At 32.6% G+C, this 56934-nt stretch overlaps 6 protein-coding genes across 19 annotated transcripts; 3 read left to right on the top strand and 3 right to left on the bottom strand.

Moving 5' to 3' along the window:
• The first annotated feature begins 7821 nt into the window (after nt 1–7821).
• On the top strand, nt 7822–9741 carry LOC146533497 (cilia- and flagella-associated protein 144). Its single transcript, XM_085195239.1, has 3 exons — nt 7822–7948; nt 8525–8684; nt 9314–9741. Exons 1-3 carry the CDS (start codon nt 7822–7824, stop codon nt 9444–9446), a joined length of 420 nt encoding a protein of 139 aa, XP_085051365.1. The 3' UTR covers nt 9447–9741.
• Nucleotides 9742–9786: 45 nt separating this feature from the next.
• On the bottom strand, nt 9787–12696 carry LOC146533496 (dynein axonemal assembly factor 19). Of its 2 annotated transcripts, XM_085194367.1 has the most exons (4): nt 12116–12696; nt 11891–11977; nt 10257–10401; nt 9787–9928 (listed from the first exon to the last, which is right to left on the bottom strand). In XM_085194367.1, the coding sequence occupies exons 3-4, from the start codon at nt 10397–10399 to the stop codon at nt 9817–9819; spliced, it is 255 nt and encodes an 84-aa protein (XP_085050493.1). In that variant the 5' UTR covers nt 10400–10401; nt 11891–11977; nt 12116–12696; the 3' UTR covers nt 9787–9816. The 2 variants fall into 2 exon arrangements, with proteins under 2 accessions (XP_085050493.1, XP_085050492.1); XM_085194366.1 differs by lacking the exon at nt 11891–11977.
• A 97-nt stretch (nt 12697–12793) lies between these two features.
• Nucleotides 12794–24870, top strand: LOC146533494 (uncharacterized). The gene is made up of 15 exons (XM_085194360.1): nt 12794–12994; nt 15552–15776; nt 15907–16081; nt 16432–16575; nt 16946–17091; nt 17543–17633; nt 17972–18135; nt 18622–18773; nt 19371–19459; nt 19686–19761; nt 20049–20184; nt 20344–21212; nt 21500–21620; nt 22099–22201; nt 22508–24870. The coding sequence occupies exons 2-15, from the start codon at nt 15603–15605 to the stop codon at nt 22648–22650; spliced, it is 2583 nt and encodes an 860-aa protein (XP_085050486.1). The 5' UTR covers nt 12794–12994; nt 15552–15602; the 3' UTR covers nt 22651–24870.
• On the bottom strand, nt 14102–15403 carry LOC146533495 (uncharacterized). Its single transcript, XM_085195034.1, has 3 exons — nt 15170–15403; nt 14913–15085; nt 14102–14317 (listed from the first exon to the last, which is right to left on the bottom strand). Exons 1-3 carry the CDS (start codon nt 15281–15283, stop codon nt 14176–14178), a joined length of 429 nt encoding a protein of 142 aa, XP_085051160.1. The 5' UTR covers nt 15284–15403; the 3' UTR covers nt 14102–14175.
• Nucleotides 23960–41526, bottom strand: Dek (protein). 6 transcript variants are annotated; one of them, XR_014878548.1, is made up of 17 exons: nt 41373–41526; nt 40103–40229; nt 35227–35327; nt 34492–34593; nt 34131–34228; nt 32114–32252; nt 31632–31760; nt 31125–31287; nt 30683–30847; nt 30309–30394; nt 29896–30051; nt 29432–29542; nt 28957–29074; nt 28532–28710; nt 27907–28059; nt 25932–26097; nt 23960–25499 (listed from the first exon to the last, which is right to left on the bottom strand). XR_014878548.1 is itself a non-coding variant. In XM_085194364.1 (16 exons), the coding sequence occupies exons 1-16, from the start codon at nt 41412–41414 to the stop codon at nt 25485–25487; spliced, it is 1884 nt and encodes a 627-aa protein (XP_085050490.1). In that variant the 5' UTR covers nt 41415–41526; the 3' UTR covers nt 23960–25484. The 6 variants fall into 6 exon arrangements, 5 of the variants coding, with proteins under 5 accessions (XP_085050490.1, XP_085050491.1, XP_085050487.1 ...); XM_085194364.1 differs by lacking the exon at nt 25932–26097; XM_085194365.1 differs by lacking the exon at nt 25932–26097 and having other exon boundaries at nt 29432–29539.
• A 613-nt stretch (nt 41527–42139) lies between these two features.
• Psi (P-element somatic inhibitor) lies at nt 42140–56214 on the top strand. 8 transcript variants are annotated; one of them, XM_085194355.1, is made up of 16 exons: nt 42140–42368; nt 42641–42768; nt 44522–44646; nt 45214–45352; nt 45903–46059; nt 46951–47079; nt 47504–47668; nt 48543–48673; nt 49029–49105; nt 50101–50289; nt 51027–51187; nt 51905–52096; nt 52441–52567; nt 53218–53375; nt 53803–53990; nt 55207–56214. In XM_085194355.1, exons 1-15 carry the CDS (start codon nt 42285–42287, stop codon nt 53986–53988), a joined length of 2148 nt encoding a protein of 715 aa, XP_085050481.1. In that variant the 5' UTR covers nt 42140–42284; the 3' UTR covers nt 53989–53990; nt 55207–56214. The 8 variants fall into 8 exon arrangements, with proteins under 8 accessions (XP_085050481.1, XP_085050483.1, XP_085050480.1 ...); XM_085194357.1 differs by having other exon boundaries at nt 42141–42368; nt 49029–49104; nt 50112–50289; nt 53215–53375; XM_085194354.1 differs by having other exon boundaries at nt 42141–42368; nt 53215–53375.
• Nucleotides 56215–56934: the final 720 nt, after the last annotated feature.

Below are 56934 nucleotides of genomic sequence, written 5' to 3'. Positions count from 1 at the left end.
ATAATGGTGGTAAATTACCTATTAAGAAATAGAATTACTAATTATAGAAAGAAACGGAAGTGTCTCTATGGGTGCGAAGTGTTAACACTAGATTCCCAGGTTCCCTTTGCCTAATGTGTGAAGCTTTTTATTTCGAATATTAATTTGTTATTATTTTGTTTAGTATCTATTATACGACAATAAGGGTATATTTTTATTATATATAGTCAATATTTCATACAATTTAACACAATACGTCTAAATTATTGTTAACATTGAGAATTGTCGTGATTTCTCTTCTTGGAAACGGGAAAAGGGTGCTTTTTCCTATGAAATATTTAAGGGCCCAATGAGATTAGTAATTCACTTTATAAAAATAATGTAATGTAGCCCTAAAAATATGCTAAATAAATATGTAATAGAATCAATAAAAAATAAATAAAAATAATGCAATGTAGCCCTAAATATATGCTAAATAAATAATTTAATAGAATCAATAAAAAATGAATTAATTAAAATATTTTTATAACCAATTTAATTATTTCTTTTAAACCAATTATGTTTTACAAAAAAAAACGCAAATAAAATATACAGATGTTAAGAGATTCTAATTTTCCTGATTTTTCATCTAACTCTTGATGTTAAAACGACTACGCAATGCACATCTTAAGGTATAAATATTTCTTCAATAGTACCTTAAGTAGCTCTAGCATTTACTTTTATTTATTTTTTACTCTAGGATTTTTTATAATTAATTAAAAATAGTAACAATACGAACGGTACGAACCAAAATAAAAACGACTTCTTTCCAGAAACAAACTTAAATTTAGAAAAGAATCGCAAATTTATCATAATATACGCTCTAAAACATCATTATAAGTATAAAAAACCCTCTTAACTTTATATAAAACTCTCAAATTCCGGGTGAAATTCCTAAAGATTTTCGTTTCAAAGCTAAGATTTCTTATTACTCATTTTCTTTCATAAAAAAATATTACAATTTAATTAAAATGTTATCTCTACTTACAACTAAAAGAAATGTAAATATTTAATTTTAATAATTTTACTATTGTACTCTGTATCTTCAATCTTCGATCAAATAAGATAAAACGCGGCGTTGGGTGACGCAAAATAACGCGTAGGGAAGGGAAGCATAACTTTTAATATCTCTGTCTTGTGCCGACTTGAGAGTGACGCGTACAATTTATTATTATTATTTACGTGACAGTTTTTACGTTTTTACTTTTAACAAATCGCCTAGGTTGCGCCATTTTCGTTACAAAACGTAACTAACCTAACGCCGCTTTGTCTTTCTAGATCGTAAAAATAAAATTAATTTAAATATAAACATAATCTCAATTGCACCATGATGGCGTCTTTGTTATTTTTTATTGTTGACTTAACCTAGTTGTAAATTGTAAATATATTTATGCGTATATGCTTAAATCACAAAGTAAATTTGAACGATACCATTTCAACAACTGTTCGGGTCTTGTTCTGTTCTGTACTGTTCTAAATAGTAGAACAAGAAAATTTCACTAATAATATTTTTCTAAAACGTATAAAAAAATTGTAAAGTAAAGTAATTTCTAAGTAGCTTGATAGGAACTTAATATATTTTAGTAGTCAGTGTTTATACGGATTCCAAGTAGAGCAGGTTCAAATTCCGTTGCGTTATTTTTTTTTATATGTTTTCGACAGTTTCTTTTCTGTCAAATGACATTTTTTTACTCTTAAGATAATCACCATTACAGCTACAATCATTTTAAATAATAATCAATTAATTTGTACACCAAAAAAAATATGAACGTGCATAGAAAATTACCTACAAACGAAAAATCCAAAAGCTTGTGAATTTCTTAATAAAACTAACAAACTTACGTTCTCAGGCAAATTTAAAGTCCCAAATTATTTTTTCCACTTTGCTGCGGGCGAAAAGCGAACTCTTTTATTTTATTTTTTAGGCTCACGTTACGTATCCACATGTAATGACGTTGCATATATTTTCTTTCAATTCAATTATTGTATATGTTGGTCTAAGTTTAGATTTCATTTTTCTACAGTATTGTCATATTTTTTTAAAGCTGTTCAAAAGTCAAGTATAATGGGTGTATGACTCAATTGTTCTAAGTTATGCGAATTTAGTGGGTTCATATTTTATTTGTTCCAATTTACTTGTTTTTAACTATAATATAGGCCGTCCGTAAGATGCTGAGGTGGATGTGCGGCGTAACGCGGTCTGACCGCATACGCAACACATTCATTCGAGGTAGTCTTGGGGTCCGTGACGTAGCGGATAAGCTCCAAGAGCGTCGCTTGGGATGGTTTGGCCATGTTACGCGCCGGCCTAAGAACTATGTCGGACGCAAGTGCCTTGCTATACTAGTTCCTGGGGCGCGACCTCCCGGACGCCCAAGGAAGCGCTGGTTGGATGTCGTGATGCAGGACATGAGAGCCAATGGTCTAACCACCGAGGACGCAAAAAATCGTGCAAAGTGGAGTAGGTTAAGTAGGAAGGCAGACCCTGGTAATAGCCGGGATTAATGCCAGGAAGAAGAAGAAGAAAGATAGGCCGTCCGTGATGATTTTTGGGTTCGATCCCCACTCGAGGGAATGAATAATTAATTATTAATTTTAATAATTAATTATTGGGCCTTGTCCTTTTTCCATAAAAAAAAAATATAAATTTTAAATTAATATTTTCACTTCTTCGCTCTGGCACCAAAGCAAAATAAAATAAGTTTTGATAGTACTGAAGGAATTGAAAATATTAAGAATTCCAACACGAGTGGAAATCAAACCCACAACCGTCGCGTTTAGAGTCACACACTATGCCACTGCGCCACAACGGCTTCAACGATCTTTTTTCTACTTTTTTCTGTATTATCAATATGTATACTTATATATTAGTAAGTATGTATATAAATAAAATAAATTACATTGTTTTGTTTTTCCCATAGCAATAACGTCAATGTATGATATTTTGAAATATCATTCGTAAGTTTAAAATACATAATAATCAAACTAGGAGAAAGTTTTACTACTAGCGTTGGTCCAAAATAGAACTAGTACACCAGTTTGGCGCTACATTGTTAGCTACTTTAAAAGTTACATTAAAAATAGTATCAAAATAAGACAGTCCTAGTGTTAAGACACTCTTCGCTTTGCCTCGCCACCAGGAAATATAAATGTAATCAAATATTTAATTTCCTTGAGTGGGGATTGAACCTACAACCGTCGCGTTACATTCACTCAGTTGTGCCCTGCACCACAACTGGCCCCAAAAAAATGGTATCAATTATAATTATTATGACTAATGACGACAATATTAATGATAGGGCTATTTATTTTAAGCGTTTCAGAAGTGAAAATATAATTGAATTTAATTTATCACTGACTTTTATTGCCAGATATTAAGAAAGACGGTAGCCCTACCGTAGTAGGTATTGTGATTCTTTATATACATATTTAATTTTTATTTTCTATTTTTAGGAAAATTTAATTTCGAAATCAGAATATGATAAAAATACTAAAAAAAATCTCTGTAATGTAAGCAGCCTAAATACGTAGAAGCCCCCCTAGACCTACCCCTAATCTTTTCTATTTTTGTATCAAAATATTCATTTGTATTTAAATTTTCCAAGGCATGGTAAGAAAACAGACGGCTTGAGTTTCACTACCCAGCTGGCAATGTCTCGAAAGTCTCTAATATTTGCTGAATGATTGGAAATCGCTGGAAGTGAAATAGATAGGCAATTTGGTACCTACCGCCTTTGGTACCGATCGCGTTCCACCTGTTTAAGGTGAAAGCGTGTATCTGAATAATAATATATATATACTAACAGAAAAAAGTAAATACTTTGACAGTCTTGCAAAACGACAAGCCGCGTTGAGTTCCTCCACTCAGCAAATAATCTAAACAGTCTTGAATTTATATGAAAAACAGAATATTTAGACATTAGATTATCTACCTACCCCGCTATCGAAGGCATAAAGCGTAAAGCTAAAAATAATAATGAAACAATACAAACGAGGACGGATCGAGTCTTTTGAAGAACTATATACATATATCCGTGATATAAACACAAAACTTGACTAAATTTATGATTTAAATTAAATATATTTGAGGTCAAACTACTTGTAAAATCAATCTGTGACGAGATTGTGTTGTAAATTATATGAATAATTGGACCGTTTATCTCTGTAATTCTCATCAGTTATGTCAATTTTCTAATATAAACACGGCCTAACATTTTTTCACTTTAAATGAGGTAAAGGCAACCTAGTGTTAAGAGTGCAGAACTAACGCAACGCTTTATTATCAGGATCGTAAAAATAATTTAACATAATCATTCTCCCGAGTGGAGATCCACAGAGAAAGAGAAACCACAGTAATCGCTTTAACTTTATAATTAACGCCAGGAAAACGTCAGATATTGTCCCACTGCGTGAAGACTCGCTCGCCTCGTTGTTATAATAAATAGAATTGTAATAAATAAAATTTGTTTATGATGATGATATTCTTCACGATTCACGTTGTATCTCGAACATAGGGGTAAGCAGAGGGAACCCACTGTTGACAGTACACTCCGTTTCCCAATTTATGGTCGAATTCTGAAGGCATTGCGTGTTGAACTACGGAACTCAACGCCGCGCCGTGCTCGATACCAGAACGAAAAAAATGGAAATATTAAATATTTCATTTCCTCAAATGGGAATCGAACCCATGAACTGTCGCGTGACAGTCACACGTTTTTAACTCTGCGCCGTGACTGGCCTTTAATTTTTTTTGTTATATTTATTATAATACTAAAATTCCTTTTATACTAAATAATAGAACTCACCATATTAAAACAATTTAAATTTCTAGAAAAGTAGATTGCATCAAAATCAAATTACATTATAAATCAATCTGCAGGTGGGAGTCTAAATTGTGTGAATCAGTAGGTGCAGGTGCTCATTAAACACCTGTATTGTCTCTGCCACCCTCCTGTAAACCACCCCGTAAAGCGTAGGATATATTGTAAACATTTTTTTTACAATTTTAACATTTATTTTAAATCTTATTGTAAATAATTGAGTTGAAAATTTATTTATACGTATGTGAACATAATTTAAAACCTTTTTCAACAAGGTCATTTAAAATAATTTAAAATGTATATTTTTTCAATATTTACATTGAAAGTAAAATATTTTGATGTATAGCTCTAATCGTACCTATAGAATATATTTATAAGTGGAAAACTGTTAATAGCTTTAAAAGTTTTAAGTACAAATTCTTATTTGCTAAGTCGTGGTGCGAGGGCACAAAATGTGACTGTAAAATCGACTGGTTGTTGATTCGATCCTCACTCGAGGAGATTAAATATTTATTTAAATTAATATTCCCATTTCTTCGCACTGGTGTCCAGGCAAAGCGCGGCGTTGAGTTCCGCCACTCAACACGCAAGGCCTCTAGAATTCAGGGGGATTTTTTTTTAATAAACAAATAAATAAACCTAATAAATAATTTTACCATATTGACCACATCCTATTCCCATTAGAGGCGGTGAGCATTTGCGGATATTTCAATTATACGCCTTATGAAATAGTTGTCTCGGTAGATGTCGATTTCGCGGATGCCCGCAATATTGGCGCGGTGCGATAGGCGATCGGAATTTTTGTTGGGATCGCCCTTCATTGACTGGAGTAGCGTTTTAATTAATTCTATTTTTTTTATTATTAATTCAAAATAATGAAAGAGTAAAAATTATTATAGTTAAATGTCTTAATTTTAGTTTAATGTTTTAATTTTAATTTAATTCGTTGTTAAAATATTTATACCCATTTGATGGTTTCCAAAAGGCGCGGGTTCAACAAATCAAACTGCTTACGTTAAATTTTTTATACGTTTTCTAAAAAGTATTTATACCCATTTATTCCAAAATTATTTATTACTATTCTTTAAATTATTAATATTTCTTGTAATTTACCTTATTAGAATATATTAAAAAAACCTATATTTAAACTCGCGGCGTTGAAGTTCGTCACTCAATACACAATAAATCGAGTGGCAAGTGGGGAACGGAGTGTCTTAATACGTCTAAATAAGTTTCTTCTGCTTACGCTGCTAAGCAAGAAAAAGCGTGAAGCTGAAAAAGATAAATATTTAAAAATATAAAATATTAATTACAAATTAGCTTATATAGGTTTCCGCTCCTCTATGTTCACCGCTACGCGTATTTCGCTGTGAATATCTTAGAGTGCCTCACGCGCACCGCGGCCCCCCAAAGAATGGCAGATATACCGAAGCGTTTTTAAATTCTCCACAGGGATCTTCATTGGAAGGACTCCATTTATTAGATTTTTATTGCAGCTTACGCTTTACTTGTTTGAATTTATTAACGGTAGACATTTTTGCTTTTATTATTTTTCGCATTTTGATTTTGGCAAAATATATAATTTGCCTACCTATTTATGTATGATTTAATAAAAATATATTTTGTCTAAATAACGTCACTATTTTATAACTTACTTGTTATATACAAAGCATCTTTACTCCTCCATCCTCCCCCTTACTTTTTGATTATAAACACGCGAACACAGACATACTTATAGAATATTTAGTAATACAGCTGAATTAACTCATGTAAGTACTATGAAAAAAGACAATTTATTAAGTAACATATAATAAAAAAAGAGCAATTTGATAAAAAAAATAAAACTTAATTTAAATATGAGGCAACAGTTAGAAATTTAGAATAATTATGTAAACACCATGTTAATGATAGCAAAAGTTAATCGACCCGCAGCTTAACTATAGGTAATCTGTGGTAATCTGCCGCTATCTAGCTCTAATCTGTCCCCGAGCGAGCAAGCCCTAAACAAATTACTCTCCCATTAAAATTACCCCACCTGTTGATTACTACAACTTAGTGTTTCAATGTAATTTTACTTTAAAGTTTCAATTTTAATAATATATCTTCATCATTTTGAGTTTACAAAGTGCGGCGTTGAGTTCCACCACTCAACACGTTATATCTCGGAACTGAAAGCGGAAAAGAGAATATACACTCTACGTTCTCTCTGCCGACCCTGCTGTATGTGGGCTCTCATTTCAAATTCTTCGTCAATCCATGTCAAAGAACATTCCACGAGGCATTAGATGAACTTTGCATTTGTGTGTGTATAGGATGCAAATGCAAAGCTCAACTTACGCCTCGTAAATTCTATATATTATGTTTTTTTTTTAAATTTAGATAGCCATAATTGTTGGAAATAATAATAATATATTTTTTAAAATAGTCTTGATAATATTTGATACTGCAGTAAAATTTATCTAGTTACTTAATTAGATTATGAATTTATCTAGTTACTTAATTAATAGATTGAATATTACACTTCTACTATTACGGCAATAATGGAGCTTTACATCAATCAGTTCTCACCCTCTGAGCCAATGCTGGTATGCATTATTTTATTATAGAGTTGTACACGTAATTTTTACGCATACGTGTTCTACCAAAATTGCAATAACTTGTATCGATTTTTTTTGTAATTAGTAATAATGAAAGGAATTGCAAAGTTCAAACAAAAAGTTTCTTTATAATTATTGACAGCATCAGTATGTAGGCTCTATATTATATTCACATTATCAAATCAAACCGTTTACTTTTTAAAAAAAAGAATCTTCTGTCAAAATCTATTGCGCTAATTTTCAAAGCAAAGTTTATTTGATTTTTTAAAAACATATTTTCTTTTTTGTTAGATCCTTTTCTAAATCATATACAGCAGCTTTATTATTTAATTTGAAGAATTTTAACTCTACAAAAGTTAACAAATCATCAATCAAAATCATTAATAATGGGTAACGAAGGAAAATGCACGTTCGGGACTAGGATGGCAATTGACATACATATGCTCAACGAAATTATATATAGAGAAGTCAAACATTTCCGCAATTACAAAATATATAGACCTAACTTTGGATGTGAGTAACGTTTAATCAAATAAATAATTTACTTATTAAAATTTAAAAGACATGCTTATAATAAGTCACCAAGCCAAGAGTAATCACTAAAAAAATGTAATATCTAAAACAGTAAACAAAAGTTAATTCGCACATACATGTATAGCATATGCCTATCTACATAAGAATATAATGTTTAAATATTTTTATCTTTGTGTTAAATCATTAGAGGCTTAATGGAGGCTTTAGTTATTTGTATTACAAGTCTTTACTGAATCTAATACTTAAAACATCTACTAATATGTATAGTACGGCCGCGGAGTCGTGGCCGCATTGAAGTTACCTAGACCAGGGTACCAGGTAGATGGCTGCCTATATTGGATTTTAGGACTTTTCCTACTTTTTTTTCCCCTGAGTGAACGTTACCTAAAAGTTCAAAAAGCCTAATTTCAGGGCATCGACGACTCGTCGGCAGATAGGTGTAGCTCATACTTACATTACAAAAGATAAACAGAAATAACACAAATATAACAAATGTTCAAAATTAATATAATACGTTGAAACATTTTATTATTATTATAATATTATATTTAACAGCAACACCCGTAACGGGTAAATTTTACGCGGCCCACGATCAACTCAAAGCGGAATCTAAGATGCAGACGGAAAAGGTGGACAATTATCATCATAACGTCTCCCAAACGAGGGCCAAAGGCCCGCATAGCAAATACCCCACGCCCGCTACCGAAAATCAAGAGTAAGAGATTATTATTCTTTGATCTGTAATACCTATTTTGGTTATGTTTTTTTTAAAATTTTACATTTATTCATTTCATTGAAGATCAAGAAACGCAGATATAACTGTGGAAGCAGGAGATAATAATCTTTCAGGAAAAACGCTTCCCTTTTGTGGAATTCCACGGTGTATTCTTTATATATTATTATATAATTGCGATTGTTTTTAATACCTACTTAACGAGAAAATCTTAAATGTTACATAAAGCAGAAATGCGCATTTTTTATTTAAAATTCTGCGAGTTCAAGTCCGCTACTATTACATTGTTTATGTTGTTTCCTTGTTCATATATTTCAAATATTTTATATTTAATTTAAATAAATACAACGCACACAGTAGGGTAGGCAGAGGGAACTTAGTGTTAAAACACTACGTTCCACATTTTCCGCCGAATTCTGGAAACGATGAACGAGAAAATGAAAATATAAATGTTATTTCCTCGAGTGGGGATCGAACTCACTACCAGTCACGTTTACAGTCACACAATTGTGTTCCTGCGCCACAACTGGCCTCCTTTAATTTAAAATTAATTTATTATTTCATAAAATTGTTATAAGACACAAAAATTAATAATTATATTATTTTTACAGATACGGGTGGTACGATAAACCGTTAGTGCCGATGAATCGTAGTGACCGACGTTTCTACCATCCAAAGCGTGAAAGTTCACACACTAAAATTGAAATTGTTATTCTTATGTCAAATCCAAGAAAACGAGGCTAAATGTAAAGATAAATTTGTACGTTTTGTACGCAAATTGAAAAGAGGGAAATATTTTTAAAAAACTTAGTTTTATGTATATTTTTTTTAAATTGAATAGGCTTGCGTTTGACCGCATCAAGTCTGGTGAACGTTGATGCAATCTACGGTGGTGCACGCTTGCCTAGCAGATACCCATTCACTCTGGTTTTGAAGACCCTCATATTGTATGTGTATGTAAATTTGGCAGAAGATAGAAATTTTGTATAAAGGCATTGACATAACTTAGTTATTTTGTGAAAATTACTTATATCATACTTTCGACATACATATATCTACACATACTAATAAATAAAAGATCATGAATTTTACATATTGTTTTATTAAGTCTAAATTATTCTTGAATTTCCTTTTCTCTAGTTGCATACTGATTCCAGCCAGGAGATGCCTTCTTAGAAAAATCCTTTTTGTCCAGCGGAAGCAAATGTGCTGCCGCGACTCTGTCCCTAATAATTACAAAACAAAAGTATTTTTATAAAGTGCAATCAACAGTCTGTGTAATATGGCCACTTTGGTGTGGATCTTGTTAATATTATTGAATTAAAGGATGCCTTAGGTTTCTAGTAGTCTAATACAAACAGTATTAAGAACATTTTTTTTATATATTAAAATTCCCATGTCTAGTCAGACAAAATTCAGTATTGGATTTGGATTATATATGGTTTCATATGCAATATTCTATGTCGAGTACTAATATTTTAACAAACCTGCAGTAGGTACTTAAAGATAATGTAAGATACAAAGCTAATTATTTAATAGACTAAAAAAACTTACGCAAATTCTTCATAAGTTTTAGCCGTATGTATAGCATCACATTTCACGGTGTTTACTCGCCAGTACTTCCTATCTTCCTCCATACTCTGCCTCAGTTGGTTTTCCATTGCTGATATATCTTCCAGATTCAATGACTTGTTCATTTCTTAAAAATATATTTTTTAATGTATTTTAGTTTAGGTTAAGCCGTCAAAGTAAAACAATATTTTCTATGATATCACCTGATTTGGCGACTAACAAAATCTGTTTCCATGGTTATGATTTGTAATTGTCATTTATTGAACGCAAAACGGAAACTGTTTTTGATGATAAATATTCAAAACAAATATAATGACGAGAAATTCGTAATATAACAAATCTATAACAATGATTTCTAAAATATATAATTTCATTGTCGCTGTACGCACGGTCTTTATTAATATAATAAGGTTTTCTTCCCCAAGTAAAGTAAAGTAAAGTTTCCCAATAGAATCTAGTTAATACCATCCGCTCTTCATGTTCTGGCAGAATTCAAAACTTGATATGTTGAGTTCTGAGTAGCAAAACTCAACGCCGCGCTTTGTCTTGCTAAAGCGAAGAATGAAAATATTTCATTCCGGATCGAATACATGCCCATCGCCTTTAGTCATAAACAATATAAGTATCTTAAATATTAATTATATCTTATTATATAATCTTAGTTTCATTTAGTTATACAGTATATCAGAACACGTGCCTCCGTAGAGTCGCCGCGGATTTTCATCAGACCGCTTCTAATACTGCCTAGTTATGACACTATTAGCACTAAAACGATAGGGTAAATTGTTTTCCCAGAAATTTTGTCCATATAATATTTTTTCAAATTTTTATTAGGTTAATAAATGTTATAACTTAATTTAAAAAACGAGCTATAGCTAACTAAATACATACGAGTGCATTAGGAATATTTTAATGTTTATCTCAAAAATGAATATTAATTGATTAACAATGGTATTATGATCTTGATTTTGCAATAGATATTCAAATATATTTCTAAAAATTAGATAAAAAAGAGAAAATTAAGAGTTTTTCAATAACCTCGTCAATCTAGGCTAGAAGCTAGCTAGAAGTCTTTATGCTATACTCAAAACTTCCACAAAAATATACCTACATAAAACAAAGCTGACATTGACCTTGAATTAAACAAACGGAGAAATAAGAAACAATGACAAATTATAATATATTTCTATATTACGAGTAGGTACATATTCAGTGTGAATTTAAAACGAAACAATTGAGCAAATAATTATTATTTTAATCACATACCAAATACAAACCGTTATAAAATTGCATGTTTATTGAAACTGGTCATTTTTTTACTATAAAACTGATGTAGAAACGGTAAAAAATAAAAACTACTTTAAAGAATCCAAGTCAAAAGCCTACTTGTGATGTGTAAAACGTAATAATGCTTAGACCGGAGCAATAATTGAGTCTTGTCTTCGAGATAAACAGAAAGAACTAGTTTTTCAAAGATTTCAACCTCATCTGTATTCCTAAAGTAATATCTACTACTATGTTTTTCATGTTTTATAATCTTATAAAGTTATAAACGATGTTGCTATTAAAATTATAATCAATGACATGTATAATAAAAATACGTAAATATTAATTACCAATTTTAAATCAGCTTCACGCTGTGTCCCGCACACAGCAGGGTGCGAATTCTTGAGGCATTGCCGGTTAAGTGGCGGAGTTCAACGCTGCGAAGAAATGAAAATATAATGTAAATAAATAAATATTTAATTAAAATATTAACTTAGCTTCACGCCGTATCCCTACCGGGGTATTCAGTAAGAACGGAGCGCCAAACGGTATGGTCTCTACATATCTGTACATACCTATTAAATATTTCATTTCCTCGAATAGGAACCAACTCACACGCTTACTTCAAATATTTATTTTTATCTGCAATTTTTAATGATATTTTTAAATATTATGAATACGTTAGTATATAATATCAAACATAAAAATAAGTTTATGTATGAAAGTATTAAAAGTACGGTAACAGTATCATATTTCTTTTATATCTTAAACCACAGGTTAAAAAACCGTTAAATCTTAACGATCGACGATCAAGGCTCAGTCTCTGATAATCTGTTTCTGATAAAATATATGGAATAAAAAACAATATTAACCTCATAAAGGATTCAAGACGCGCTGTCTAGCAAGAATTCAAAATTGTTAAGCTGTAAACGTTCATACTAATCGTGTTGGGACTTGGGAACTCGCCATCAGCCTTCCATGGAGTGTATAGTGCGACCGATGTGTCGTGGCCGCTTGGGGTTGGACTTTTGAAATTTTGAACATTATACGCTGAGGGAAAAATTATAATCAAAAGTAAGAAAAAGAAATAAAATAAAATCTGCGCAGCCATCTGTAGCTAATTTGAAGACTGCCACGACTCGCCGATCGTACTGTAACTTGTATGTAGCAAAACAATCGATCGAGCTTTCCCACGCCTCGCATACCGCCCGCTAGATGGCAAACCAGTATGTGAACTTTTGACGTGAACTTCACTAACTTTTTAACAACTTAACCAAAATACTTTAGCTTTTACGTAATTTTAACTATATTGTTACAATTATATAATTTAAATATGTGGAATTTAAGTTTACTTTTATAATATAAGTGTGCTTCATAGTGTATAACCTTCCAAGTGCTCTAAGTAAAATTGTGTACATACTTTCTACATCATTTATGGAATTTGAGTGATTCAGGTGAGAAATATTTCTTGTATACACCTATTAAAGTTATCTTTAAGAGATTACAATAATTTTAAAGAAATAATTATAATTATATATATTTTGATCTTTATTATATTCATACTTTATAGTTTCCGAAAGTAAAGTTGATATAATCGGTAGAAACTATTATTTATTTATTAAATACATTTAGTATTATAATTTATTATGCATTTAGAAAATATCGGTTATAATATTATTATGTAAATTCAATCTTATTTAAAATGTTAATGTTTTTTGTTCAATAATATAAACTGTAAGGTTACATTTTAGAATAAATTATCTATTCAAATAGAAAATATAAGTACTTATATGTAAATAGGTACCTATATTTACAATATTACTAGTACATATTACTGGTACAACTATAACATAATACTGATAATCTCTGTAATTATAATAATTACTATCATTTTTCCCCTTAAAAAGACATAATATCAAATCAACTTATTTTATGATTTGATTTATGTATGGTTCTAAAATTTTAATGATTAAATTTTAATTTCTCATTGCCTCTTTATAGATTTAATGATATATACGGTGACAAAATGTGACCCAGTACCCAATTAAGGGCAAATAATTGTGCTTTTGTGCATTTAAAAGCTACTTAGTTGTGAATTGATAAAATAAGTAAGGATTTGTGGAGATATTTTAAAATAATTTCTTTTTAAATCAAAAGGCAACAACTTGTACACTTGATAAATTTTAAAACAAAAATAAATATAGATGTTTAGTATAATCATATAAAGATCTTGTTGTGGCACACTGAGGCAGCACCCAACTGTAATCACAGTGTATATATTATTTTATTTGTTAGATCTGGTAATTAAAGCACCATTTTGAACTTTGTGGTTAATCATCAGACAGCTTAAATTTGGGTGGACATCTGAGAACAGAGCCCTCAGTTTACAAGGCTAACTATGACTACAAGGAAAGAGTGGAACAAAAAAAAATGATATGGTTACAAATTTTTCAGCAACTTATAATAGAAACTAATGTAATACAAGAATACATTACATTACAGTTTCATTATAATTTATTGTATTATTTCTATGTTGTAGGTTAAAATAAAATAAACGACCATTTATAAAAGTACACATTATTATTTTAATTATTAAATTCATAATTGAACTCTTGAGGTTTTTGTTAGGAGAAACTTATTTTTTACTTTTCCTATGTTCTTTTTTTGACTTCTTTGACTTCTTAGGTTTTTTCTTATGTTTCTTCTTTTTTCTATGGGAGTCACTGCTATCTGATGATGAACTACTGCTGGAGCTTGTTGATGAAGTACTTGATGATCTAATTAACAAAATAATAATTAATTAAATATGGGAGCACTGTATTAAAGTTTCTTTTCTATGTTATTTACTTATATAGAATATTCTATTTTAAAATAAAAATCCTTGGTTTATGCAAAGTCGAATTATAGTTATATGTAGCAACAACTTAATTTTTTTTTCTTTTAAACTATTCATTTATTTAATTTATTCTATTTCTTTTATATGTTATTAAAAGTTTCAAGAATGGTGGAAATGCACCAGTAAAGTAAACAATGAACCTAACACAAATTGTTTAAAAACTTTCATTAAAAAAGCTCTGCTTTACACTTTCTGTATGCTCAATTCCCCACTATTCACTCAATTTTGAGGTATTAGGTGGCAAATATACTTTATTTACCAGAGCATTTAAGGAAATCAAAATAAAATTATGTAAAATAATTTCCCCAAATGCGAATTCAACTCAATAACCAAAAAGTTTCAGTTAAGATGCTATCCCACTGCTTTACAACAGCTTCTCAAGATTACATTTTCTGAATAGGTTATTTGACTTCTAAGTCAATTACAAACTATATATGTATATTTAAATAATCCTTTATGCAATAAATATTGCATACCTTGATCTTTTTCTTCTTTTACTTTTCTTTTTCTCTTTTACTTTCTGAATTTTTTCCTGCAATTTTTGTCTCAATTCAACCTCTCGTAAATTTTGTAAAGGTGTGACATATTCATCTTCACTATCACTACTAGTACTGCTTACATCTAAAACAATTTCTTTATTTGGGTCTACCTAAAAAATAAAACGACACAATGATTAAAAGCTTTTAAAACATTTACACATTATACATTCATTTTAAAATGAAACTGAACTTACTTTTATAAAGTTTCTACATTGAAAAGTTAAGTGTCCTGCATAACCACACTTTTTACACGCCGCTCTGGAACTATCTTTGCCTATTTTACTTACTAAATCCATATAATTAGACATTCTATATTACTTTTAAGAAATCACCAGAAAATGCTTAAATATAGGACAATAACATTACGTCGACTAAAACTTAACTTTTGACGGTTGACGCGAGGGAAGCTTTACGCTTGCTGTCAAATTAGCATTTTTTACGTCAAATCAGTGTTTTCGACGTTCCATTTAACGTATATCTGTTATTTAAGAATATATTTTAACAATAAAAGTATAAATAATTTATAGTTTACAATTTTATAGAATATATTATCAAAAATTAATTATTTTTTTACAGTATTTTTATAGAATGCAAGATTTATCAAGATAGCACGAGAAATGTTAGAAAATGGCGGAATTCTTACCCCTATGCGACGTTTTATTCAACGTTATATCCCTAGCGGGATATTTCTGCGACGTCGTATTCGATCTCGTAATGGGTTACGCACTTCTTGAGAGAGGATACAAATGTTCATTTGCAGCCACTATTTCAATTGTAGTCACATCACTATTAATATCACAGGTAAAATATTAATACTGCAATTTAAAAAATATTTAAAAAATACTCTATTCAGATGCGTTTTGCTGTTGATTGAAATTTATGCATTTAAATAGATACATATATACAACATTAACATTTTATTATCTTTAAGGTTCTATCTCTCCGCTGGTACCTACACATGTGGTGGGCAAGCGAAGGCAGAAAGGACAGGCCTCCCTGGATGCCCATATTATTGCATTGCCTACAAATGGGAGTGCTGTGGCGTTATGCACGATTATTAGTACCTGTTGAGCTAAGGAGGGTTAAGCATCAAGTTCGTGATCTTTGTGAGTAATATTGTAATTATTTTTTGTATCTTCACGCTGTAACCCGCGCATAGTAGAATAGACAGGGGGAAGCTGGGAACCTAGTAAGCGTAACTCCGTTCCCTATTTTTCTCTGAATTCCGTAGGCATTGCGTTTTGAGTGGAGTAACTCAAAGCTGTCGCTTTGCCTGGTTATTAGACCGAGAGAATAAAAATATTAAATATTAGGTAGATATCCTCAAGCGGAAATCGAACCCACAACTTGTCTCGATAACAGTCGCGCAACTATAATCCTGCCCCACGATTGGCCTCAATAGTAATATTTAATAATGTTGATTTTAGATATTTTATATACATTACATTTTTTTTAGGTATGCTACGACTGGTTCACGCTTTTTGTGAAGCGACGCCTATGTTACTACTTCAAGTGCACATATTTTTAAAAGATGCGGATTTAGAAAGCACCAATGAGCTTTTGGGGGTCACGCCAGAACCTACTATTGATGAACCGTCAGGTAAGTGCATGATTTCGAAGAGATTTATTAAAGAAATATATTTTTTTTACAATAATAAATAATAATGAGTCAAAACAAATTATAATAGTCCGTAGAGGGAACCTGAACTTCGTTCTCATTAAGACACTTCCGTTCCGAATCCGAATCCGATCCGAATTCTGGATGCATTTGCGTTGAGTGGCGGAATACAACGCCGTGCATTTTCCTCATCACCAGAGCGAAGAAATGAAAATATTATATACCTACTTTATTCCTCGAGAGGGAATCGAATCCACACCCGTCGCTTTTACAGTCACACCCTTGTACCCTTTGCTTCCTTAAATAAATCGGCGACTAAATATTTTTGTTAAAATTAACATATTTTTTACAGCAAACAAAGCGTTCGCTGAACTAAATGTGATATCTGCATCTCTCTCTCTCTTCTCCGTGTGTTGGGCGTTAGCCAGCTTTAGTAAGAACGTCCGCCTACAAAATGTACACCGCCTAGTGTTAACTTGGCTTGGAGTTATATTTCAGGTATTATTTAAAATTAATTGTTTATAATTTTTTGGAAAACTTAAAAAAAAATTTACATTACAATTTTAACCCGCGCCTTGCCTCGTTTCCAAAGTGAAGAATTGAAAATATTAAATATATCATTTTCTCGAGTGGAAATCGAACCCACATGCTGTCGCGTTGACAGTCGCATACTTGGACCACTGCGCATTGACGGCCTCGTCACAATTATCCTTACACATTTTTGAATATTTGAATTCTACACAATTATCTATTGTTTTTCATCTGCACTTATATCGGTTAAGCCGTGTTCAGTTAACAAACGCACAGAAAAATAGAAACTGACAAACAGACAAAAAATCTAAAAAATATTGTTTTGGGTTCCCCTATTTCCCCTTAAATGTCTATAATAGATTTTCTCTTAATTCTTAATATATTGATGATATTTTTATTAATTTGTTTTATGTGACAGTTTCTATGGCGGCTGGGTACAGTGTCGGCGCGGATATGCGCGCTCAGTGTTTACGCTCTAGTCTACGAGTATTGGGTGTTTTTAGTTATAGGTGAGACATGTTATCTTTATTTCTTGATAATATTTATTAATGAAAGTACTAAAAATAAAATATGCGAAAATTGTATAATTAATATGACTTAAAACTTTTCTACACGTATAGTAACTGGTAATTCAGTATTACATAATACTTCAGCAATGTTATAAAAATTATTGTTCTATACATATTTTACCTAGGTAATGAATAAAACTCCTGTGGATTTTATAAAGTACATGCTGTCCTACCAGTAAAATGTAGAAAAAAAAAACGCGAGATGAGCTCTCATATCAGTATTCTGTGAAACCCTTTAATGAAGCCTTACACTAATCGCCTTGTGTCCATGTCCCCAGGTCTCCACTGGATATCAATGTGGCTGTGGCTGGTGTCGCCGCGCAACGCGTTCCACGGCGAGCGTATGAGCAGGTCTCGCAAAGCGGCCCTTTCTGCCCTCGTGGCGGTGGTGTACGTGTTCGCGTATGTTAATTTGTACGAACGGAACCATAGGTATAAGATGGTAAGTTTTTATTGTTCTTGTTTTATCAATTGTAATCAATTCAATTAAATTTTTGTTTTATCTTCTATCTCAAAATCATCATCAAAGTTAGTAAAATCTTTAAAGCTACAATATAACTACATTGTTCATCTGTAAAATTAATAAATTGAATTATACAACACTTCAAGCATAATTAAAAAAACTCTTTATGTAAAAAGTATAATAATATCTATCAATATAATAAAGAATTTAATAATAAAATTGATTATACCTATAATTCTCTTCTTAATCGATATCTCGATTTTAGTATTAGCAAATCGATATGTAAAATAAAAAATATTATGTATATCGGTTACTCTCAAATCGATTAATATAATAAATTAGGCAGAAGGCAGAGAAAAACGAAGGGTCTTAACTAGCTTCCAGTCCACTTTACTATGCGGGAAAAAAGTTAAACTGCTTTAATCGATTTCCCTTTCGATATAATAATTTCACCTATAATTTCAGGTAATATTCTACACTGTAATGTGTATCGAGAACTGTGTGTTAATGTCTGCGTGGTGGTGGTCGTGGCGGGGCGCGGGGGGCAGGGGAAAAGTACTGGTTGCAGCAGCGGCCGCTGCTACTGCCGGACTGGCCTTCATGATGATATATTATAGGTAATGTATCTATAGATTATGTATGAAAATGTTCCATTTCATTCCAATCAGTCCCTCATTCGGTTGAATGAATGACAACACACGACCGTAGATATATGGATGACGGACGACGAATGACAAGTGATAGATGGATAGATGAATGATTGGCTGGAGAAATGAATGATTGAATGCTTTGATTATTTTTCTAACTATTTCTATATGATTGCTTTTTGTTGTTAAAAATATATATAAGGGAAAAAACCCATTTCTGTATATAAATAAAACTTCGTTGCTGACCACATGACCGACAGAAAACGCACACGCAAAACTATAGCGTAGACAGCCTTATCTTGGGAGTACTCTCAATAAGAACTCCCTACATACTGAATTTTAAATTAAGAGGAGAGATTAGAGGAGATCTCTCAGAGAGGATTAATTAAAATGATTATCGAAGAACTTAATTACTCTCTACACGTAATGTATGTGAACTACTACTGGCACTGTCGGCAGATTTGTCTTCATGAAAAATATATTTACAATATACATGGTACCAATACTTAGATTTACCATAACGTAATCAATTAATCATATTGATTATTTTTCTTTTTTTTGTTAAAGATATTTCCACGTGCGTCGTCTCGGCTACATGCTAGGCGAGAACCAACAGGGTACCAATAGTACAAATGGATCATCACAAAATAAAAATGGTAAGTAATAAATGGTAATTGCGTGTTGGGTGGTGGAATTTAACGCCGCATTGTGTTTTTTAGGAGCAAAAAAATCAAAATAATTGAAAATAATAAGTGCCCTTATTACCCAAATTAAATTACTGGTTTGCGTACCTTACATATTATAAATATAATGAAAATAGCTAGAATTTCGCTTTAAAACATAATAATGGGTTAACAAAAAATATTTTTATAATCTTTTCAGGTAAATCAAATCAAAGCGACAATGTCGCCATACCCGGAGTGTTCAACTGCAGATTTTCAAATCCTGTAAATAACAGGTCTGTGTTTTTAAAATAACCATATAGGTCAATTTATTGTTATATACTTATGTTTAATTTTTTGAATGGAATGTATGAATGGATGAAAATTTTTTGGTTTCATTATGTCTGTATGGCGTATGTAGCAGGGCAGACAGAGAAAATTTGGAAACCTAATGTTAAGACACTTCGTTTCCATTAAGACCAGTGTCTTAATGGAAACGGAACGGAACGGCCCCCACTTGCCGCCGAATTTCCGAGTACGCATGTTTTTAATCTCAACTATTTCATGATTTTTCCTATAATAGTGCGGCAAACGGTCGTAAAAAGAAGAAACCGACTACATTCGTGCCTCCCCCAGCCGCGCCCCCTGCTCCCCCCGCCGCTCCCACGCCTGCGCCCGCTGCCTTCTGGAGGAGGCCGCTGCCTGCTCACAACCACCATGTAAGTATCAATATAGCACGTTCCACGTGTTGTGACCGCCCTGAGTTAGCTGAAGATGGTTGAGCTGATTTAATTTTAAGATTTTTATAATTGTCATGAACTTTCTTCCAAAGTCAATGGACGACCGTAAAACCGTAACATTTTCTGTTTTATCTTTAGGGTGGCTCATCAGAAAACGAAGGCTCAAGCGTCGGTTCCCGCGTCAACATCCAACAAAAGTTGCAAGAGAAAAAACAAAAACAACTCGCTGAATTAAGAGTTATCGAGGAAGAAATAAAACAGGGCAAATTAGCGAAGACAACCCCTGTGGCGGCAGAAGAAATATATAGCAGTCTGCAGAGACAACCCATACCCCGCGCTAAAACTCACGCAGAACCACCGGCGTGGCCTAGTATAGAACTGGCGCATTCCTACCAAAACTATCCAGTTTTACCCCATTCATGCAATCTTTACCCCACTTATACGGAAATTAAACCGGAATACAACCCTCCGTTTTCGCAAGAAACTACAGAAAAACCAACTTTCCGTACAACCATTTATAACCAAGATAGAACTTTCTACGAAAATCCGGCGAATTTAAGAAATGATGGCGTCACTAACTATTTACCGATTAACGAGAGAAAATTTGAACCCAATATATGTAGGAGTCCTAGAAACGTTTTGAATAACAGTCCAAGAAATTACTTACCTGATGTTAGTACAAATAACTATGAAACTAACCAAAATCGAATCACCAACCAAAATTCAATGTATGAGGAGCGACAGAACATTCCAGAATTTGCCTACGAAGATAATCAGTATAATAAAGAGGAATATATATCTGGTTTGAATCCTCTAAACGGCGTAGATAATATGCGAAATATTTACAGTGAAGGCTGTAATCAGTATAACCAATGTGACAGGTTCTATCCCGGTTTAGGTAAAAAGGATAGGAAACAAAGATGTCGGACACCGGAGATTTTGTTGGCACCACATTATTTGGAGGGTTGTAATAGACAAGTGTGTTGTAACTGGGGTGCACCGTATCCGTAAGTATTTGATATGTTTTTACTAATATTATAAGTTGAAAAGTTTGTTTCGTTGAAGTCACTAATCTCAGGAACTATGCTTTTTGCGTTCTGTTTATCACCGAATTTTTGATATCTTGCGTGTTGGGTGACGAAATTGAACGCCACGCTATGATACCAAAGTAAAGAAATTAAAATTTATTCACCACGACTTTGGCGATTACAGTCAGACTTTATGCCGCTGCTCTACGAAGGCATGAAGCTTACAAATTTAAGACAAATTATAATAGTGCTACTTGTAATTGCAGCAACAGAAAGAAAGAAGATGTAATCCCAGCTCTCCCGGCTCTCCCTCCACCCACTAGTAGCGGCTCAGACGCGCGCGACTCCCCGCGCGACCCTCGCCCGCCCAGCGACATTGACAGCCAGGTAAGTGGTAACACTAATAGGACATTTAGAGCACACACAAACATATTAACTGAGGCATAATCGAAGCCATTCATAAATTATGTCACACAACTATCATCATTTTTATGTATACGCACAGTAATGCATACATACATGTGCATACATGCAAGTCCCAGTGTATTTATCTATTTCTATAACATACTATTCAATTTAATTCAATAATAGATTTTTTTTATTTCCCCAGAATTAAGTTACAATATTTTATTTTTATAGATATATCATGTTAAATGTGACGTGAATTAATTATCATAAATTTGGTTCTGGACATTACACGAAATTATGATCTTTATACAAAAACATGATTCACTGCAGGGGCAGTAGTAATTAACAAATAGCATCTAAGATTGTTATTCAATATTTTTAAGGTAACTACCATAATTTAATATTTAGCAACGATCCAAATTTCTCCTTAATATTTTTTTTAAAATTATTTATTTAGATATCTCTCCCGCGCTCGTACACGTTGCCCCGCGAGTTCCGCTACTGGCGGCGACGACCGCGCATGCGCGACGCTCACGTGCCCAGCAATAATAGTAGTGATGGTGAGATTATTGTTTTTTTATAACTTTATTTCCTCTTCGGCATACTTAGTAGGGAAAGCAGTGACAAGTTCGTGACACGACACTGTTCTTCGCTAAAAGTGAAGATAGATACCAATGCCAATATATGTTTAAATATACCTACTGTGGAAATAAACATAAATTTTCAAATAAATGTTCATTTAATTGTGCATATATCGCCATTTTTAGTGCATATTTTGGACACTAGGTTCCCTCTGTCTACCCTGCTGTGTGCGGTATACAGCGTGCACCTAATTTCTTTATTTTAATAATAAATGAACCTCACAGGTGACGTAGACAGTGCTGACAACGACAGTTCCCACTCACACTGCTCAGCTTCCTCGCAACACGACTTTGCGTACGGGAGGGACAGAGAGCGCGACCGCCGCCGGCGACACAGGAAACCTAACAAACCTGAGACTAAATTGTGACCTGCTGGATTATTTCTACTACCAATATATAAAAAACACCAACAACAGTCATTCGTGCTACGAATCTTTGTTCAAAGAACCCGAAAAATGAAAAACATGGGTATAAGTAAGCTGGCACTTCTAGTGCCAATATTTAGAAAATTGTTTAAGAAACTAATCCATAATATGGTAATATTGTACTATCATCGGATGATGATGAACATGTTCAAAATGAAAAACGTTACAAAATTATCTTATTACAAAAAGATGAAAAGAAGACATTGGGGTCAATCTGTGACTAAAAATTACTTGTAGTGCCAACATTAATTTAATAATAGAAATAAAGGAAGCTACCTTCTATAAGATTTTTAAGTGCCAATATATTTCAACAAAATAAGAATGTTAAGGGGGCCATCCATAAATGACGTGTGACGAATGTAACCAGCTGTGAATCATAAAATACTTTACAGTGCGGTCGAAGAGTATTGGCAGCCATGACGTTAGCTGTAGATGGCTGCGCAGCGCTTAGAAAAAGTAACTTCAGGGCAGCCGCGACTTGTTGACCGTACTGTACCATACCGTAATTTATGGATGGGTCTCTAATTAGAAAAAGTTTATTTCATACATAATAATGTTTTAATTTACTTAAATAGAATTAAAAATCCGTCCAGCTTTAAACAACATCATAATATGTTTAAGACATTTACGAACAGCCTTTTTTATCTTAAAAAATATTTAAATGAACAGCCTTCATATAAAATGCTCAAATTAATCTTTACTTAAATAAAAACTATATATAAGCGAATGTGTAAAAATTGCTTCGATTATTTACTAATTTATATGTAACTATGTTTATATTTGACTTTCAATTAGAATTACTATTACATAATATTTTTAAGTTAGAATAAATAATAAAATTACTGTGTAAAAGGGACCAAAACAAACAAAGTAAAATGGTGAACTTTTTAAGATTTAAGAATGAATTTATCTGTAATATTTTTAGTGTTTTTTAAACAATATAAAAAAACGAATTTGTCTCGATTATCTCTTAACATTTTTTTGTCAAGTATGTAAATCCACAACATAATTGTTAGAGCAAAAATGTATGTATGCACATGACATGACAGTTATATTTTTTATAGAAATATTGTAAAATTATTAATGTCTTAGTATAGATAACCAGTCATATCTCATTCTAGAACATAAAAACTGACTAATTTAATTAATAACAAACAACAATTTGTAAACTAATGTTTCTTTGTATATTTGTATATTGATGTACTTAATACTAAATAAAAATAGGATATAAGAAAAGAAAACACAAAATATATACATTTCAAACTTTTTATTTGCTTTATTATCTATATTCCAATTGTAAAAGGGGAACCAGTCACTCTATCACTCCGTGTCACTACTTCTCTACTGATCTCAGCCATTTACACAGACAGACAGATATAAAGAAACATCAACCGAATAAAGGTTTTTTTTTAAATTCACAAATACACATTTAATGTTGATTAAAACTAACTTAGATTTAGGAGACCTACTGTATGTATGTATGTATGTATGTATGCTCACCACGTGCGTGGCGACGGTTCGGCCACGATACACTTACAATTACATAATAAAATACGATCGAGCACCTCAACTGAACAAATTTATAAGCAAACTATAAACATATAAAAACGTGAGTGCAGCTTCAAATTCAAAATGTAAACGTTATTGCACAAATCAATACATGTAGTAAAGTTGCGTGTAGGGTAGTCTGCTCGGGGCTCGACCGGCGCTTGTATAAAAATAAGAATAGCATACAATCAATCATCAGGAATGTTATGGAACACTTATATCTGGATGCAATACGGATATAAGAAGAATATTATATCGATTATATCGGATATTACCTTTTTAAGAATCTGTTATTGACAGTTTAGTAGCAACAGTTGTTTCGTACTAAGCGCTAGTATGTCGGTACGTCTCATTATAAATCCGGTAATAACCAAAATATTTATATCGGTCGATTACAAATAATTTTTTGTTATAGATATCCGATAACTCCAGTAACATAGTTCCAAAACATGCCTGACATCACCTAGCACGACGTCACCGGCGCAGTCCAGTGTATTTACATATTCTAAAAGTACACTTAAACGGAACCTAGCAGTCGCGATAGTGTCAAGACTGCAAATTATAAATTATAATTACAGCCTAAGTTAGAAAAATAATCTTACATTCCACACATTAAAACCGATCAACAACGTTTGTACATGATGCCGGCTAGGGATCGAACCTGTTACATTTGTACAACATTCGATGCTTACAATTATATACGACAGATAGATAGATAGATAAACGTGAACATGTGGAAATGAAACGGTCCCGACGCGGTACTCTAACGTTACTACGAGAGGACTAAGATTCAAATCAATCGTCAACAAACAAATGAATCATATAAGAGCAAATACAGCAAGTCCATTTTCATATTTTATTTTATATGTCATTCAGTAAACAGCATTGTTTACGTTTTTTTGCATAAATATATATGCAATATTAATATTATTTTATTTTCCAATACTACACATGTGTCAATCTCAATTATAGTCCAATATTATTTATTAGCTCTAAAGAAACAGGAATTATAACGAAAAATTATTTTATATTCCAAATATCAATTTACACGAAGATTACTTTATTTGCTTCAATGTGATTCAAATGGTACAATTATAAAAAATAGATACAAAACAACAGTGGATAAAAGTAAAATGTGTTTATATTATAACTTAACGCTAGGGTCCCTCCCGGCGCAGGCGGCGACTGCGCCGGGAGGGACGTACTGCTAGTGCGGCCGAGCCCACCGCTCACGATGATATGAGCTGGAAAACAACAAATAACTACATTAATATATAAAGCAAAATATATACATATAGTTGTCGAATATAGATAGATAGAACCTATCCATTATTGGAAGTCGGTTGAAAATAAACAGTAGTGTAAGCAGAAGAAACCTAGTGTTAAGACACTCTGTTCCCTATGCACCGCTCAATTGTTAGTGTTGCGTGGCAACACCACGTTATCAAAGCGAGAAAATAAAAATTATACAAATATAATATTCACCTCTGGTGGAGATAAAACTCACGACCGTCGTGTTTTTCAATCAACGTACTGCGGCAATGCTCAAAAATTCTTTTGTTTACATATAAATATATATAAACAAAACAATTCTTCAACTAATACATTTTATAAAACATAAAGAGGAATTTGAAAAAAAAAAGCATGCGAAAATAACAATAAAAATTAATGTCTACCTGGAAAATAAAAGCGGGCTTTCCATTCCACTTGATATGAGATATTAAAATTTTATTTTTTCATAATATATTATTATTGTAATAATATATAACTATGTCCGTTTATAAACTATATGTATGCTACGTAGACTACACTCCGCCCTTAACGCCTAACATCTTAAATACACTGCAACAAAACAAAAACAAATAAATCTAAATATATGCTTACTTATATTATATACTTCACATATTGTTTAAGGGTTTAGCCTGGTAAGTATGGTGAGTCAGTCCACACTTCCCCAAGGAAGTGAGTCCTATGCATATATCGATGGGCCCTAGGTAAAGTATTGAAAACGAAAAGTCGTAATGTTTTTATCGCTCTTTTATACTACTTATTAAAAGGGTATGTAGTTTTGATAATTTTTTATTAAAAAAAATTTAAACGATTTATACGTGTATTTATACGTGTATGTAATTAAAAACTACCCTAGTTAGTACTTCACAACAGCAATTAAAAATACTTCATTTTTTTAACTTTTGATACTATACCTACGGACCGTCGATATATCATATATTTCAAACTAATATTTTATTATAAAAAAATAAACAAATAATACATATTTTTTTCATGTTCTCTGAGACTTACTCTTTTATGTCAAGTTAAAGTCAAAGTAACGACTAACGTAAATAACGTCATATTTACCCTGCTATACCCTATATCGATATGAAATAAATAACTAATAATGGTACAATAAAAAAATATAAAACAAAAATGAAAAAGCAAACAGCTAAACCTATAAATATGAAGTATGGACATATGTAAAAAATTATAAGAACTTTACTATTACAATTAGAATTTACAATAATAAATGGCGTACTGTGTTCAAAGTGTTAAAATATTTCAAATATTACTTAGAAAATAATTGCAATTTATTTAAACGACATTGATAAGTTTTCATATTAAAATATGGAAAAAAATTGTATATAAATAATATTAATATTGAATATCTTATTATATCTTTCAAGATATCTTAGTCATATAAACTTAACCTATACATAACTAACTACATTAATGTTAAGGAAATGCAAATTAAACTCCAAAAATTAAATATGAAAGGAATAAATTATTTAAGATAATAGGAAGAACGAGCTTTATAAAGAGATGCCTTTATTATATTATCTGTAGATATTAAAAATTGAGAAAATATTAAAAAAATATATGTAAATATTATAAATTGTATTATGATACGTACAGCCGCAGCACACTGTGGACATATTAGATATAATTAAACATTATATGTATGTTCATAAGCAAAAATTTATATATTTGGGTGGAACTATATATCTTTCTTATTAATTTTTGTATCATCTATCAAGGTTTAAATTATTTGTGTATTTGATATCTGATATATAAATTATATATTTGTATTATAACGCTGAAGAGTTTGTTTGGTTATACATGTTCATTTCAAGAACTTCTTTTCATGTTAAATAATCTATTGGGGAAGGCTATTTCATATCATGTTAATAGACTTGATGTAATCAACTGTGGCTGCAGTCACAGTTACCTCAGATATTCAAAATATATCGTGTCTCATACACAACTCTTACTTTATCCTCTAAATTAATGCCAATTTCTAAAAAAAATTATAATTTGGAAAACATTTTAAAACTTTGAACACATCTACATATCCAATAACAACATACTCCTTAAGCTCAATGGGCATTACACTTTGCATATATAAATATATACATACAAATCTATAAATCTCTCTATACATAATTAAACACAGTACGGTCGACGAGTCGTGGGCGCCCTAACATTAGCTGTAGATGGCTGCGCAGATTTGATATTCATACTTTTTATTGTTTTCTTCCCGAGTGTACTTACTACATGCGTTCAGAAAGCCTAACTAACTCCATGGCGGCCACAACTCGTCAACCGTACTGCATATACATAATATATAAGTAGGGTATGAAGGAGGGAAGTACTTACCGATTTGACAGTAGCCTTGATGAAGTCCTTCTTGTGCGCGAGGTCGAAGTCCGGGTAGTGGCTGTACACCTGCTTGCACACAGTCTTCATTGTAATCTGCTCCAGGTTCGCGCCCTCCAGGATTTGCTTCACGTACTTCTTGATCTCATCGTCCTGTTTATTACATGCTTATATTTGAGATATAATAGGATACAAGACAACAAAGCTGACACAAGTTATTAAATAATTATTATAGATCTACCTAAAATTATTAAAATATATAAGTAAAATTATTAAAAATAACCAAAACAGCTTCACACCTGTTCTTAGATAGTAAAAGATAAAACTTACTTTTACCTCAAAGTATTCCTAAAACAGTGAATGATGAATGGCGGCATTCAACACCACATTTTGTGATAGCCAAAGCTGAGAAATGATTCAATAATAACTACATCCATCGAGTTAACCATCAAAGTGGCTTCTAGAGAATATCCATTAATCACCATCTCACTCAACAAATGAAATATTTTAACTAAGTTTTCCAATCGACTTAGTTGCCGAAATGATGGCGGGTTTTTGTTATTTTAAAGTATGATCCGGTCTCTTTCAATAAACTTTATTGGGAAATAATTTGGCCATAACTCACAGTAGGCGGCCGCTTGGCCTTCTTGTCTGCGGGCGTGTCAGACTCCTCCCCGCTCTCCTCTTCCTCACTGCCCTCCTCCTCGTCTTCCTCCTCACTTCCTTCCCCGGACTCTTCGGACGATGCCTTCTTGCCCTTCTTGGCGGGCCGGCCGACTGGCTTAGCACCGGCCTTCTTTTTACCTGGAAATATTTACTTGAATAGTATGGCTTTATGCTGTATCCCCCCGCATATGTCAGAATAGGCGAAGGGAACCTATTGTTAAGACACTTTGAACAAAAATTTGCAATGAAGATGGCTTCATGGCAAATTTTTGAGAAATTGTATTTTGATTAGCGAAACTTAACGATATGCTTTGTTTTCATATCTGATCGAGGAAATCAAAATAATCCATTCCACGAACCCACAACTCAATTAAATGAAGTTACCTGGCGGCGTAGGCGCTTTCCGTTTAGCAGGCGTGGCCTTGGCGCTGGCCTTGGCCACGGCGCCCTTGCGTCCTTTGCCCACGGCGCTTGCCGGCCGCCCGCGCTTGTTCTTCGGTTCCTGTACAAACAAAATAATAACTTAAACATAATAATAAATTCCATTAAATTTATGCATATACCTAAAAAAGTAAGGGAATAAACATAACCTTTATTTAGTATATTGAATATCTGATGGTTTATCAAATTTAAGAATTACTTAGATATTACATGCCAGCCTACAATATTTTTAAGTTAAAAAAATAAATAAAACTGGATTACTGTAGGTTTCTCTCTATATCGCGTATTTAAAAATACACACTTTTAAATAGGTTTGTAAACTTTTCAAGTAACTTGTTTTCTTATCAGAATATTCATGTATACTATTGATGTTTAGTAATAAAAAAAAAACTACATTTTATAACAAAGATCAACTTACATCGGACTCCTCCCCCTCGCTGCCGGACTCCGCTTCACTGTCACTCTCCGACTTGTCGCTCTCGTCGTCCGATTCAGATTTCGCCTTCCGACCTCGACCTCTTGTGCCCTGCTGATGATAACAAGCAAAAAACTTAGTTGCGTTATTCAATATAAAATCTACAATTTTATTATTTATATTATAATGGCTACCAATGATATACTGCTTGAAATTCAAATATTTTTATTTAATTCCATTCATCTCTAAAGCAATGTTTAAATGTATGTATGTTATGTATGTAATAATGAAAAAGTAATTTGTTACAAAACAAAAGTTAAGAACTACCGACTCATTGTCCGTAGTGTAGTTTAAGAATAATAAATGATATCTTTATTTTGTAAATATAGAACAGATATCTTTATTTTGTAAATATAGAACACTAAAAATTACGAAAAAAAAAACTATACCAAATCTTCTACCCTTACCTTCTTCCCCTTGCTCTTGCGCCCCCGCTTGCCGGGCTTGCCGCTGGAGCGGCGGCGGCCGGAACTCTTGCGCTTGCGGCCGGGCCCGCTTATGCCCTCGCCGCCCTCCGGGTCAAAGTCCGAGTCCGCCTCTGACCCGCTCGGGTTGAACGAGCCCTGTATCATATTAGATATTTATTAATAAAACAATAGTATAGTAGTTACATAAATCCTTCCTAAATATATTCATAACTAATTAAATTATTAAGGTTACTCATTTATACCTATTTGAGTTATGTGCCTTTTCAGTGAAAAGTTTTCACAACATGAAGACTTCATAACAAATAAAAAGCTTGTATTATGTATAAAACACTAATATATAAATTTCATAAGTAACTTCGAATGAGAATTGTAATTAAAATAATCAAACTTACATCTGAATCCTCTGATCCATCCTTAGGTGGTTTTGGACCTCTAACTTTTGTCTCTGGATCAGTTTCATATTCTTCATCTGAATAGCCTAAGAAAAGAAAATTTCATCAATGAGTTATAAAAAATCTAAGGGAATATGGATGTAGTTCAATAAGAATGTATGGTTGAAATGGCATAGCAATGAGAGTAATTTATTTTTCGAATTTTGTTTGGCACAAGTATACTACATGTATACTGATATCCGAATACATAATAATAATAGACAATGTATGTAGTATGTTTTGCTACAAGATTACACTTTTACTATTTTTTTATTTTCTTTTAGATAAGTATGGCCTAATGAAGATGTGTAGATTTATTTATAATTCTGTAATACCTCGATTGTGTATCTTAACGGCGGCGGACCGACGCGGGCGTCCGCCGGGCGCAGAGGCGGGGGCGGAGGCGGGAGGCGCGCGCGCCACGCCGCGGGCGTGCGGCGAGTTGGCCGTCGGTTGTTGCAGGAACCCCACTATCCGCGCTGCCAGCTCATTTGCACCACCTGGACATAAACACTTACTTTGCTAAGAACTAGGCTAGAGAGGAGGAAATGAGGATTTTTTTTATATATATATTTCATATGTACCTACTTCTAGATGTAATTTTTTATGATGTTTTAGTGATCCGAGGATAGTTTTAGTTTCAAAATTTCCATCTGAAGTGTTGTGAGAGCTGGTTGAGCCATAAGGTACAAAAGATATACCATTAAAAGATATAGCAAAATACACTTTTATTTGAAATAATAATTGATGGAATTATTATTCTGGGGTTTCAATTACCTTTTTTATCTAAATCTAACATTTCACACATCGTGCGTAGCTGTTTCATCTCCATCTTGGCGGTTTCCTCTAGCTTCGCCTTGTATTCTGTAGAGCCGATAGCCCATTCGTAGCCTTTGAATTTCTTTATATTGCGCTTCACGTTACGATCTAAGCATAGTTGCTGTATGGAAAATACATTATTTTAATTAAAATTCAATATTATTCATTATATATAATAAAAAAAGCAAATCATATTATGTACTTAAAAGAGGTCAAAAAGTATTTAGACTGGGTTGCATTTACAAGGGCAGGCAGAGGGAACTTAGTGTTAAGACATTTTGTTCTCTTATCGCCCATTTTTTTATTGTTGCACGTTGATTTGCAAAGTAAGCACACTTTGTCTTGATGCCAAGAGCGAAATAATGAAAATAATACATTACTGAGTAAGAATCAAACCCACAATCATAGTGTTTAAGGTCAGAAGGTTGCTATGTTTAAGTAAATTTTAAGTGAACAAAGTCTTACCCCATATAAATATTGATGAAGTATCTTTTGATCTTGAGTCTTGAACCGTGACAATGATACTTCTACATTGCTAATGTGTCCTAGCGGTATGCCTTTACCTGCTGGTAGAGGCACTGGGGGTTCAGTGGGCTAATAACAGAGCAAAAAATTATTATTAAAATAAACAAGAACAACAGTTATATCTTAAGCAGACACATTAAAAGTTTAATTTTAATAATCTCATGCAATAAATGTTCATGAATATTTTTTAGCTTTATGCTGTCTCCCACATAGAGTAGGGAACAAGAAACAATTTAATTCATAACATATTTAACTAACCATTTATTTTATAAAATCATGATTTTTAGTAAATAATCAAATATTTTTTCCTATATTATAGTTGTACTACATTGATAACAAGATATAATACTATATATATATAAGGGATACACAACATAACAAGCATAAACCTGCAAAATGTTATAATGATCATTTAAGTTTACCTCTCTCTTAGGCTTGGGCTTAGGCGCCTCCTCCTCCTCTTCTTCTTCTTCCTCCTCTTCCTCACCCTCCTCCTCCCCTTCTTCTTCATCATCACCTTCTTCTTCACCATCTTTAGGTTTCTTTACTGGTTTTTTAACTCTAATAAATAATACAACAACTATATTATGTTTTTGTAGATTCACCACTAAAAACTTTTTATTTAAAAAACATTACTTGATGTAGTGATTTTTATACTATATTTTATTTTATTTGTGTGATTAACGGATTAAAAAAACTGTTTCTTGACATGTATGGCGCTATTTTATGATATCATCCTTTCTATAATATACAATTTTAATGTGGTATATTTGTCATAAAATCCTACAAAATTCTTGCTCAGTTTCAGTTATTTAAACCGCAATCTTATAGAAAAACTACTCATTTCATCCTATCCTGATATTATTTTTAGTAAATCTTATTTATTATTACAAACCAAAATAAGTATAAAGTCTGGATATATCCCACAAAATAACAGACAAGCCCTTTTTAATATGAGATAAACACCTTTTTTTTTACTTTACATGTATACTGTTATGAACTTTGTTTTCAGCTTCATGCTTTTCTCCACATAGCTTGGTAGGCAGAGGCAACCTAGTGTTGACACTTCGTCCCGCACGCACGGCCCGATTATTAAGATATTGCGCGTTGGGTAGCGAATCTTAACGCCGCGCACATTGTGCACCAAAGCATGGAAATCGAAGCGGGTATCGAACCCATAACCATCGCGTTTAGTCCGGAGCTGTGCCACTGCGCGACGACCTCTACTACTACTAGTTTATGCTATATTATGACCAAAAAAATAAACATCGTTTGAAGTGGTTCTTTAAAATTACTATCAGACTATTCGAGGCGCATCAGACCGGAGCAAGGCGCGTCAGTCACGGATATCCGAGGTGCTATAATACTTCACGTGCCACAAATGATAGTGAAGACGACACTTCTTAAGGTTTTAGGAAATTTGCTTTTTACACTATTTCGAAATTGCGAATAGTTTTAGAGAAAAACTCATTTAATTGTTAACACATCACGCCGTAGACATATCAGCTGTATGTTACTCAAGTTTCACTTATTCCTTACTCTCAGCATATAAATAAGTATATTAGTATTAATACGTTGGCCATTTAATGTAGATCAAAACTGTCTTTTACTGTTTTTTCATTTTAATAAGTACTTTAGAAGTTGTTACAATCTCGAAAACATCCTTGCTGCGAAACGCGCCCCGCGACGTTTTGCTTATACAAGCGCGTCATGAGCAGTCATCGGTGGTTCAGTGGTAGAATGCTCGCCTGCCACGCGGGCAGCCCGGGTTCGATTCCCGGCCAATGCATTCTATCTATTTAATTTTCCTCGCAGGCAGCCACGTAGTGCTTGCTTTTCATCAGGGACAGAATACCCTCTTCAGCATTAACCACAAGCTCGAAAAAAAAATCCGCCCGCTATAGAGGCATAGCAACGAAGATTTAGATGCGTTTGCACGTATTGGATAATTGGAGTTCAATGTTTTATTTCAGCGCGATATATTTGGTTTGATATTTTTTGTAGTAGTTATTAGTAGGTAGACTTTTGTTTATAATTTCTTCCGTTTAAAAATAGTCATTTAACTATCTAAAATAGTCATTTTAATAAGTACTTGAAAAGATTAGTAGCACAGATTTAAAATTACGGTACCTACTAAAAAATCCTTGCCGAGTAAAACAATTGGAAAATCCTTATTGAAACTACGAAAATGCGGGTTGCATTAGAGTTTAATTAATTTTCACATTATTTTAAGTGCTTTGCAAACATACATTATATGAATAATCCAGTAGTAAAAGCGGGCGAAGCCGCAAGGGGGTCGCTAGTTAAAGAATAAAACAACTCAAAAACACGACAGCATCATAAATAAATCAAGAACAATTTTTTCCTTGTAATTTCTATTAACTGCAATAAAATATTTCCTAATTTAACAAGTATCAAGTATATTTTTATTTGACTTACTTTTCTTTAGGCTTCTTCTCCTCTTCCTCGTCACCTTCTTCACCTTCCTCGTCTTCCTCTTCCTCCTCCTCTTCATCTTCTTCCTCCTCCTCAGTGTCCTATTGATAAGGGAATTCTTGTATTTAGCCCTCATAATTCTTATATTTACCTCTAATTGCATTTCGCTGTGGTTCTTTTGTATACAATATAGAAGCATCAAAAGCATAAAACATTTTTTTTACCTTAAACTAACAACATAAAAAATTGCATAGAATCTCATAAAGGGATTTCGTATGTAATAGCTTTATTTTTAAAATAATTTTAATTAAAACAATTACAGCCTAATATATTTTCTAGGCGGGTACCCCTTTAGATTTCTTACCTCTTTCTTGGGTTTCTTTTTCGGTGCTACTTTCTTGGCTCCCTTGTCATTTTCCTTTACGTCTTCTTTGTCATTCTCGTCGTGTGTTTCGCCATTTTCTTCCTAACATAAAATTTTAAAAAATCTCTCAATGACGAAAATTACTTAAAATTAATAGTTTAATCAAGTTAACTTGATTATTTAAATAAATTGTAAAATTTACCCACGTGTAAACATTATTATCAACGAACAGGAAATTACTTATGTACATTCTGAAGTTCGACACGACTATTCTCATTTTAATCTTAATTTAGTATACAAAGCCAGTAAATAAAGAGAAAAGATTAAGAACCAATAATACGTTAAAAATCAAAGAAAATAAGTGACAAAATTTTGTATCAATTTATCTTTTAATAGAAATAAAATAGCTCTTTATCATGCCTGCGTAATAATCTCTTGCAAATAATGTTTAGGGCTAGTTTCATCAGTTACGAATAAAGTTTCAGATAGTAATCATTAGATTACTAATTATTAAATTAATGCTATCTTACAGACAAATGATGATAATACAAAATAACTGTTTCTTATTTTTTCATTAATTTGTAATTGCATGTTAAGTAGCAAACCTTATCGCCACGCTTTGTCTACTATAAAGGAAATGAAAAAGAAATATTCACTATAATATTTTTTTATTTAAATTTTCGTAAAATATAAATAATATTTTTAAAAAACATTTAAATGTCTTAAACAACCTACCTTTTTAAAGTCTCCATCTGGCTTTGCATCTTTTTCATCTTTAGAATCGTCTGCAGGGCCGTCGTCTTCCTTACCGTTAGCTGTGGCAGATTTCGCGTCACCTGTTTTCAATAGAAATTTTCCTTGTAATTTAAATGTTTATAGTTAGTATTATTTTTACTAAAACTTAATGTTTTTTACTAGGCGTTAAAGACCTTTTATATAGTTGACTTCTCCATAAGAGACACTAAGTTATTGCTAATGGACACAATTTTTAAATAGGTTTCTTTAAAAAAACTTACTAAAGATGTTTTAGACCTTTTAAAAAAATAATTAAAATAAAATTTTAATATCTAATTTTACTTTACCACTTCAACTTAGAAAAACAGAACCTACGTCGGCAGACGATTTGTCATACTAGCAAAAAAAATAAGATAAATTACTACATTACAATAAGAACAAAAAAGTTCTGGGAGGAAAAAAAACTAAATGCGTAAATGAAAATGGTTAACCAACGTAAAAGGATATGATGCAAGTTGATTCTGTGCTCGAAAAACCAGTTCAACAAATACTGGTTGAATTAATATATTTCTTGCTTTATCTTTTATTATGTTGTATAAGCAAAAAATTACTTCCGGTATCAAAGGTAGAAAAAACCAGACAAAATGGTCCTTATGTAATATACATACGACACGATGACCTACAATTTCAAACTTTAAAAATGAAACTAAACTAAAACTAAAAATGTAACGTATTTTTAATAGTCCTTGCACAGTTCTCGTTGCAATATACCTACTTGCGCGTTCGTCTTGAATATTTCATACACAAGATGACCTATCTTAACCGGATCGAAATGGATACGTGCACGACTTTTAACTTATTTAAATAATTTCTTGTTCTTAGATATCGCCTTTTCGATTTCGTTTGAGCTATTTAAATAGCTTACTTGGTTATACATAGATGAAACATTTAATAGCCGATTGACTGTTTTAGAAATAAACTAAAAAAATGCGATTTTATCTATTGCTTATTAATCATATATAAATATTGTCTATAGGTAATGCTAATAATGAAAATGAAAAATTAAAATATTATAGATTTAAAGGGTGTGCCTGAATGCCTTCTGAATAATACGGGATGAAATACTGATTTTTTATTATATAATTACATCAATAACATTGGTTACGTGCAATTCTATAACTTTATTAACCCATTTATAGTGCCACCGTTTAGTATTCGGAAAGTAAATAAACAAGAGAAAGAAAATAGTCAAAACAAGAGGAAGTATTATTTTAAAGAAAATGTCTAACATTTACTACTTTATTCGACATTAATAGCGACGACAAAGTGAAAGGTGTATTTGTGGGGAGAGTGCGAACGAGAATATCTTGTTATATTGCATAAACAACAAATTAAAATGTTGCCTACTTGCACGGCTTTGTCTTGTATTTAAAATAGCTATTTATAAGCATTTTTTTTTAATTCTAAACAAAAACAATTTCTTCCCGGATGTCGGAGTGTTTTAACACTTACACTCCGTCTTCCTACCCTATTGTGTGCTGGATACAGCGTAAAGCTTTATTTTTTTTATTTTTGTTAAACACATTAAAATCTTTATTCTTTATTATATCTGTACTTTTTTATTAAACTACTAGCGGACGCGCGCAGCTTCGCTTGCGTATTTAGGGGTGAATTCTAATAACCCATGAAACATGTGTTCAATGAAATATTTTTAAGAGTCTAAATTTCAAATTTTATAAAAATCGGTGGCGATTTAAAGATTTTTCCATACAAACTTTCAACCCCTCATTTGCACCCTTAGGGGGAGAATTCTAGAAAACGATGAAACACGTGTTCAATTAAATACTTTTAATAATCAAAATTTTAAATTATATAAAAATCGGTGCTGATTTAAATTTTTTTCCATACAAACTTTCAACCCCTATTTCACCCCTTTAGGGTTAAAATTTTTCAAAATCCCTTCTTAGTGGATATCCAGAATACGAAAGTAAACATCTGTCCAAATTCCACGTTTTTACGCACAGCGGTTACGGCTGTGCGTGCGTCTTACCTCAGTCAGTGAGGACAAGTCCTTTTATATATAGATAATCTTCTTATGATAATATATTTAAGAAAACATAATTTTCTTTTACTTCTAGTTTCTGTTAATTTCTCCTTAGCAATTTAAATTGCAATGACACGCTTTAGCTACGATAATGTGTTAATATCATTGAGACCTGGCACCGTGTAAGCTAAGATATTCTAAGTTTCTCTACCAGCTAAGATATTCTAAAGATTTTTGAAAAATCTACTTTATTTAAAAAAATAAAATAAGTATGACCCATAATTTGTAGAAAAAGAAAAGGATCTGATTTTTAAAAACGTTATCAGTTGACGGCCGATAACACCACCTAAATTACATTTACAATTCACTAGATGACAAAACTGAGTGTATAAAATGTGCAGATCACCGATACGCATAACAACAACTTGACTGATAAGAGAGTGATAAGAATATATAAGCAGTAGGTATTGCCGAGCTTGCCGATTTAATTATTATTCAAACGTTATCACACATTATAATGTGCCACAATTTTTATGCATATAGCATTAATTGTTACTTGCCGTGTATGTAATTTAATATGTGAATATGAAACTCAAACAAAAATACTTTGAATTAGTATTACGAGACCGTCGTGACGCAGCGGCACAAGGGTGTGATTGTAATGCGACGGTTGTAGGTTCGATCCCCACTCGAGGAAATGAAATATTTATTTACATATAAATGTAAATAAATATTTCATTTTCATTTCTTTGCTCTGGTGTCGAGGCAAAGAGCGGCGTTAAGTTCCACCACTCAACACGCAATGTCTCCAGAATTCGGCGGAAAGTGGGGAAGGGGGTCTTAACACTAGGTTCCCTCTGCCTACACTGCTGTGTGCGGGGTACAGCGTGAAGGTGATTTAGATTTTAGTATTATAAGACTTCTATACTGACATCATTAGGTCTCGCACTCGATGTTAGTGGATTTGATTACCGATTTGGTGAACGTTAATATGGTGTAAGGGTGGCATGAGAATACAAACTTAATGGGTGTGCGACAAATGGACGCCGCTCTTTGCCTCGACACCAGAGCAAAGAAATGAAAATGAAATATTTCATTTTCATTTCTTTGCTCTGGTGTCGAGGCAAAGAGCGGCGTTAAGTTCCACCACTCAACACGCAATGTCTCCAGAATTCGGCGGAAAGTGGGGAAGGGGGTCTTAACACTAGGTTCCCTCTGCCTACACTGCTGTGTGCGGGGTACAGCGTGAAGGTGATTTAGATTTTAGTATTATAAGACTTCTATACTGACATCATTAGGTCTCGCACTCGATGTTAGTGGATTTGATTACCGATTTGGTGAACGTTAATATGGTGTAAGGGTGGCATGAGAATACAAACTTAATGGGTGTGCGACAAATGGACGAATAACTGAATATTATGATGATTCTTTTTTATTGAAATGGATACACTTCAAGGATAGTTTGGTTAGGTATTCCGACTTTGGAAACCTGTTGAAGTTGGTTTTTTTTTTAAATAATATATTATTGTTTTTTATTCTATGTAATATAAAATACTTACGGATTTTTTATATTGGTATTTCAACAGGATATACTAAAAGTTATAAACTTTTAGAGTCAAACTTAATTTATCTTGTCTTTTTTTCTGTTTGTTTAGGGAAACTACAATACACCTAAAACTTTTTTATTATCTGATACTCATAAAATAAAAATTAATAATTTTGAGACTCATTAATTAAATCATGGTTGCTGTAACTAGAATGTAAATGATTAATTAAAGCAAATATTTAAGCAAACAAATTTCTCGAATAAACTTCGTGGCACAGTTGTGTACAATCGCGTGCGTTTGCCGACGTAGTTATTTAGCAAAGAAAGTCGTTGACAAGCACTTTATTTTTAATTATAGTCAATTTATAGAATTATTTATTTTGAGGAATTTATGAGTGAAGGATTTTAAAGATGAAAACACAAAGTAAATAAAAAATACCAATTATGCAATTACAAACACAGAATGAAATGGAAATGATTCCTCTTTAAAATACACATTTTTATGAGAATTTTATTATTAGTCACTCAAAATGCATATCAAATATGTTGTTTATTTTAATTTTAGAAATGAAGTATAAATGGCTTGTGCGTAAAGTTAGATAGATAATAAATGGCATAAAATAATAGCGTATTTGACTTAAGAGAATTTAACATATAAAATTAAAGACTAATTACAACATTGTATTTGAATGAATTAAACCCATAAAAATATATAATTTAGTTTCATAGGCCGTTTTCATTTTATTTCGTTATCAATGTGTTAATCTAAATAAAAAGGATACTAAAAAATTTACTCTTGTTAGTTTCATTTCTATGACTACTTGTTAATGTAAATAGTGTAGTTACATAATACTGTCAACTTGTTTGTTACCATAGTGATGTCTAATAGTTGTTCCTACATATAAAGATTTTTTATTATTACAGATATGAATGAATATAAAAAAGTATGGCAATTAAAAAAATATTTAAATTTTTACTGAAGTACTTCTGTCTTAAGGAAATCTTATATATTTCTAAGTAAGACTAAGTCAAATACTCTATCATTTGAACTACACAATTATAACAGTTATGAAAAGAAAATTATTTGCTAAAAGGCTAGATGTGCAATTTTTAAAAATTATATAAATATACACAAAATCTACTAAGGTTTATAAGCAGAGTATAATATGTGCAAAAATATAGCTTCTTAACAAATAATTCTATTTGATATATTAAGATAAAATTCACAATGTGACACAAAAGCCCCAGTTAGTGACGATGTCTAGAATGACTAGTCAAAATCTGACCTGCTTGTTCCATATCTACATCGGTGTTACCTTGGGCCTCTGGTTCTGCAGACTCACCCTTGGAATCCTGTGATGACTCATCTTCTGTTGTCTGTCCATCACCTGCACCAGATTTCTTGTCTTCATCCTATATAAATAATTTATATATGAAATTTTATATTCTTTTTAACATTTTACAATTTTAAATATCAAATTTTTACCTTTTAACACAGATTTTGTTTTAAATTGTATCAATTCTGTATGAGACCAAATTTGTAGTCTAAGACAAAATATATATTTTTGAATAAGATACATGGAAGTTAGAACATAATACAAACAGTAAAATAGACAACAATTTAATTTCATAATGACAATGAAATATTCGAAAAAAAAAAACGAAAAATAATGCAAAATATACTAAATGCAAAAAATTATCAAGTTAGCAATCAATTCAAAATGTACACCTTGATTCTATTGGCGTCAATGCGTCGCGCCAAGCGATTCCCAGCCTTACTCTCGTAAGTTTAAGAGACAAAGTTCATTGCTTTGTTACTATACTACCGTATTGTCTATGTCGTATACATAGATCTGTGTACATACCAACTATGTATGATTATTACCCGAAATATAATTTTAATGTTAAGGTCAAATGTTTTTATAACATCAATATATGAATCCTTCATTGAATATTTTGATAATATTCCTCATTTGCGCATAAGTTGTTTCGTAAGTAACACAAAAAAACCGTCTAGAAAAACTAAGGAGGTCACCAATAAAGGCCCCTAGTCTGGGTTCTAAGGTTTTATTTACATCGCCCGTCGCGCTCGCAGCGTAAATAAGAAGGCGCGAAGTGACGGCTCAGTGGAATAACATCATTTTACGATACATTTGAATAGAAATTTCGCAAGAAACAAAATATCAAGGTCATGCGGATTTCCTATCAATGTCATATTATATCGTGCACATTTAACAAAGGCCCTGCAACGAAATGCAAAGGGGCGGGGGTGCGAAATATGTAAAATATTGAAAAATATCCCATTAGAATCAGTTTCGACAACTGATTAAGATAGCATTCACAGTTTTAAAAGCAAATTATTGACTAATATCACAACCCTTCGTGGCGTAGTTCCCGCGTTTAGCGGGAAGCGAACGTTCTGTCAGCCATGTTGAGACGCAGGCAAACATTAGTGATATAACACGGAAATAACACCACTTCACAGCTCAAAAACTCCTAAATAGATGCACGTTAATATAAAGAAAATTAATATAAAAACATTTTTGACAACTATACCTGATTGTCACTGATTTTTGCTTTATCGGTATCACCCGACATTTTTCCTATGAAGAAATTGAAAGCGAATTCCAAGCGTCTTCAAACACCGGACAACACAAATGCACGCACCCACAACATAGAAAAAAAATATGCGTTTTGTTACAACCACTGCTAGTGAAAGAAATTTCTTCAAATATTTATCACTAATTACTAGAGTTAAATTTTATCCTAAGCTTAAAATAAATAAGTAGTTTAATTTATATATTTTGAAAATGTTAAATTATATGCATAAATATACATTTTATTAGTTGTATTATGCATTCATTTTCAAATTATTATAGTTGAAAATATATGAAAATAAAACAAAAAATTTTTTAATCATATTTAGCAGGCTCTATTATTTAAGAAAATTAAATAATTTATAATTAACAAAATTAAATTATAAAACTAATATATTTTCTCACACGAGGAATAACAAAACGATAAAACCATAGACAACTTAATGTTACATTTTGCATAATGTTATAAACAGATAATTTCGTTTCATAGTCATATTAACTTTGCATTTATTCTTAAACTAATGCAGAAATAACGTGCAAGTTAGTTATACTGGTATATGAAATAAATAAATAACTTCTAACGCCTTTTGTGAGTAAAGCGCTAAAATTTTATTTTTTATTGGAAAGCTATGGCGATGTGACCAATAGGCGTAAAGCATTTTCTTTCATATGCGACGTGATTGGTTAGTTGCTGTTTTGCGTATGATGCACGTCGCCCGATATTTTTGACAACATCTATGTAAAACTCCTTTTGTTTATGGTCCGCGTCTTTTCTCATAGTTGTGAGACAAAAGTTTAATATTTTTTGGATCTTTTGATTCGTTTTAATGGCTGCCTCATTGCGCGGTTGAATGGTTGCTTTAATTTAAACATGAGTGATAATTCTTCTATGGCTACGCTTCAAAATAATAGCCAAACGGCGGGATTTGCGGCTGCTGTACAACGTGCTAGATTGGTGAGCGGATACCCATAATCTACATAATCAGTACCAACTTTGACACATAGCCCTATCATATATTTTAGTTTACCTTCCTTCAAACATTTGTTAAATTATTAGCTTTTTAACGTACCTACCTCCTTCTCAAACAGAAAGTCGTTTCGACGTACTCAGCTTTTTGGTAACCTACTTTTGTTTCAATCGTTAAGTGAGTTCTCTCTTTATTTGCATGATTTGTGTTAAAATCACTTAAAATGCACGATAAAGTACCATTTCCTTGTGACTCATAGGTTGCCGCTAAAATTGAAGGTGGTGGCAGCAAAAGACCATTAGAAGAAGGACCTGAACCAAGTGCTAAGAAACTAGCGTCTATCGAATCATCCTATCCACCTCAACCACCACAACCACAAGCAATGAGGTAAACATTTAATTAATGTAGTATTACCGACGTTAATATAACAATACCCCCAATTTTATACATTTCTATTTCTGATACTTTAAACTAAAGAAAGTGTATAAGATTAACATATTACACATTTATATCATAAAAATATAATGATTTAGCTTGGTTTCTCTAAGAACTGTCTATTGATGTTTTTGACAATATATTCATAAGAATATTATTAACATATTATTTTATTTCATGCCTCAACTGGATGTTGCTCAGAATTATTATTTTTATACTAAAATTATTATTATTGCATAGACCATTTCAATTTTCAATATGTTATCTTTATTATTTTGATAGTTTCCTGTAAAGGCATCATTATTGTAAAAACAGCTTTTTGACAAACTTTATACAAAAGTACTTACATTACAGTAATGTATAATATTATTTAATTAATAATAATATTTCTAATACATAATTAAAGAAGTTAAAGGTTTTCATGTTGGTAGCATAAACATAAGTTAACAAACCTTATAGGAAGTTATAGGAAATTTTTACTTATCTACAAAATTTATGATATTTACACAAAAATATAGCTACTAAATTATTTGTGTAGACTGTAGAAGAAATTTCATTTAAATAAAAATAAAAGAGTAATTTTGAGTATGAAGACATATGAATTGCAGAAATTGACTTTCTAGAATATATAATATGTAAAAACTGTTTAGATTGTTGTGATGCAGTTGGGTAGTGTCTGTTAAACACAATGGGAAGTGTTTCAATTTCCACTCAGGGCAAAAAATGTTTTTATTTCTCTATTCTAATAGACTAAGCATGTTGAGAGGAGTCTTGAAAATATGATGAAAAGTGGAGAACAGTGTGTTAAGACTAGGTATCATTTATCTAAGCTCTACATTATATGTGGGTAAAAGTGTGAAACAGAAAAGAAATAAAACTAAAACCAAACAAAATATGGTTACTAATAATATGTATTTTTTAATATTAACTTACGTGAACTTGATTTGAGTATGCTAAATTAATAAATGTTTTTTTTTGTTTATCTACATTCTCACATAAAACTTTAAAACATTTGCTTAGAACTTTCAAAATGCACAAAGTTCAATTCATTACAGTCTTCATTATATATAGTACAGTGATTTCAGAAGAATTTTCATATTTATAACAATAATAACATGATAATTAATAAGCAACAAATGTAGATCTGATAGGATTAGGAAACATATAGAGAGAAATAATTCTCTCTATATGTTTCCTAAAGACTATTCAAGTTAAAAGTAAAATTTTAACTTAAGACAATATATATATTTAATATATATATTCATAAGACTGTATAATAACTAAATTATAAAAAGAGCAATACTATAATAAAACAAAAAAATTTTTTAAGTCTAAGTTGCAGTTGCATTTTAAAATATTTCAGAGCATCCAGCTACTTTTCACCTGTAAATTCATCATTATATAGATGAATGGTACTAAAAAATTCAAAATCCATCTTACAAATCAAAACACATTTCTAAACATTTAAATATGTAGTATGTGACAGACTTATTGCCATGTACAAAATAAAACAAATTTAAGGCGGTAATCTCGGTTTCCGTCCTAACATATAAAATAAATCTAAAATAAACTTTTAATGTTATATGGGATATAACCAAATCATTGTGACGGTCAATGGTCCATACATTTTGGCATAACTGGTCCAGTAATAAAAAAAAACAGTAAAAGAGTTCAGTGTGTCAAAAAGTATTGTCTTTAATCATAGTGCACCATCGGCGCGCGTCTCTAACGTCCCGGCACCCCCCGCGCCGCCCGCAGCGCCGCCAAACATGATGCCTGATCAGGCTATAAATGACTATATTAGGGTGCCTGATAAGATGGTCGGACTTAGTGAGTATATAGATTTTCTTGCTTTTTTTTGGTCTCTCAATAGAATCACTTTGCATGGTCAATGATTGAATTGAAAAGAATTCTTGAGTTACAGGTTTTGAATATATTTTGTGGTTTTTATTAAAAAGATAGATGGACTGGTCTTGGTCAAGTTGCATTTTGTGTTTGCATAGGTATTAGATAGATTATCCACATATACATGAGTACACTGTTACCATAATTGGATTGTTACATAATCTGTAAAGCTGCTTGTATGAATTCGCTCACATGTTGAATAGATATATATTTGAAATTGTTATGTCACATTAGCAAATATAAAAAAAAATGTATGTGACATGTTTTTTAGTGATATTTCCATACATTTTAATATATATTTTTTGTTACAATTTTTTTATCTTATGTAACGAATAAAATAGCTTAATTAATTATTTCACATTAACATCTAATATAATATCGATTAGTAATTCGTCATTGACCTTTATTTCTATAATTAAAACATTTAATTTAATTTCGAGAAAAATACTCCAATACTCATAAAAAACCGTCTAACGTTAAATCCCCCAACAGTAATCGGTCGCGGCGGTGAACAGATAACGCGTTTGCAAGCCGAGTCAGGCTGTAAGATACAAATGGCGCCAGACTCTGGCGGCCAGCCCGACCGGCTGTGTACGCTCACCGGCTCGCGGGAGGCTATAGCTAGAGCCAGGTATATATCAAGAACAACACTATAGCTCAGATATAGCCAGCTTGTATATTAAGCTTAAGGACCATGTAGCCGGTTCGATTGTACGATCCCAGTTATGCCAAAATGTACCACGCTCTAGGTGCAAATCACAATGATTTCGACTGAAAATTTTAGATTAAAACACACTATGACGATATTTTATAAGGCTTAATTCAGACATATTATGTGTTTGTCAGTTTTGAATTGTAATTTAGAATTGTCTTTGTCGGATATTTTGTATTTTTTAATTGTTATTGTGGCATTCTTGTTTATTTTTTTGTCTTTCTTTCTTTTCTTTTCCTCAGTTTCGTATACTTTGGCATAACTGAGTTTCGTATTATTAGTTGATGCTTTTTATTCTAAACTGACAATGCTAATATAATAATTTATAATAAATATGTATATGTATTTTAATTTTTTTGTATATTAAATATTTTAATATATTGCTATGTTGTAATGTAAGTTTGTGAATTAACTTATTATTATGTATCAATGTGAAGTTATTAATACGGAATTCGGTATTTCCAAATAGGGAGTTAGTGAATCAAATAGTGAATCACCGTGGACGCGAGAATGCTCCTCAGCATCAAGACAATCCTAGTGGTGGCGGCGGCGGCGGCGGCGGTGGCGGAGGCGGCAGTGGTGGTGGTGGTATGCCACCAATGAATAGAAGTGGAGGTTCAGTAACAGTAAGTAATCTGATATAGTTATAAATAATTTAAAAAACATAAATTACGTCTTTTTCCTTAATTAAGTTATTTGTTTGTATGTAGTGAAGAATAATTCGGTCTCTCAGTAAATAGGCTACATATAGCATGCGTTCATGTTCAAGAGCTATGAATGCCCTCGTCAATGTCAAATGGATGTTACAATATTTGAAGGACTAGAGCCCTTCCTGTGTTAACTGCTGTCCTCCGTATATGTTGGGGTTGGCAAATCGTGGTCGTGGTGGACCACATTGGTTATGGACCAAGAGTTCTGTATTCACTCAGGATAAAAATCAAGCTCTTCTCTCAGAGACAGACAGTTTCTTACTTACAGCCTTAATTATATTTGCAAGCAGGGTTAATATTTAATTTGGTGCCTGGTGGTAAAAGTTTGAATTTTATCCCGAGTGAACAAACAGTCACAAAAAAGCCGATTTTTAAATGTTAATATGTCAATAATCGTTATAGTTAAATTTTATATACATCACACTAATTGATTTACAAGTTATGAAGGGCTAAAAAGTAGCTTGAAATTGTTGGCATAAAATAAACATTACGCGTTTCCAGTTTTTTACTTGACTGGACACGCTGGCGCGTGTCTTGATCTTATGTTTTTTCCGTGCAATAAGAAAATAGAGTACAGATAAGTTTTATATTTGTACAATTGTGTAAAGCGGGAGATGCACGGAAATAAACAAAAATATTAAGTAACAATAGATTACATAATATAGTATACGAAAAAAAAAAATTTTTTTTAACTAGTTTTATCCCTACATAAATTAAATTAACTACTTTCACAGATATTTAATTGACTTTTTTAGTTCGATTAGTTAATAATTATAAACTTAACTAAAAACAATATTTTACAAACAGGAAGAAATAATGTTACCTGGACCTAAAGTGGGTCTTATCATTGGCAAAAATGGTAAAACCATCAAACAGTTGCAAGAGCAATCTGGCGCCAAGATGGTCGTCATTCAAGAGGGACCCAATACAGAATATGTAAGTATAGATAAGGGTTTTCTTAGTTAAACACTCCATCCATAGCAAGGTAGGCAGAGTATGTCTAGTGTTAAGACCGACATTGTAGGTAAAGCAGTGGAACTCAAAGCTGTGATTTCTTTTGTTACCAGAGCGAGGAAAACGAAAATACATCATTCCCTCGAGTGGGAATCTTACCCATAACCGTTGAATTAATAGTCAGAAGCACTACAGAATGACTTCTAAATTATTTTATGTTACAAACATATATGTTTTTATTTTGATGCTATTACATAAAGTTAGTGGACTAGTTAGTTTTGATAACCTCATAAAATACTGGAAATGCTTGAAAATTTAATTAACCTTACATATTTTCTATGTTTGTTCTTATAAACACATTCAAAATGTATAATAGTTATTTAATCTAACCAATAAAAATGCATAGGAAAAACCTCTGCGGATATCCGGCGATCAATCCAAGGTGGAGCACGCCAAGCAGTTAGTATATGAACTGCTTGCTGAGAAGGACATGCAGCAGGGTGGCTCCAGGCCTTATGACGATGGATACTCACAGGAGCAGGGGAATGGACTCGCTACTAATTCTACTGAGGTAAGGATGGTGGTGGTTTACACTAGTTTTTACCTGCGGCTTTGCCGTCAAATGGAAATAACTAATCTTAGTGCTTGAGGACATTGAAATTATTAATTTAAAATAGCCTATGCATGCCATTCCTAGATAAATAGATTATCCTACACAAGAATATTATTTTCAATTCTAACAAAACTAAATAGATTCTGATATTACTGAGTTCAATCAAGCGAATTATATTTGTTTTACAAATATATAACAAAATATATATATAATTAATTTTATAATATCAGTATAGATATATATTCCGAGAAACTGTTTCTGATGATTGTGAAAACAGCCACGAGTCGAACTCGCGCATGTACAGTCGTGTTCATAATATTCGATATGCAAAGTTGTATCATATACTTACAAAGTTTTTGTCTTCTATATTAGTTATACATACAAAGCATATATATTTAAATATTAAGTTCTTTTGCTTCTTATGTAGAGCTAAAGTTTATATTTGAAGACTGACTGACGTGATATTTCATTTAACTTGAGTGTGCTGTTTGTTTAGCTGTTATTCATGTGGAAAATTATTAACCATATAAATTAAATGTACTCACTAATCTTTTTATATATATATATTCAAAACTAAAACTGTAGGCTTGTTGAAATTTATTTAAAATTGATGGAATAAAAAATACTCTTTTTTTTATTTTCTGTTAATGTTTTTGTTTAATATAACATTTATTTATTTATTCGGCCACAAATGTAACGCACGTTAAATTTTATTTTTTTAATTAACTTTTTTCAATTTGAGCTCTGAGAATAGACCACTATAGAATCGGACCAATATATTTTTTATAAAAATAATTACGACTGGGCAATAAATAATATGAACATAAACCAGGTGCTGGTGCCAAAAGTAGCCGTGGGTGTTGTTATTGGCCGCGGCGGTGACATGATAAAGAAGATTCAAGCGGAAACTGGCTGCAGGGTCCAGTTCCACCAAGAGAGGGATGATGGGCCTGGGGATAAGAGGTACATTTTTTTTAGCTTTTCGCTATATCCCACTTCCCGCCGATTTACGAGACATTGCATGTTGAGTAGCGGAACTCGACAACCTTTGCTTTGTATTTTTACCTGAACAAGGAAATGAAAATAAATAATTTTCGATCGAGTGGGAATTAAACCCACAACGGTCGCGATTTCGTTTTAGGGGGGTATGAATTTCTTTTACTTCTCCACTTTATCAAGTTTAGTAAGTTCTGAAACTCAGCTGTCTCGAATTTGAGGGAAAAAGTTTAAACTTTTTCCCTTAATCAATTTAAACTTTTTAGCTCTTATTGAAATTAAATATATATATTAGATTTATAAGAATATTTTTATTTAACAGATGTTACTTGCAAGGCAAGCCGCATCAAGTGGATCAGGCCAGACAAATGATCGAAGATTTGATTGCCAGCGTAAATGTAAGCATTAATAGTGTTTGTTTGAAATATTTATTTAATTTATGATTTGGCTAGTTTTTTTAATTTATCTGTAGCTTCGCCCGTGTGCTTGATACGTGACATATTCTAAGTGCCCGCAGGTACAGTGGGTTACGTCGAAAATGTTAATTTGATATTATATAGCCTTTTATCTTTCTCGATAAGTATCTGATATTTAATTTAAACCAATAGTTCCTGAGATTAGTGCGACCACCAAAAGCAACTATATTAGGTATTGAGTGTTTGAAATGTGTGAAGCTAAATTAAATAATATTTCTTGTAATCAGTCAAGTGCATTAGGGCATTGTACTAGGTATTTAGCATAACGAAGGCACTTAATACGATACGAGACAAGTAGCGCCGTAGGTCTAATGTCAATTGTCCTGACAGTTACCACTACCATTAACTTCAACCAGATTGTCTACTCTTATTATCCTTAATCAATGGTTCCCAATTACTGGTCCGTGGACCGCCAATGGCCCAAAGCATGTAAAATATGGTCCACAAATGATTTTTAATTTAGGGGCCAGTGAGCCATTGATTGGAGGGCAGTGAGTGAGAAGAGTGTTCATGGTGGGCCCGATGGCTTGGTGTAGATGATATGTATTAATATTTTCTCAGAAATCACAATAATACAAATTTATAGAACATTATTATTTTTTTGTTATGTAAGTTCCTATTGAGCTTTTAATTATTACAGTTTTTTTTATCTACACAGTGATTCCTGCTAACAAGAATGATATAAAAGTGGTCCTTGATCAAGAAATGATTGGAAATGTTTTTAATTAAACTATTAAAACTACTGCAAAGTCTACTGTTCGAAACGTCGGGTTTTCCAAAATGTATAAAACTAAATATTCATGATGAGAAATTTTAAAATGTATAAAAATAGTCAAAATCAAAGTTGTTATTATGATTATTGTTATTTTGTGAACACATAAATTAGATACGTAGTATAATTTGTATTTACTTTACATGATCCCTATCAGATGGCGATCCGCTCGGGCCGCGGCCGCAACCCGAATAGCGCGGGTGCGGGCGGCGGGCCGCCGGGCCAGCGCAACGGCGGGGAGCGCGACTTCCAGCAGTGGCCCGAGCCGCAGGGCCAGGAGATACGCGTCACCTTCACCGTGTCCAACGTCAAGTGCGGACTCATCATTGGGAGAGGTGGGTCTTAGTGACGAGTCCTGGCCGCTCTCGAGTTAACTGCAGATGCCTGCGCTGCGATTTCATTTTTCTTTGAATAATTCTCAAAAGTTCAGGAAATCTAAGTTAAGAGCGACATGATTTGTTGACCGTAGTCTAGTTGGCAATCCGCTAAGTTTGTGACAGCAAATATAAACCGTGAAGGGAGGGCTCATCTAGTCCCCCCACAGCAGTTTGCATCAAAATTTTAAAAACACAAGAACATACAAAACAACAATGTGTTAGTCATATTTGTGGGACATTAAAACCCAATAGTGAGGCCAGTGCGTAACAACGAAGTGGTAGCTACATTTGGTTGTAATATAATATAATAAATTTATTTTGAGTATTGGCTTTTATTACAATAAAAAAATCATTATAGGAATTTAGGTTTCATGATGTTTAAAAGTAAAACTTTGTTTTGATAGTTTAACTGGCTTCAATATTTAAATAACTTGTGTTTCATACCAGTAAAATATATTTAAATTAGCATAAAAATTAAGCTATGCACATCTTAAGCATTATGTAACATAATGAAATAGGCCAGTTAAGACGCAGGGAGTTCCCTCTGCCTACCCTGCTGTGTGATAAGCAGATAAATACAAAAAAAAAATTAATGATTTACTGAGGTCTTAACACTTTCTTCCTTCTGTCTATCACGCTACATGCGGGATATAGCGTGAGGCTGATACAACATTATACATGTATTTCATATACAGGTGGAGAAGTAATCAAACAAATAAACGCCCAATCCGGCGCCCATTGTGAACTAGACCGTCGCGCGCAGAACAACGATCGCAACAACCGCACGTTCTACATACGCGGACACCCCGAGGCCGTGGAGCACTGCAAGCGAATTATTATGGAAAAAGTTAGCATGGTAAGCAGATAATCTTTTATTTATTTTTATTTTCTTTTAATTTGTTTGTTTGTGTCTTTAGTTCCCTGTGTCTCTCATACATCATCTCCAATCCAGCCAGGGTTGGCAGAGAAAGAAATCTGTCCCGATATTTGATATTGAGTAGCAGGATTTTGTCTTATCAAAGATAAAAATTTATTACCTCCAGTAGAAATTTACCCCCAGAATACCTCCAGAATAAGTAGAACTCACAATCATCTTGTTAACAGTAGCCCCAAGTTGTCGAAATACAGTAGAAACCCAATTAACCACACTAATTGTTGTCGTTAGTCATTGGGATAATCGAAAATCCGGATAATCTAATGAATAAAGAATATGTAGCACAAAATTGTAACATGTCTATTAAAAGCAACAAGTACATATAAACGAAAGTCAACGTTTATTAAAATAATATAAATAAAAATAAATTATTAACATTTTCCAACATACGATTTATACACATATTTACGTCCATATATTTTTTTAGGTTTCATTGTAGTAGGTTGTATAAAATAATTATCGCGGTTGATAGTCCGGATAATCACGAATCCGCATAACTGAGGGACGAATAATCGAGTTTCTACTGTATTAATATTTTTAAATAATGCTTATCTCCACGGCTTACAAAATACTCGTTCTTGGAGTTTGGCAAATGTTGAGTCTTATAACAAAAAATATAAACCAATCATTTTCTTCTAGCCTGTGAACTTCATCCCAGACAACGGCAATGGGAACGGTAACGGCAACGGGAATGGTAATGGAAATGGCAATGGTAACGGGAACGGTAATGACGGAACTGACTACTACAGGGGAGGTGGGGGTCCAGCACCCGGTCCTCCGGCCTGGGGTTATAATCCTCATTGGCATCATCAACAACAACATCAACCACAGGTATGTTATAAAGATTAAATATGTGAAAAGAAATTATTCATCTATGTGAAAAGAAATTATTTTTAATTTTTTTAATGGGTTAAATTGAATTCTAATTTTAATAAGTATAACAATTATTGTATTGTTTAAAACGGAAAAAAAAATATTGACTGATTTATTGTCATGTTTTAAGTGATCATTTAAGCTTATTTTATTAATGGTATTTTATGGGGCAATTGAATAAAATTGAATGAAAATAATTCAAAAGTAATCCCACTGCACCGCAACAACTTCATGTCAATATTAATAAACAAAGTAATATATTATGATAGTAATAATAGTAATTCTTTTTCATTCAACAGCAGCAAGTCCAAATAAATCCAGCGACAGGCCAACCAGACTACTCTCAGCAGTGGATAGACTATTATCGCTCCTTAGGACTCATGAGGGAAGCCGAGGCAGTTGAACAGCAGGCTAAACAACAGCAGCAAGGTAATTTTATACTACTTATGAATATTATGTAAAATATCTTATTGGATATACTTTTCTTAGGTCCACATTTTGATACACTTGTGTTGTTTGTATTTGTAAATATCTATTTTCAAATTATTTTTAAGATTATTGAATGGTGTATGTCTCTGTTTTTTTTTGGAAATTATTAATCTGTTTGTGAAACGAGTGTCAACAGCAGAAGTAAATAGTTAAATTGTATATGAGACCCACAACACACCTAGTGTCAATACCATTGTATGTTCATACTGTTATGTAAATAAAAAACTTTGTATTTCATTTTTGTTTGTATGAACATGCAACTATATTTCAACTCAATTAGCAGATTGCATTGCAGATTTTCTTTTAATTGCTTTAAAAATAACGTCAAAATTTCATAGCAAGAATCTGATGGATTTCCCACCATGACCATCGAGACCGTGAGCACTACGCTTTTGGATTCGAGTCCTATTAAGTGGAATAAAGTGTTCGAGACGTGAGTTTTTATATCCCTGCACTGGTAAAAAGACAAAATGAGGCATTTAATTCCATCACTAAACACAGAATGTCGCATGCACATTAGACAGTGCGTGGGGAAGGTAGTGCAGTCTATAGAGTAAAAAAAAATATATATATTTGTACTTTGCCAGCAGGAGCTCCGGCCCCCAGCACGCCGACGCCGGCCGCGCCCGCTGCGCAATCTGCGTCGCCCGCGCCCGCCGCCGACTACAGCGCGCAGTGGGCCGAGTACTACCGCAGCATCGGCAAGATGAAGGAGGCCGAGGCCATCGAGGAACGGATCAAGATTAAAGTGAGCCAAAACCTATATCTCTTATTCTATATTACTTTTGTCAGCTTCACGCTGTATCCCAAACACAGTAGGGTAGGCAGAGAGAACCTAGTGTAACACTTTCTGGCGCATTCTGGAGGCATTGCGTGTGAATTTAAAACCGAGTGATTGTGGGTTTAATCCCCACTCAAGGAGATGAAATATTTATTTAAGTTTATATTTCCAGTGGCAGAAATCGTTTTTCCTGTAACAAGAAAAAAATATTTCTGCCCTCAACACGCTATCTCCAAAATTCAGCGGTGGGTTGGGAACTGACTGTTTTAGCACTAGGCACTCTGCTTACCCTACTACTGAGTATACGGATTTAAACTAAAATTTTGAAAAAGAAAAATAATATCCGTGTTCCACTTAATATTATAATACATACATGAATGAATAATTAAAATAGCAACAGCCACAACAACCGGCCACCGTGCCCCAGCCGGCCGCGCAGGCGACGCCGCCCAACCCCACCCCGCCCGGCAGCAACGTGGCCCCGCAGTACGGCCAGTACGGCGTGTACCCGCCCGTGTACCCCGGCTACCCCTACCCGTACCCCGGCCCGCCCGCGCCCGAGCACACGCAACACCAGTGAATGTGAGTTGTGTTCTTTATTCGAATTTGTGTTGTTTTTGTATCCTCTTGCTTTATCCCACCTGTTTCTTTTATTAAATATGTAAATTTTTTTATTTATTATTTGCGCTTTTCTCTGTTCCCGCTTTATATATATGCTTGTGCGGTAGTCTAACTAAACAAAGCTCTGTTTCTAATCATCCATTTCAATGTTTTAGTTTTTTTAAACGGTTTTTTTATAGTTTATTTTTATTGTGATATCGCGCTAGTCAGATTGAATAGATCTATATATTTATTTCTATGATCTGTACTTTTTTAATATATTTGTTAACTATATTTTACTTAGTATGGTGTGTAGGGTTGTGTGAATATGTAGTGTTATCCTAATAAATGACCTATCATTTAATGAAATTAAGTTTATAATGTTTTATGGTATTATGTTGTATTTATTATATATATGAATTATTATGTCTTTATTTATTGTTCTTAATATGTTGAAACTAGGTACTTTTATTTATTTTGGGAGAGAGTCATAAAAATATATTTAATAAAAATTAAAAGCTGCAAATCCCTATTGAGCACAATTTTTAATTTAATTATTTTCGACTGGCATATTATTTAAACATGCTTAATATCTTTTTAGAAAGTCTACATATATTTTCTAGTTGCTGTAGAATTTATAAAATGACTAACATAGTATATAATTTATATGACCATGTTACTTATTATACATTTCAAATTGTTTATTTTAGAATATATAATCATTAACCTTTTACTGAATAAAAATGTTATACAAGGTTTGTTATTAAATGTAAGATGTGTTATTTTTTTATATTATGATCATATTAGTCTATAACTCGTTCACAATGTTCTTTTCAATGTGCCGTTATAGTTATATTGTTGAAATAACATTATTGCTAATATTTTTACGTTTTTTTAAATTTTTCATAAAAATGTTACCTTCCAGGGATTTTGGTTATATAAAATGCATGATATAATTTATACGATTCTCTTTCAGTTTTGCATGATATTTGTAACTTTTATAGAAAGACAAATCAAATATTATTTATTTATATAAGTTTGATTGATGGTAGGAATACATTTTGTGTAGTGTGTGTAGTGTTGCAGATGTACTTAGGCCAGTGCTGGTGCCGGCCAGTGCTGGTGCCGTCGACGCTAACTGCACTTACCACCATTGTGGTCAACGATTTTTGCCATTTTTGTTTGTTTATGCTTCCAGACGCCGGCCGCACCGCCCAAACGACCCAGAAGATACCTCTCCGATATATGCATATATAGTTAAATAAATATTGTATAAGACACACCACGCGATTGCGACCCACAATAAATAACTACGCACCCCTTATATATGTTTTATTTAGTACTATGTCTTTTATTATTATTGTAACCGGCCACATATCATTTATTTCTTGTGGGTTCCGCGACGGAGTTTAACGACGTTCTGTATGAGATTATTTTCACTTTGACTGCTTCCTGATGATATAATATATATTATAATGTTCACGGCCGTGTGGTACATTCGTATTTCCATTGCACTGTGTATACGTTTTTATTGTATTATTTTCATAACGTAATATGTAATATGTTTGTATAATGCCAATATTGACGATTGTGCCAGTTTGTCCAGGTTTAACTTAGAATGCCACACTGCCTATAACGATGTAACAGTGATCGGGCGGAGCTATAAGAGCGAAGCGAAAGCGATAAGCGAGATTCGCCGCTGCGGGGACTCGAGCGAGGTAAATGCAATGTGGAGTGACATGGCTTGTCAATACATACAAACGGCGTACATTTTGATATGTTCATTGTGTTACAAGACGTCGAACGCTGAACTGAGTGAGATAAGGGGACATCCATAAATTACGTTTTATGATTGACATGACAGTGATGCCATACTTACGTCGTCGACCCCCTTTTGACGTGTGCCGTAATTTATGGAAATCCCCTAACATGTATCAGTTCCTCCACACTCGACGTCGCCGAGTGAAATATGTTCTAGATGTAAGTTAGGTATCTGCGGTTAGGCACGTCGTGACGCGACAGCTCACTAGAATAACTAATTGAAATAATAATAATAGATACATAAGATTTTGTTTTCTTTATAAATAACTACGGTAATTAATTAGGTGTAAAGCGAGCGACGAGGCGAGTGGCGTCGTTCCACGCGCGGGCCGTCTCCGATCAATTGTATTAATGTTAAGATATAAAGTGTATGTTTATTGATTGAGTGTTCATTTTATTTATAATCTATAAATTCTCTCCACAGACCCCCTCGAGGTAAGTGTCCCTTGTATGACGTACAGTACGATCGACGAGGCGTGGCCAGCCCTGAAGTTAACTGTAGATGGATGTCTTCATTTTGATTATTATTATTTTTTCCCGAGTGAACAATGCGCAAAAGTTCGGAAAACCTAACTTCAGAGTGGCTAAGACTCCTCGACCGTACTATACGTACAATATGTGATACAATATGATCTATATCGAATGGTGTTATAATCTATATAATACATTGACTTAAACTTGTTGCTTTTTTGTTTTTATTATTATTATATTTTTTTTAGTTGTGTACTCTTGCTCTTTTGGGCGATTTCGTTTATTTTGATTTTTTTTTTTTTCAATGTTCATTTTCCTCTGTGTGATTTATTTCTGTTTCTGTTTATTTCTTTATTACGTGACATATAAATATGTGCTTTTTACAATGATGTTGGTAGAATGACATTTCAGTATTTGTGTGTGTTCTTGATATTTACATGTGCGTTTACACAATTTTGAATTCTACAACGATTGAATTTATTTGTTTTTAATAATGAACACTTGCGTTACTCTCCTGTCTTTAGCATGTTGTTTCTTTTACTTATCATGATGATTTTTAAATATTGATGTATTTATTGCATACTATTACATTTTTGTGATGTATCACATGTCTTCACTGTGTCGATCTGTTGAA

The sequence above is a fragment of the Heliconius melpomene genome, chromosome 12 (genome assembly GCF_056956725.1).
Source record: "Heliconius melpomene rosina isolate 202511_hmr_F chromosome 12, ASM5695672v1, whole genome shotgun sequence".
Taxonomy (NCBI): domain Eukaryota; kingdom Metazoa; phylum Arthropoda; class Insecta; order Lepidoptera; family Nymphalidae; genus Heliconius; species Heliconius melpomene.
This window is presented reverse-complemented; position numbering and strand designations above follow the sequence as displayed.

Bases quoted from the DNA above. Each gene is read 5' to 3' on its own strand.
- LOC146533497 (XM_085195239.1), top strand. From the start codon at position 7,822: ATGGGTAACGAAGGAAAATGCACGTTCGGGACTAGGATGGCAATTGAC. The intron at 7,949-8,524 runs GTGAGTAACGTT...TATATTTAACAG, and splicing joins ATATAGACCTAACTTTGGAT to CAACACCCGTAACGGGTAAA. The intron at 8,685-9,313 runs GTAAGAGATTAT...TTATTTTTACAG, and splicing joins CCCGCTACCGAAAATCAAGA to ATACGGGTGGTACGATAAAC.
- LOC146533496 (XM_085194366.1), bottom strand. The intron at 9,929-10,256 runs GTAAGTTTTTTT...TGTAATTATTAG, and splicing joins AAAACTTATGAAGAATTTGC to GGACAGAGTCGCGGCAGCAC.
- LOC146533495 (XM_085195034.1), bottom strand. From the start codon at position 15,283: ATGTCTAATTATATGGATTTAGTAAGTAAAATAGGCAAAGATAGTTCC. The intron at 15,086-15,169 runs GTAAGTTCAGTT...TTTATTTTTTAG, and splicing joins AATGTAGAAACTTTATAAAA to GTAGACCCAAATAAAGAAAT. The intron at 14,318-14,912 runs GTATGCAATATT...TTTGTTAATTAG, and splicing joins AAAAGAAGAAAAAGATCAAG to ATCATCAAGTACTTCATCAA.
- LOC146533494 (XM_085194360.1), top strand. From the start codon at position 15,603: ATGGCGGAATTCTTACCCCTATGCGACGTTTTATTCAACGTTATATCC. The intron at 18,136-18,621 runs GTAAGTTTTTAT...CTATAATTTCAG, and splicing joins GGAACCATAGGTATAAGATG to GTAATATTCTACACTGTAAT. The intron at 21,213-21,499 runs GTAAGTATTTGA...TTGTAATTGCAG, and splicing joins AACTGGGGTGCACCGTATCC to CAACAGAAAGAAAGAAGATG.
- Dek (XM_085194361.1), bottom strand. From the start codon at position 41,414: ATGTCGGGTGATACCGATAAAGCAAAAATCAGTGACAATCAG. The intron at 31,761-32,113 runs GTAAACTTAAAT...CTCTGTTATTAG, and splicing joins AGCCCAAGCCTAAGAGAGAG to CCCACTGAACCCCCAGTGCC. The intron at 29,543-29,895 runs GTAAGGGTAGAA...TGTTATCATCAG, and splicing joins GCAAGAGCAAGGGGAAGAAG to CAGGGCACAAGAGGTCGAGG.
- Psi (XM_085194351.1), top strand. From the start codon at position 42,285: ATGAGTGATAATTCTTCTATGGCTACGCTTCAAAATAATAGCCAAACG. The intron at 45,353-45,902 runs GTATATATCAAG...ATTTCCAAATAG, and splicing joins GAGGCTATAGCTAGAGCCAG to GGAGTTAGTGAATCAAATAG. The intron at 53,376-53,802 runs GTGAGCCAAAAC...TAATTAAAATAG, and splicing joins AGGAACGGATCAAGATTAAA to CAACAGCCACAACAACCGGC.